Source organism: Carica papaya, chromosome 4 (assembly GCF_054855325.1).
Source record: "Carica papaya isolate Zhongbai chromosome 4, ASM5485532v1, whole genome shotgun sequence".
Taxonomy (NCBI): domain Eukaryota; kingdom Viridiplantae; phylum Streptophyta; class Magnoliopsida; order Brassicales; family Caricaceae; genus Carica; species Carica papaya.
This window is the reverse complement of record NC_142312.1, coordinates 21,619,345-21,691,433: the sequence shown is the minus strand read 5'-3', so window position 1 is coordinate 21,691,433 and position 72,089 is coordinate 21,619,345. Positions and strand designations below refer to the sequence as shown.

The following is a 72,089-nucleotide window of genomic DNA, read 5'->3' as shown; positions in this document are numbered from 1 at the left end:
CTTGACCAAGCAATTTTCCGTTTACATTTAATTTTCAGTATCACAATTTAACTGTAAATCATGCAAAACAAACAATACATGCATCAAGCAAATACAACCGAATCATCTTACCAATTTCAGTGTATTATTATGCATTTAAAACTGTAAAATCAAACAATTAGTTAAAACAGGACAAACAATAATAAATAACCGGTTCCGACTCCATTAGTAACCTGTAATTAATTATCAAAGTTTTTTAAATTATGTAAACATATCATATTATTTATAATTAGACTTCAATTCCATAACAAGTAATAAAGTGATGGATTCTTACCCGAATCGATGTTCTAAATACTAAGCTTTCAGTTGTGTCTACTGGCGGTCCTTAAGTTTTCTAAATTTTTCTACAGAGATTGAAACACGCTTCACGTACTTAAAATACCCCAAAAAATTCAAAATTGGTGTTAAAACTCATTTACGGCCAATTTCTGAATTTTAGCACGGTGGCATCGCCGCCTGCGGTGATGGTCTGCCTCGGGCATGCTATTTTTGGCTAACTTTGGCCGGTTTCGGTCAGTTTTATACCTATCCCTGCAAGAAAACATGTTAGGGGACCTCAGTTAGTCCAAAAAAGTCGAAAAACAAAAATTTACCAGCGGCGGGACTTTCTGGTGCGGCAGCTCTGCTGCCTTACCTTCGCGATTGGGCCTTTTTCTTCAGTCAACTTGTAGAATACAGAATGGTGTATACAATGGTAGAAAAAGTGCACAAAACAGGAATCGAAAAAGGGCTCATCGGAGGCGATTTTTGATTTTTTATGCAGCGACACTACGGGGCTTTACCCGCGGTTTCCGGCTCATCCGCTAGTCCTTTTGCTCCGATTTGGTCATGAAGGTGTTTAAAATTAAATTTCGAGTGAATAAGAGAATTTTTATATTTTTTGGCGACTGGAGGTGGCTCCAGCACGACAGCAGGCGACGAGCGACTCTCTTTTCCGGTGACTAGTTCTTCTTCTTCGATGGGAGGCTGACGGTAAGGGTTAGGGTTTAGTGCGAAGTGAGATATTTATACCCGTCTCCCTTAAATATGAGTTGCTCATCATGTTTGATCTTAATCGTCTTATCGCGTTTAAAAAGGGAACGGATCTGGGCTATTCATCGCGTTTAATTGCGACCGTCCAATCACACTTGAGGAGAAAACGGATCCGGACTGTCTACGCCTGTGGGAACAAATTGAAACTGTCCACACCCACGGGAACAAATTCGGGCCGTCCAATTACGGACACGCAGATTTCCAGTGTGACCTCTCACGTATCACCGAGTCAGCGTACCTTGCTACGTGGCGTGCTCCGGTTTGTCGGGACTGCTGACTTGGCGGTCCTACGTGGTACATTTTTTTTAAATTGTGTTTTGACTCCCAATTTCTCATTTTTCTTTCAAAAACAGCTATCGAATCCAAATTTTCACCTATTTTCTCAAAATTATTTTTAATTTCATCATCCACCTATTTTTTTCATAATTTTACATTAAATAAAAATTTATAAATTTAAAATTTATATTTTTATATATTAATTTTAATTTTTAAAATTAATCTCGGACCAAATTTTGGGCTTGGGTATTACAACTCTCTCCCCCTTAAAAGAAATTTGGTCCATCAAATTTGTTTCTCTCTCACTCAATCAAATAGTTGGGGATATTAGGCTCTAAAGTCTGATTCTAACTCCCATGTGACATTTCTCTGTGTGTGATTCTGCCATAGGATCTTAACAAAAGAAATTTTTTGGTTACGGAGTATTCTGCTCTTTCGGTCCACAATACCCACCGGTATTTCCTCGTAGGACAGATTCTCATTGAGTGAAAGGGGCTTGTGGGTTAAGACGTGAGAGGGGTCCGAGTTGTACTTGTGTAGCCTGTATATATGAAACATATTATGGACCCTGAATAGTTTTGGAGGTAGTGTTAGTCTGTAGGCAGCGATGTCAATTCTGTCTAAAATTTCAAATAGCCCAATAAGTTGGGGATTTAGTTTCTCTTTCTTGCCAAATCTACTGATTTTTTTAAAGAAGTGACTTTAAAGAAGAGTTGATCACCTTTCTCAAATTCCAAATCCCTCCTCTAGGTATCCGCATAATTCTTCTGCCTGCTCTGAGCCGTTTGGATGTTCTTCTTAATCTTAACTATTTTGACTGTAGTCTCCTCCACAAGATCTGTACCAAATAATTTTTTATCACCCACCTTTTCCCAACAGATCGGCGATCTGTATGGATGATAATATAACACCTCGTACGAAGCCATGCCAATACTTGCTTGATAGCTGTTATTATAGGCGAACTCTATCAAGGACCTGAAGTCAAGAACACAAGCTCAGAGCATATTCTCTAGTGTGCAGATCATCATTTCTGATTGTCCGTCGATCTGAGGTTGGAATGCGGTACTAAGGGACAATTTCGTTCCCATATCTTGCTGAAAACTAGACTAGAACCGAGAAATGAACTTGGGGTCCCTGTGGGATACTACTGTAATTGGTACTCCATATAACCTGACTATCTCCTAAATATATATTCTTGCTATCTTATCCAACGGATCGGTCATCCTGATGGCTAAGAAGTGGAAAGACTTAGTGAGCCACTCAACAATTACCCAAATGGTATCATGTCTCGTGCGTGCCCTAGGCAATCCTATCACAAAATCCATTGTGATGTGTTCCCACTTCCACTTCGGGATTGGTAATGACTGAAGTAGCTCGCCTGAGCGTTGATGTTCTGCCTTAACTTGCTAACATACTAAACACTTAGAAATAAAGTCGGCCACATCTCTTTTCATCCCGTTCCACCAAAATCGGGGTCGCATACTTTGATACATCTCAGTTCTTCCGGAATGCATGACAAACTTTGAGTTATAGGCCTCAGTCATGATGTCTCTTTTCAGCTCATTGTTATATGGAACACATACCCTATCTTGAAATCTAAGCAACCCATCGGCAGAGACTCGAAATTCTGAATTTACTCTCTGTTCTGCATCTTTCTTGAGGACTGTTAAGGTGGAATCGGCTGATTGGGCTTCCTTTATTATTTGGATCAACTCAGGTTGTACAGTCAGGTGGGCCAAGCATATAACCCTCTTCAGGTCCTGAAATCGTATCTGTTGTGCGGCCCTTATTGCCATGCATTCTGAAACTATTAGGTGAGCTAATATACTTGTACTTTTTCTACTGAGTGCATCGTCTACCATGTTGCCCTTACCCGGGTGATACAGGATGTTACAATCGTAGTCCTTGAGGAGTTCTATCCATCTTCTCTGATGCATGTTGAGATCTTTTTGAGTGAATATGTGTTTCAAGCTCTTATGGTGAAAGGTCTCCTCATACAAGTAATGGTGCCAAGTCTTCAAGGCATGGATAATCGCGGTGAGTTTTAAGTCATGAGTGGGTTAGTTTTTCTCACGACTCTTCAACTGCATGAACCCATAGGTTATGACATTCCCATGTTTCATCAGAACACAACCCAACCCCAGGTAGGAGGCATAACTATAAACTGTATATCCACTTGTCCCGTTCGGCAAGGCTAACACAGGTACAGTAGTCAACCACTTCTTTAGTTTTGAAAAACTCCTTTCATAATCCTCGTTCCACTCAAAGTTGACGTTCTTCTTTGTGAGACGAGTTAAAAAAGCAGTTAAACTAGAAAATTCTTCCACAAACGTGCGTTAATAACCTGCCATCCCCAGAAAGCTATGAATCTGCTTGACCAAGGTTAATTTTTCCCAGTCGAGCATTACCTCAGCCTTTTCGGAGTTCACTGATACTTCATCCCTTGATATGATGTGCCCTATGAAGGTAGTCTACTCGAGTCAGAACCCACACTTACTCAACTTTACATACAAGTACTTTTCTTTGAGAATCTGCAAAACCTGAGTCAGATAGTGAACGTGTTACTCTCTGCTTTTTGAATAGATTAGGATATCATCGATAAATATAATGACGAACTAATTCAGGAATTATCTGAAAACCCTGTTCATCAAATCCATGAAGATGGCTGGTGCGTTGGTTAGTCTAAATGGTATGACCAAGAACTCATAGTATCCTGGTTCGAAAAGCTGTTTTAGGAATGTCTTCTGCCTTAATCTTTATCTTATGGTAACCTAAAGGTAAGTCTACTTTGGAAAAGATCTGGGCACCCTGAAACTGATCAAAAAGGTCATCAATCCTGGGGAAGGGGTACTTGTTATTGATCGTGACCCTGTTCAGTCCTCTGTAGTCAATACATAACCTTAATGTCCTATCCCCCTTCCTTGAAAATATGACTCTAGTACCCTAAGGGGACACACTATATCGGATGAATCCACTATCCTACAATTCATTGATCTATTTCCTCAGCTCCTCCATCTCAATACGACTCATACGGTAAGGGGCAGCCGAAATAGGCTGGGTGCCTAACTGAAGATTTATGGTGAATTCAACTTCTCTGTCCACTGGCAGTCTGAATAGTTCATCCTGGAACATATTCGTGAAGTCTCGGATTACTGGAATCTCTCGAATACAAATTTTTTTCTCATGTTTGCCTAGTTAGAGAAAACAGCTGAGTTGAAGCGCTTAATAATAGAAAAAATTGCTATGAGGGAATAATGTTTAAAGAATTTTATTAATTTGTAAATGACTCTTCATTAGAATGATTGAATACAAGTTTTTTATGAAAACAATCTACGGTGGTGTGATACGCCGCTAACTAGTTTGTTCATAGGATTACATCAAAGTCCCTTATGTTAATCTCTATTAGGTCCACATTCAATTTCCTATATGCTATATCTATAATATAAGCTCTGTGTATAACCTCCCCTAGTAGTGTCCTACTCCCAAGAGTAGACACAAACAACACAGAATCAAGTCTTTCAAGTAATACATTTAAGTTTGGTGTAAAGGCATGTGAAACAAATGAATGTAAGGCACCAGTATCAATCAAAACATGTGCAAGATGATTACAGATAGTGTATGTATGCTGTATCACATATGGGTTGACTTCTGTATCTTACTGGATAAGGTTGTAAGCCTTGCCCTGAATAGGAGGTTTGGCCTGGTTTTAATTCTTCGGGCACTCTCTCGCGTAATGTTGGACACTCCCACATATACGGTAAATATTATTGAGGCGATAGCAGGGTTGGTCCCTATGATATTTGCCGCAGTGTTGGCAAGTCCTACCGCGTCCTGTTGTCGGAATATGAGAAGCTTGGGTCACTGGCCTAGGTCTCTTGTTTTGCTGAATAGGTACAGTGGGTGCTGGTTTCCGGTGTGAAACCGAGGGCCTAAGGTTCCTTACTGCTGGAGGAAAAATGCGAAAGTTTCTCTCCACTACTTGTGCCTTGGCCAGAATGACCGAGTAAGTATTGAGCTCAAACAAATACAACTGCTATCTAATCTCAGGATTGAGACCCTACTCGAACTTTCTTGCCTTTCTGCCTTCATCCATCATGCTCTCAGAGGAATACCAGATCAACTCTAGAAACTTTCGGACATATTCTGATATAATCATATTACCCTGGATCAGGTGTGCAAACTCTATTTCCTTCAAATGTCGAAAATACTCTAAGAGGTACTCTGCATTGAAGGCCATCAAGAATTGTTCCCAAGTGACTAGAACAGGTAGGGTGGCTTGCTTGAGTTGCCACCAGTAGCCTGCTTCTCCTACCAGCATGTAGGTGGTAAGTATGACTCTCTATTCGAGAATCACTCCAAGAGTCGTGAAGGCCTTCTCTGTCTCAATTAACTAGTACTCGACCTCTTCAAAGAAGGATGCTCTTGCAAAAGTAGATGGCCCTATGGTGGTACTGGATGATACGATGGGGGCATTGGATTGTACTGTAGTGGTGGTGGGTGATGCGGTTGGGGCATCAGGCTATACTGTGGTGGTGTTGGGTGATGCGGTTAGAGCACCAAATCATACTATGGTGGTGTCAGATGGTACTGTGAAGGAGCAGGATCGTACCGGAGTGGATCAGGATCATCCTGCTGCAGGGGTGGCTCAAATTATGGCAGTGGGGGAGGGTCAAGTAGCTCCATCCTTTCCTCCCGAGCCTGTTGGGCAGTGATGAGTCTCTCCAGCGTTTCAAATAATTGATCAACATCCTCTCGAAGTGAACCCTCCCGGGTTACTCAGTTTAGTGGGGGTCTCCTTCTCCTCATCTATCTGTACCTGTATTTCACAAGGAATAGTTGAATGATAATTCATTATTTTTGGTATTTCATAAGGATTTTGTGTAAGAAATGGTTTCGAGGAATGCGACTCTGATACCAACTAAAACGACCCACGACTTAAAAGGAAATAGAATCATAAATTGAATGCAGAAGCAAAATAATAGAGTTAGGTTTACATTTCTTATACAATAATTTAGAATACCCAATAAGGTTACGAGAAAGACCATTCTAAAAGAATAAATGAAAAATCAAAAAAATAAATGAAAAGTAAACAATTGGACATCCTATTCACAACCCCTTGCGAATTGAAATGTGGATCTTGGTCATCTTAATCTGAAATGGTTAATGGAAGAATGAGGTACACTAGCCCAGTAAGAATATCACACTACTCACCGATACAAAAATAAAGGTTGATAAAAATCATAAAAACAACTAATGGAGATCTTAAATTAAGTAAATTCATTTATTATAAATAAAATAATTTATTACATACTTACCATAACGAGATTTTCAAAAATCGACCTACAGAGACAATAATACAAACAACATCATAATCTCATATTCAACTAGCTAGAACAACAACTTTCTCTTTTTATTTGCTTACTGGTATCTTTGGGGTTCATTGGGATGTCCCACTATGCATGAACCCATAACAAAACTTGTCAACTAACCGGCCGTCCCCATACCCCGTCCAGTATGAGTGACGAAAGTACCATCCCTCAATATCCTATTTGATATGAGGGTGAATCGGGCCGTCCCCATACCCAATCCAGTATGAGCAGTAAAAATATCATTCCTCGATATCTCGTTCGGTATGAGGTAACGTTTACGGTAGGTTTCACTATGTACCCGGTCTGTCCACTATCTCTCAGAATATTCAGTAAGACAACTATTTTATTAATTCACTTGACCAAGCAATTTTCCATTTATATTTAATTTTTAATTTCATAATTTAACTATAAATCATGCAAGATAAGCAATACATGCATTAAAGAAACACAAACAAATCATCTCACCAATTCTAATGTATATTATGCATTTAAAACTGTAAAATCAAACAATCAGTTAAAACATCGCAAACAGTAATAAATAACTAGTTTCGACTCCATTAGTAATATATAATTAATAATTGAAGTTTTTTAAATTACCCAAAATACTGTATTATTTATAATTAGACTTCAATTCTATAACATAAAATAATGTGAGAGAATCTTACCCGAATCGTTGTCCGAAATATTAAGCTTTTAGTTGTGCCTACTAGCGGTCCTTGAGTTTCGTAAATTTTTATGCGGAGATTGAAACATGCTTCACATACCTAAAAACACCCCAAAAAATCTAAAATTGGTGTCAAAACTCATTTCCAGCCAATTTTAGAATTCTGGCATGGTGGCACCGCCGTGCTCCAGCGACTACACCGCCACCTGCAACGGTAGTTTGCCTTAGACTGGCCGTTTTTGGCCAGTTTTGGTCAACTTCTGTCAGTTTTATACCCATCCCTGCGAGAAAATACGTTAGAGGATCACGGTTGGTCGAAAAAAGTCGAAAAACAAAAACTTACCGATGGCAGGACTTTCCGGTACGGCGGCTTCACCGGTTCACCTTCGCGGTTGAGCATTTTTTTTGTCAAACTGTAGAATATAGAATAGTGAATACAATGATGAAAAAATTGTGCGAAATGGGAATTGAGAAAGGACTCATCAGAGGTGATTTTTAATTTTTCCTGTGGCAGTGGCGCTGGACTTTACCCCCGATTTCTGGCTCATGCACTGATCTTTTTGCTATGATTTAGCCACGGGGTTGTTCAAAATTGAATTTTGAGCGAATGAGAGAAAATTTATCTTTTTTAGCGATCGGAGGTGGCTCCAGCATGGTAGCGGGCAGCGGTCAGCTCCCTTCTCTGGTGACTGGTTCTTCTTTTTCAGCAGGGGGCTGGGGGCTAAGGTTAAGGTTCAGTGCGAAGTGAGATATTTATACCTATCTCCCTTAAATTTGGACTGTATATCGCGTTTGATTTCGACCATCCGATCACGTTTAAAGATAAAACGAATTTGGTCGTTCATCACGTTTAATCACAACCTTTCGATTACACCTGAGGAGGGAACGGATTCGGATTGTCCACGGGCGTGGAAACAAATCCGGGCTGTCCGATTGCAGGCACGCGGATAGTCAGTATGGTCTCCCGCGTGGCATCGAGTCAGCGTGCCTTGCCACGCGACGTGCTTCGGTTCGTTGGGGCTTCTGACTGGGTGGTCTTACGTGGCGCATTTTTCTTAAATTGCGTTTTGACCCCTAGTTCCTGATTTTTCTTTAAAAAATACTCCCGAACCCAAATTTTCACATTTTTTTCCCAAAATTATTTTCAATTTTATTATCCATCTATTTTTTCCTAATTTGTCATTAAATAGAAAATTTTAAATTTTAAATTTATATTTTTATATATTAATTTTAATTTTTAAATTAATTTCGAGTAAAATTTGGGGACTGGATATTACAGTTTTACTAACGTATGTCTTATCAACTTGGGTTACTTTGATAACTCACCATGTTAATAAATTTTAAGTCATAAAACTACAAAACTATAATTTGTATAAAATATACAAATATATTAACATTTATGAAATTAACTGTAATTTAACATATATATAATATTAGTATAATATATATACATATATATAAACTGTTAGTGTAATAATATATATATAAACTGTTAAAACAATAATATGTAAATAAATTGTTAGAGCAATAATATATATATATAAACTATTAGTGTAAAATTATATATATATAAACTGTTACTATAATAATATATATATTAACTATTAGTATAATATATAAATAATCTATTAGAGCAATAATATATATAAACTGTTAATGTAAAATTATATATATAATTATTAGTGCAATAATATGTATATTAACTGTTAATATAATAAAATATATATATATATATATATATATAAACTGTTAGTAATAATATATATATATATATATCTAATGTTAGTATAATAATATATATATATAAATATAAACTGTTAGTATAATATATATATATATATATATAAATTGTTAGTAATAATATATAAATATAAACTGTTAGTAAAATTTTAAGATTTATGAATTCAACCTTGCTCTGATACTAAATGTAAAAAACTTTTATGGTGAAATCATTTTTTTTATTAAATTCAATACATATTAAGAAAAAAAAAAGACAATAGAAAGTTAGAACTACATACTGTTTTGAGATGATGTAGCCATAGCGTGATTGAGACATTCATTGAAAAAAAATTTTAATTTTCTAACTCTCTTCTTCTCTTTATTTAACTATTTTCCATAAAACTTTGTAACTTTAAATATGGAAGACATATTGAAATGAGAATTTGTGTTCATTTTATAGATGATATGAGAGACCAAAAGACATTTAAGGTAATTAAATGTGTTGATAACCGTTTATATTATTGTAGATTAATACCCATAAAATACAATAATTTTATAATTTATTTTAAGGTTATCCACTCCATCATGGTACTTTTTCCTTTATAACGATTATCTATTATTTTGGTTGTTCTTTAAATTGGCTTCAACCGTTATAAGTAGATGAGAAAATAAAATATTAGATTAGTGGGTCATCCACTTAATTACTGAAATTAACAAAGATAACTAAATTATAGTGGTAATTCTTTAACAACCTTGTATGATTGTGCTTCCCTAATATAAAACACTCTTTTTAACTCTTAAAACAACATGAATGGTAAAGTTGTTTACCTCCTAAGAAGAATTTTTTGTAGATCTCAAAGATGAAGGAGGAAATAGGGTAAGTTGATCCAACATTTATTGTAACACCCAATAATATTTTTTAATTTTATTTTTGTTTTTTTTAAATATATTTATTTATTTATTTTATTTTAATTTATTTTGTTTTAATTTAATGAAAAAAAAAGGATAAAATTTGTTAAGGATTAATTTGAAAATAATTTTGGAAAAAAGGAGTAAAAATTTAGATTATGGGGGTATTTTTTAAAGAAAAATCAGAAAACGATGATCAAAACGTAATTTAAAAAAGTTACGCTACATCAGATGCCTGGTCAGCAGTCCCGACCAACCAGGACGCGCCAAGTGGCAGAGGCGCTGACGCAGGAGGCCACGCGGGGGGAGCCACGTACGTGCGATCGAAAGGCTGAGGTCCGTTCCCGTGCGCACAGATGGCCCATATTGAAAACGCGCACGGACGGTCCAGATTGTATCGCGCACGGACGGTCCAGATTGAATCGCACACGAATGGCCCAGATTGAATCGCGCACGGACAACCCAGATTGAATCGTGATGAATGATCCAGATTCACTCCCTATTTAATCGCGATCAGACGGCTCAGATCAAAAGCGATGGACGACCCAAATCAAAAGCGAATGGGTATAAATAACCCAATCCACACCCAAACCCTAACCCTAGCCGCTAGAGCCCATCGCCGGAGAAGACAGCCCAATCGCTGGGTAGCCGACAACCGCCACCAGTCGCTGCACCGAAGCAATTTTTGACCGCCAAACGAGGTAAAATTTTTTCTTCTTGCACGAAATTCAATTTCAAACCCACCCATGACCAAAATTGGAGTGAAAGAATCGGTCAATTAGCCAAAAAATACCACCGAAGCTCGTCGGCGCCACCAGAGGGTGTTTCAGAAAACGTCTCCAATGAGGCTCTTCTCGATTCTCGTTCAATGTGATTTTTCTACCGTTGTGATTACCGTTTCCTTCTCTACAGGTTGACTAGAGCAAAACACCCAACCGCAACATGAGTCGGAGGAGCCGCTGCACCGTAGAGCCCCACCACCGGTGAGTTTCGGTTTTCTACATTTTTTCGGCCAACCGAGGGGCCTAAGTGTGTTTTCTCACAAGAACTGATGCAGATTTGGCTGAATTCGGCTGAAAACAGTAAAAAACAGCTAACCCAGGGCGGATTGCCGCCGGAGCACGGCGGAGCCGTTGTGCCGGATTTTCAAAATTCGCCGAATAAGCCTTGGGTCTGATTTTTGGGTTATTTGGAATATTTGTAGGTACTGTAAGCGTGTTTCAGTTCCCGAAGAAAAATTCAGGAAACCTAGGGACCGCCCATAGGCGTAGTAAGTCATTTAGCTTTTCGGTGTCAAATCAAGTAAGGACCTCTCACCCTATTTCCTATCATGGAATTGAAGTTTGAATAAATGATAATACTGTATTCTGTACAAATTAAATAAATATGCATAATTAATTATGGATTGCTAATGGAGCCCGAATCGGACATTATTCTCTGTCAATTTCTGTTTGATTTATTTTACAGTTTAAATGTATTATGATATCTGATTTATCTATTCTATGATTTTAAATGCATGTATCACTGCTTCCTTGACCATTGTGTGATTTTGAGATTTAAGATATGATTGCATTACCGGGTGCATGTTCATTGTTTATGTGATTGTGTTTGATTTGGTAACAGAGACTAAGAGAAAACAAGAAAGAGGTGTGATCTAATAAACAGATAAGATGACAGCCTCACTAGATATCCTAGGAGATGGTGGACGGACCGGGTTCATAGGGAACCCTATCGTGAACGTTGTCTTATACCGAACAAGGTATGGAGACTTGATAATTTAATGCTTATACCGGATGGGGTATGGAGACAGTCCGCTTCATCCTCATACCGAACGGGGTATTGAGGTTTAATATCTTGGCGCTCATATCAGATGGGGTATGAGGATGGCTCTGTAATTAAGATTGTTAAGGAAAAGGGTTGACGTATAACGGGGACACCCCTATGGATCCCCATGGATACTAGTAGGCTGGTGAAATGAGAAACGATTATGATTTAGTTATTGTTAATGAATATAAATTTATGATATGTTCTATGTTATTGATTGTACATGAAGTTATGATCTGTATGATGTTATTGTCTTTATAGATTAGTTTCATAAATTCCCTGATGGTAAGTAAAAGGGTAAATAGTTTTATTGTTAATAAATATATTGGTTTAAATCTACTGCTCCATTAGTTGTTTTGATTTTCTACCAATCTTTACTTCTGTGCAAGATGGGTTCTATTAAGTCTCAAATAGAAGTTGAAATGCTTGAATGAAATTGATTTGTTATTTAGCCTGTGTAGGGTTATTTTGCTGACTAGTCGACATGACACCATCATCTGTATATGTTGAGCTAATAAGGTTTTAAGTATATACAGTACCATGCTAGTATTTGCAATCATTGCTAGTTTGAAAATTTCAGGTTAATCGAGCAATAATTTGGATTCTTTTGGTATGGAATTTTATCAGTAAGGGCCATTATGATCTTGTTGGTGCTCTGGTGTTCGAGGTATAAGTTGTTTATCATGATTGATTTATTGCTAATCACTAAGCAGAATTTATGAGATTCGGTTCTGTCTAGAACTCTGTATCCTATTTTCTTGTTTGAGTACAGTGATTTTTTTATGAAATATTGCTCCAAATATCCATTAGGATTATAATTTCCTTGACGAATAGAGTGAACAAATATCCAATTAGGCATTTTCTTACTATTTCTTTATATGGGTATGTGTGTATGTACATATATATATTATACATATGTAGAGAGAGAGAATTACCAAATTTTTATTAGTCTATATAATAGAAGGACCTCTACATTAATTATTGGTAAGCTTAAGAAAAGCTTGGTTACATATCAGATGCATACAAGTTTTAAAAATGAATCTTACATAATTATTGGTAAGATATTATATGTTGTCTTTTGGTAATCATGTTATTCTGATGGCTATACATGCATGTGAACATGATATCTATATCTCAGTCCATGTATTGAGATATTTTATGTTGTCTATGCGTAAAATTTTTGATTGAGGATCTATTTGCAAAAACTTATTCTTGTTTTTTATTGCTTCATACAATAAACTTCACCTTCTATTTGGTATTGTTTCTGTTTCCCCATAAGGTTAGAAAGATGGATCATAGGCAACATGTAGCTATTTTAGCAGGGTACTTTATCATGCTTGTAGCGAGTTGTGTTCATAGAAGGAGAAAGTTTCTGCTTACTCATGAATTACAACTAGAGAGAGAAAGTTCGAGATAAACTTATGAAAAGTTTGTTCTCAAGTAAGTCTTGTCGGCACATTATTAGGATGAGAACTCTAACCTTTATGAATTTATATTGTCTGCTAGTTATAAATGGTAGACTTAGTCCCATCGTTCGTGCAACTGTGGAGGAATAAGTTGTCGAGACATTTTACTTATTAGGACACAATGAGAGAAATCGAGTCATATCTTGGCATTTTCGACGATTCGAAGAGACAACAAACACCATTTCCATAATGTGCTACGATGTACAGTACAAATGATAGATAAATTTCTTAATCAACCAGATGGATCACAAGTGATTTCAGAAATAGCTAATAATCCTATATTTTTTCTACTTTTTAAGGTAAATATATAAGTTATTTAATTTATAATTATTTTTCATAACGTACAAATTTAATTAAATTTTTTTAAATAACTATAAGTTTAATTAATTAGAGAGTACTTAATTTCAGGATTGTGTTGATGCAATTGATGGAACACAGATACGTACGAAAGTGTTTAGAAATGATGCCCCACGGTTTCGTTGTAGAAAAGATTTTCCCATACAAAATATATTGGCAACTTGTACGTTCGATTTAAAATTTTCATACTTCTTAACTCAGTGGAAGGGGACCACATCAGATTCAAAAATATTAAAGTATGCATTAAATAGATTTAAGGATCTTTTAGTTATTTCCGAAGATAATCAAAATATATTGAATTTTAATATATAATATATAAGTTTGAAGAAAAAGTTATAACTCAATTTATTCATTGTATATAGGTAAGTTCTACTTTGTGGATGTTGGTTTATGTTGCGAGGTAGAATAATTACTGTAACGCCCTAATTTAATTTAATATAAATTAAATAATTTATGATTGTAATTTTTTAATTTTAATTTAGTATAAAATTGAAGAAAATTTGATGGAGAATGAAATTGAAAACGAATTTGGAAAAAATGGGTGAAAATTTCGGTTATGAGGGTATTTTCGAAAGAAAAATCGAAAAACGGCGGTTAAAATACAATTTAAAAAACTTCTGCCATGTAGGACGTCCGGTCAGCAGCCCCAACGAACCAAAATGCGTCGCGTGGCAACGGACGCTGACGTGGTGCCATGCGGGAGGCCACGCAGGCGATTCGCGTGCTGGCGATCGAATGACCCAGATCCATTCCCACGCGCACGGACAGCCTGGATGCGTTCCCTCTCGAAACGCGATCGGACAACAAGATTTAAATGCAATCAACGGTTCAGATCTACTTCCTATTTAAACGCGATTAGATGGTCGAGATTAGATTGTAATGGATGGTCCAGATTTACTCCCTATTTAATTGCGATCGGACGATTTAGATTAAATGCGATAGATGACCCAAATTAAATGGGGACAGATATAAATAACTCTCTTCACACCAAACTTTAACCCTAGTTGTCAGACATCCTCGCCGGAGAAGAAGACCCAGCTGCCGGGAACGAGAGCTGCCGCCACCCGCTGCTGTGTCGGAGTTATTTCCGAATGCCAAAAGAGGTAACATTTTTTTTTGCTCGGAATTCAATTTTAAACACCCCCATGGCCAAATCAGAGTAAAAAGACTAGCCAATTGGCTGAAAACCGCAGGCAAAGTCCGACGGCATCGTCGCAAAGAATTTCAAAAATCGCCTCCGATGAGGCTCTTCCCGATTCCCATTATGCGTAATTTTTCTACCATTGTGATCACCGTTTCTTTCTCTACTGGTTGACTGGAGCAAAACACCCAACCGCAACGTGAGTCGGAAGAGCTGCCGCACCGGAGAGCCACGCCGCCGGTGAGTTTTAGTTTTTTGTATTTTTTCGGCCAACCGAGGCCTCTTAACGTATTTTTTTTTGTAGGGATTGATGCAAAATCGACCGAATTCGGCCGAAAATAGTTGAAAAAAGCCGACCCAAAGCGGATCGTCGCCGCGGGCGTTGCTGCCGTTGTCGGAGCACTGCGGAGCCACCGTGCCAGAATTATAAAATTTGCCAAAAATGGGTCCTGAGACTGATTTTAGATTTTTAGGACATTTGTAGGTACTTTTAGCGTGTTTTAATCTTCAAAAAAAAAATTTAGGGAACTCGGGGACCACCAGTAGGCGCAGTCAATACCTTAGCTTTCTAGGCATCAAATTGTATAAGAATCCCTCACTCTATTCACTGTTATGGAATTAAATGCAAATTAAAATTAATACGATGTTTTGTGCAATTTAGAAAATATTCATAATTAATTATGAGTTATTAATGAAGGCTGAACAAAAAATTGTCTACTATTATTTCTGTTGATTATTTCTACGGTTTGAATACTATCAATCTACTGTTGTTTATGTTGATTATTTCTATGGTTTAAATGCATGATAGTATTTGATTGATTGATTTTATAGTTTTGAATGCATGTATTGTTCGTTTTATATGGTTACGATTGAATTGGAGAATTGGAGGCTAAGAGTAAATGAAAAATTTTGTAATTAAGTGAATAGATGAAAACGACAGCCTTACTAGATATCTTGGGAGATGATGGACGGACCGGGTCTATAAAGAATCCTACCGTGAATGTTATCTCATACTGGACGGGGTACAGGGACGACTCCTTAATTGAGAATGTTAAAGGAAAGGGTTTATGCGTAGCGGAGACATCCTTATAAACCCCCATGGATACCAGCAGACTGATGGAAAGAGACAATTGTTATTTGATTTATTGAACATGAATTTATAATGTGTGCATGTTACCGATTGCATATGAAATCATGATAGGTACTATGTTATTATATCTATAGGTTGTTTTTATAAATCTTGCTATGGTAAGTGGATGGTAAATATTTTGGTTATCATAAATGATTTTTTTTAATTAAGTGCTCCATTAGTTGTTTTGATTTTCTACTAACCTTCATTTTTGTGTCGGTGAGTAGAGTAATATTCTTACTAGGCTAATGTAGCTTATTTCTTATTTAACCATTTTAGATCAAGAAAACTAGCATTTAGAGCCCGATCCATAAGAGGGTTGCAAGTAAAATGCTAGTTTTATTTATTTTCTGCTTATTTCCTTATTTTCTTTGTATTTCTTTCAAAAAAGTAATTTTCGTAGTACTATTTGGTACTTTAAGTTATTTTGTAAAAAATGTAAACCTTAACCATTTATTTTGATTATGCGCTTAATTTATAATTTATTTTATTTGGACATTCCGGAGTCGTTATAGTTGGTATTAGAGACACGTTCCTCGGACCCGTTCCTTACACAAAATCCTTAGGAAACATAAAAAATAATGAATTGTCACTCAACCATTCCTTATGAAATGCAGGTACTGATAGATGAGGAGAGGAAGACCCCCATTAAACCGAGCAGCCCAGAGGGTTCGTTTAGAGAGGATGTTGACCAGTTTTTAGAGATGGTGGAGAGACTCATTGCTGTCCAGCAGACACAAGAGGAAAGGAGGGAGCTACCTGACCCTCTCTCGCTGCCACAGGTTGAGCCACCCCTGCAGCGGGAGGATCTTGAGCCACCTCGATATGACATTGCTCATCCACAGTACCACACGGCACCACCACAGTATGATCCGGTGCCCCAGCCACCGCATCACCTGGCACCACCACAGTACAATCCGGTGCTTCTATCGTATCATTAAGTACCACTGCAGGCCCATCCAGTCCACCCTTAGTACAGTCTAGTCCCTCATCCATGAAACCCAGCTCCTCTCATGATGGACCCAGGCTATATAGAAAGGTATAAAAGACTAAATCCATCTACTTTTGTAAGGGGATCCTCCTTTAAAGAGGCCAAGCTCTAGTTAGCTGAGACAGAAAAGACCTTCAAGATTCTTGGGGTGATTCCCGAACAGAAGGTCAATATTGCTACTTACATGCTAGTGGGAGAAGCAGACCGCTGGTAGCAACTCAAGCAGACCAACCTGCTCTTTCCAGTCACTTGAGAATAGTTCCTAACGACCTTTCATGTAGAGTACCTTCCAGAGCATCTCTGACATTTGAAGGAGATGTAGTTTGTACACTTGGTCCAAGAGGACATGACTGTATTAGAATATGTTTGCAAGTTCCTAGAGTTGAGTCGATATTCTCCTGAGAGCATGATGGATGAAGGCAGGAAGGTTAGAAGGTTCGAGTGGGGTCTCCGTCCTGAGATCAGACAGCAGTTGATTGTGCTCAAGTTCAGTATTTATTTGATTGTTCTGGCTAAGATACAGTTAGTGGAGAGGAGCCTTCACACTTTCTCCTAAGCAGTAGGGAACCTCAAGTTCTCAGCCTCACACCGCAGACCAGCACTTACTGCACCTGTTCAACAAAACAATAGACCCAGGCTGATGACTTAGGCTGTCCCACAGGTTCCAGCAGCAGGACGTGGTAAAATTTGTCAGCATTATGGTAAGGATCATGGGGACCGACCCTGCTATCGCTTCAACAATACCTGCCGCATATGTGGTAGCACCCAATATTCTGCAAGGGAGTGCTCGAGGAACCAAAACCAAGCCAGACCTCTTATCAAGGGTAGGGCTTATAATCTCACTTAGCAGGATGTAGAAGCCAAATCGGACGTGGTATAAGATATGTACACTATCTGTAACCATCTTGCTCATGTTTTGATTGATACTGGTGCATCGCATTCATTTGTTTCACATGTTTTTGCATCAAAATTAAATGTATTACCTGAGAAACTTGATTCTGTGTTATTTGTGTCTACTCCTAGGAGTAGGACACTATTGGGAGAGGTTGTATATAGAGTCTATGTCATAAATATAGCAGATAGACAATTGAGTGTGGACCTGATAAAAATTGATACGGGAGATTTTGATGTAATTTTATGAATGAACTAGCTAGCGGCATATCATGCCACCGTAGATTGTTTTAGTAAAAAGGTTGTATTCAACCCTCCTAATGAGGAGTCATTAACAAATTAATAAAATCATTTAATATTTGTTCCCTTATGACAAATTTTCTTATTATCAAGTACTTTAACCCAGCTGTTTTCTCTAACTAGGTAAACCCAAAAAAGAAATTTGTATTCAAGATATTCCAGTAGTTTTCACATATGTTTCTGGATGAACTACCTGCACTGCCAGTAGACAGAGAAGTCGAATTCACCATAGACCTTCATGCAGGCACCTAACTTATTTCGGTTGCTTCTTATCGCATGAGTCGTGTTGAGATGGAGGAACTAAGAAAACAACTCACTGAATTGCAGGACAGTAAATTCATCCGACACAGTGTATCCCTTTGAGGTGCCGGAGTCACATTTGCAAGAAAAGGAGATGGGACGTTAAAGTTATGTATTGACTACAGAGGCCTGAACATGGTCACAATCAAGAACAAGTACCCCCTCCCTAAGATCGATGACCTCTTTGATCAGTTATAGAGTAATAAGGTCTTCTCCAAGATAGACTTGCGTTCAGGTTACTATCAGGTAAAAATCAGGGTAGAAGACATTCCTAAAACAGCCTTTCGAACTAGGTATGGACACTATGAGTTCCTAATCATGCCATTTGGACGAACCAATGCTCTTGCCATCTTCATGAACTTGATGAATAGGATTTTCAGATAATTTCTAGATCAGTTTGTTATTGTGTTCATCGATTATATCTTAGTCTATTCAAAAAGCAGAGAGGAACACGCTCACCATCTGACTCAGGTTTTGCAGGTTATTAGAGAAAAGAAGCTGTATGCAAAGTTGAGTAATTGTGAGTTCTAGCTTGAGCAGAATACCTTCTTAGAACACATCATATCAAAGGATGGAGTGTCAGTGAACTCCAAAAAAGTTAAAGCAGTACTCGGATGGAAAAAATTGACATCGGTTAAGGAGATCCGTAGCTTTCTGAGGATGACAGGTTATTGTCACAGGTTTGTGGAAGGGTTTTCTAATCTAGCTGCTCTTCTAATTTGGCTCACAAAGAAGAACGTCAAGTTTGAGTAAAATGAGAACTGTGAAAAAAGTTTTTCAGAACTAAAGAGATGGTTGACTACCGCACTGATATTAGCATTGTCGAGCAGATTGGGTGGATATACAGTTTACAATGATGCCTCCTACCTAGGGTTGAGTTGTGTTTTGATGCAGTATGGGAAGGTCATAGTCTATGGGTCCAGACAGTTAAAAAATCATGAGAAAAACTCCCCCACCCATGACTTATAACTTGCCGCAATCATCTATACCTTGAAGACTTGACGCCATTACTTATATGGAGAGACTTTTCAGATCGATACCGATCATAAGAGCTTGAAACACATATTCACTCAAAAGGATCTCAACATGCGTTAGAGAATGTAGATAGAACTCCTCAAGCACTATGATTGCGACATCTTGTATCACCTGGGTAAGGGTAACGTGGTAGCCGACGCACTCAGTAGGAAAAATGCAGGTACATTAGTCCATTTGATGGTTTCAGAATGCAAGCAGATAGGGGCCGCACAATAGGTACGACTTCAGGACCTGAAGAGAGTCACATATCTAGGCCACTTGACTATTTAGTCGGAGTTGATCTAGAGAATAAAAGAAGGTCAGTCCACCGATTCTATCCTAGCAGCCCTCAAGAAAGATGCAGAACAGGGAGTTGACTAAGAATTCTGAGTCTCTACCGATGGGTTACTTAGATTTCAGGACAGAGTGTGTGTTTCAGGTGATAGTGAGTTGAAAAAGGACATCATGGCAGATGCTCATAGCTCAAAATTTACCATATATCCTGAGAGTACTAAGATGTATCAAAGTATGCGACCCTGATTTTGCTGGAACGGGATGAAAAGAGATATAACTAACTTTGTTTCTAAGTGTTTGGTATGTCAGCAAGTCAAGACAGAGCATCAACGCCCAGGTGGGCTACTTTAACTATTACCAATTCTGGAGTGGAAGTGAAAACATATTACCATGGATTTTGTGATAGGATCGCCTAAGGCATGGTAAGGACATGATGCCATTTGGGTAATTGTTGACAGGCTTACCAAGTTTTCCCACTTCTTGGCCATCAGGATGATCGATCCATTAGACAAGTTGACAAGAATGTACATCCTGAAAATAGTCAGATTACATAGAGTATTAGTGACAGTAGTGTCTGACAGGGACCTCAGGTTCACTTCTCGGTTATGTTTTAGCTTCCAGCAAGTTATGGGAATGAAACTGTCCTTAATACTACATTCCACCCTTACACCGATGGACAGTCAGAAAGGATGATCTGCACATTTGAGGATATGCTTCGAGCATGCGTTCTTGACTTTAGGGGCCATTGTGATGACCATTTACCCCTGATAGAGTTCGACTACAACAACAGTTACTAAGTAAGTATTGGCATGGCTCTGTATGAGACATTGTATGGCCGCCAATGTAGATCGTTGATTTGTTGGGAAGAAGTGGGTGACAGAAAACTATTCGGCTCAGACCTTGTAATGGAGATTACAACCAAAATCGTTAAGATTAGGAAGAAAGAATATTCAGAAGGTTCAGAGCAGACATAAGAGTTATGCGAACACTCAGAGGATGGACTTGAAATTTGAGAAAGACGATCGGGCGTTCTTTAAGGTCACTCATTTCAAGGGAATTAGCAGGTTTGACAAGAGTGAAAAACTAAGCTCCTACTTTATTGGACCATTTGAGATTTTAGACAGAATTGGTACCGCCGCCTACAGACTGCCACTAGCTCCAGAACTTTTCAGGATCGATAATGTGTTTCATGTGTCTATGCTATGCAAGTACAACTTGGACCTCTCTCACGTCTTGGCCTACGAGCCTCTTCCACTCCAGGAGGATATGTCATACGAGGGAGTACCGGTCGGTATTGTAGATCGAAAGAGCAGATTACTCTGCAACCAGAAAATTCTTTTTGTTAAGGTCATATAACAGAATCACACACTGAGAGAGGCCACATGGGAGCTAGAATTGGATTTCAGAGGCCAACATCTCCAACTGTTTGATTGTGAGTGAGAGAGACTAATTTGAGGGACCAAATTTCTTTTAAGGGCGGGAGAGTTATAATGCCCAAATTTAATTTCGGAAAAAGGGAGTTAAAATGCAATTTAGAAAACTTATGCCTCATAGGATGCTTGATCAGCAGCCCCGACGAACTAGAATGCACTGCGTGGTATCGGACACTGACACGGTGCCACGCGTGAGATTTGCGTGCCTGCGATCGAATGACCTAGATCCGTTCTCACATTCATGGACGACCTGGATGCATTCCCTCCCCAAATGCAATCGGACAGTTAGATTTAAACAGGATCAACGGTCCAGATCTATATCCTATTTAAACGCAATCGGACGGTCCAGATTGGATCGCGATGGACAATCCAGATTTACTCCCTATTTAATCGCGATCGGATGGTTCAGATCAAACACGATGGACGACCCAAATTAAATGGAGACGGATATAAATAACTCTCTTTACACCAAACCCTAACCTTAGCCGCCAGACACCTTCGCTGGAGAAGAAGACCCAGCCGTCGGGAATGAGAGCCATCGCCACCCGCTGTTGCACCAGAGCTACTTCCGATTGCCAAAAAAGGTAAAAACTTTTTTCTTTGTTCGGAATTCAATTTTAAACACCTCCGTGACCAAATCGGAGTAAAAGAGTCGGCCGATTGGCCGAAAACTGTGGGCAAAGCCCGACACCACCACTGCAGGGAATTTTAAAAGTCGCCTTCGATGAGGCATTTCCCGATTCCCGTTTTGCGTACTTTTTCCACAATTGTTATCATTGTTTTCTTCTCTACAGGTTGACCGGAGCAAAACACCTAACTGTAACGTGAGCCGAAGGAGCTGCTGCACTAGAGAGCCCTGCTGCAAGTGAGTTTCAGTTTTTTGTATTTTTTTTTGTCAATCGAGATCCCTTAATGTACTTTCTCGCAGGGATTGATACAAAATCGGCCAAAAATAGCCGACTCGAGTTGGACCGTCGCCGTGGGCGACGACGCCATTGCCGAAGCACTGCGGAGCTGTCGTGCCAGAATTATGAAATTGGCCAAAAATGGGTCCTGAGACTGATTTTAAATTTTTGAGATATTTGTAGGTATTTTTAGCACATTTTAATTCCCAAAGAAAAAATTTAGAGAACCAGTGGGACCGCTAGTAGGCGCAGTCAACAGTTTAGCTTTTCGGGTATCAAATTGTGTAAGAATCCCTCACTCTATTCTCTGTTATGGAATTGAAGTCATATTAAAATTAATACGGTATTTTGTGCAATTTAGAAAATATTTATAATTAATTACGGGTTACTAATGGAGTAAGAATCAGAAATTATCTACTATTGTTTTTGTTGATTGTTTCTACGGTTTGAATGCATGACAGTATTTGATTGATTGATTTTATAGTTTTGAATGCATGTATTATTTATTTTGTATAGTTATGGTTGAATTGGGAAATTGGAGGGTAAGAGTAAATGAAAAATTTTGTGATTAAGTGAATGGATGAAAACGACAGCCTTACTGGATATCTTGGGAGATGGTGGACGGATCGAATCCATAGGAAATCCTACGTGAACGTTGTATCATATCGGATGAGGTATCGAAATTAGGTAATTTGGCACTCATACTGGACAGGGTATGGGGACAGCCCGTTTCACCCTCATACCGGACGGGGTATGGGAACGACCCGTTAATTGAGAAGGGTTCACGCGTAGCGGGAACATCCCTATGAACCCCTATGGATACTAGCAGGCTGATAGAAATGGACAGTTGTTGTTTGATTTATTGAATATGGATTTATAATGTGTGCATGTTATCGATTGCATATGAAATTATGATAAGTACTATGTTATTGTCTATATAGGTTATTTTTATAAATCTCATTGTAGTAAGTGGATGGTAAAGATTTTAGTTATCATAAATGAATTTGTTTAATTAAGTGCTCTATATGTTATTTTGATTTTATAGAAACCTTCATTTTCGTATCGGTGAGTAGTGTGATATTCTTACTGAGTTAGTGTAGTTTATTTCTTATTTAACAATTTCAGATCAAGAAGACCAAGATCCAAAACCCGATCCACAAAAGAGTTGCGAGGAAGATGCTAGTTTTATTTATTTTCTACTTATTTCCTTATTTTCTTTGTATTTCTTTCAAAAAGGTAATTACCGTAGCACTATTCGGTACTTTAAGTTATTGTGTAAGGAATGTAAACTTTAACCATTCATTTTAGTTTTGCGTTTAATTTATAATTTATTTCATTTGGACATTTTAGGGTCTTTACAATTACTCTATATAGGGGAGAACGTTATTCTATAGGTTGTTTTTATAAATCTCGTTATGGTAAGTGGATGATAAAGATTTTGGTTATCATAAATGAATTTGTTTAATTAAGTATCTCATTACTTGTTTTGATTTTCTACAAATCTTCATTTCTGTGTCGGTGAGTAGCGTGATATTCTTACTAGGTTAGTATAGCTCATTTCTTATTTAACAATTTCAGATCAAGAGAATTAGGATTCAGAGCCCGATCCACAAGAAGGCTGCGAGTAGAATGCTAGTTTTATTTATTTTCTACTTATTTCCTTATTTTCTTTATATTTCTTTCAAAAGGGTAATTACCGTAGCACTATTCGGTACTTTAAGTTATTGTATTAGAAATATAAATCTTAACCATTCATTTTGCTTATACGCTTAATTTATAATTTATTTACTTTAGACATTTCGGGGTCGTTACAATTACTTTATACAGGGGAGAACGTTACCATTTGAGCAAATACTCAAGGAATCTACCATGCAATATTCATGAGTTATTTAATCTTCGTCATGCTTTTTTATGTAATGCAATTGAATGTGCTTTTGGAGTTCTTAAGAAATATTTTTTAATTATTTAAAGTTCTACTGAACCTCATTATCGTCTCAAGGCTCTTAATCGCATTATATTTGTTTGTTGTATTTTGCACAACTATTTACGGGAAGAGGATCCAAATGATGAACTCCTTGTAGAGGTTGATGAAGAACTTCAACACGTTTATCCTAATGAACAAAATCAATGTAACATTAGGGATAATAGTGAGGAAACAAGGAGAGGGAAAACTATTAGAGATCATATAGTAGCTGATATGTGAGCTACTTACAATGTTTGATTACATTTTGAACCAATTATGTTGTTTATGACGTTTGTATTGTTTATGATTTGTGTGTAACATTAATATTTTAATTGAACAATATAATTTAGAATTTATTTTGTTGTAATCGCATTATATTTCGGTATATATTGTTCTTTAAAATGATTATATTTATTGGTGTTCTGTTGCGTGTTTTAGAAATTCGCAAGAAGGAACAGATCTGTAGATGAATGGAGCAACAATGTCCATTGGACAGATTTTATGGATGATGTATTAATAGATGCTACGATCAACATTTGTTAGTCCATAGATCTAGTGGGAGATTCACCACACAAGCTATTGATTATATTGTGACTGAGCTGAGGAATGCATTTCCAAACACGACCATTGACAAAAAACAAATCCATAACTTTATTAAAAATTTAAAAAGACAATTCTCCAAATGGTGTGACGTTTTCAAACATAGATTGAGTGGTTTTGCCTAAAATCTGACAACTGAAAGATTTAAAGTGGAAGAGGAGGTGTGGCATTAACTAATAGAATAAATTACTTAGTCTGTAACAGGTTGTTTGTAATATTTTATACGATTTAAATGTGAACATACTATTTCATCGTAGGCTCAACTAGAAGCAATTGAATTGAAGAACAAATGTGTGTGGAATTATGACAAAATATTAGAAATGTATGGAAGGAAGAAGAGTGACAATGTACATGTAATGAGCACTGAGGAGAATGACCAACAACTTACCCAAAATTTAGGTGACAATTTTAATTTTGAGGGTGTGGATATGACGAATGATGCTTCGAGAGGATGTTGACCGATTATTTAAAATGTCGGGGAGATTCAACACTGCCCACCAAGCCTGGGAGGAAAAGAAAGAGCAACCTGACCCTCCCCCGCTACCATAAGTTGAGCCACCCTTGCAGCGGGAGGATCCTGAACCACCCCAGTATGACCCTGCTCCTCCATAGTACCATCCGTCACCACCACAGTATGGTCTAGTGCCCCAACCGCATCACTCGGTACCACATAATTATCATATTTTTAAGCAAAAACATCTTTACCTCAAACAATTTATGTTTTTTTTTTGTTAATGAAAATTTAATGTTATTCACTTTAAAATGTTTTTTGGAAACAAAATGAAATGTTCGAGAACAAAATTATAACCTAAAAGTATTTATGGCTAAAATGTAACATTAGCCATAATTAGGACATTAGTTAGAACATTTTTTTTTTCAAAAATTGAACATAGATGTTTTTGAATTACTTGTACAACCCAACTAATGAAACTATAAAACGAGCATCATAATTTTTTTTCACATATATATTTTATTTTTTGTATATATTAAAATTTTTATGTACATCAACATATCTTAATAAAATTATAATATGATTCTAGTCTAGTCTGGCTCAAGATTTAATGGGTTGGGCTTCAATTTGGGCTAAGCTGAAGTCAATTTAGGGTTAGATCTTCAATTGGGTTTAAATTTTATTTTGCACAACAATTTAAATGGTTAGGCCAAAGCGTGAGGAAAAAAAAAAAAACAGTTTTTGTGTTTTAAGTTTGGGGCCTAAAATAGGTTTAAACTATAATTTTAAAATCCTAGACATTTTTTAAAAGTGAATTTTTAATTTCAAAATGAGTTTTAATTACATGATCAAAATAATTCAAATTAGTCTGAATAAAATTAGCACACATATGCATGATATTTAGTTGATTTTTGTTTTTATAGGGATAACAAGTCAACTTGTGACCTAATGCAACCAACCATTATGTTATGTCCTGTCTACAATTTTTTCCTGTAAATTGCATCAGGTTAGGTTGAGTTTAACAATCTGTAAAAATCAAGTTTGGGTCGGGTCAAGTCATGTTGAACATATTCGGTTTGCCTTTTGAGGAAAAAGAACTAATTGACCCCATTTGCTTTTGTTTATGTATATATTTATATAATTTTTATTGAAAAATATGGGCTAAAGTACTCTATCAGCCTATATTAGTTGATTTTTCTTTTCATATTTATGCACTAATTTTTAACCAATTTTAACTTTATATTTTCAATTTTTTGCTGACTCTACTTTTAACATTAACAGTTATTTATGAGTCAGTTAATTTCTGAACAAGTGACTAATGATGTATCCAAATAATAACATGTAAGTGATTATGTCTTACATGACGTATTATCCATATCAAATTAAAACTTTGATAAAAATATCATATCAACCCCTGTGCGACTTGGGTTTTTTTTTTTTGTCTAAGTTCGTATACTAATTTTTTAGTTTATTTTAACCCTCTTATGTTAATTTTTTTTATCAAATTCACCATTAGCACAAATAATAGGGTTTTGACTTCTGGATATGTTAGGACATTAACTTCTAAGCGCATGACCAATAATGTGTTAAAATCATAACTTATGAACGATTACGTATTTTCCATACTAGATTAAAAATTTTAAAATTTCTATTTGAGTTTTCGAAAATCATCTTTGTGCCATCTATCTCCTTTATGCCTTAATTTCTAAGAAATTCTAACATTTGAAAGTCATTGTTTCGTTATTTGCATCTTCCTCCTAGTTACCTATTTTTTCCTTATCGATCATGAAATTTTCATGCAGAGAATAAAGATATAGAGAAAAAACAAACAAAAAACAATATTTATAATTTTATATGTAGTATTGATTTATACTATCTTATCATTTTACCATAAACTCATATAAAGCCATAAATATTATTTACTATTTATCTTGTCTCTGTTTTTTCTTTCCCTTAGTAAAGATTTCATGAACTTCTTTGTTTATTTTAGGGATCACGATTGACAAAGAAGAGGAGATGATAAGAAGATTATGATGTTCCCATTTTGATTTTGGGGAAAACAATGAGAAGGAAGAAGAAGTACATGACGAGGAGGTGACTTTAAAATCGGGATTTATAATTTTTGAAAATGAGGGCAACAAGGGGATAAATGGAAAAAAAATGATTTTTAGAAACCTAAATAAAATTTTTAAATTTTTAATCTAACATGGATGACGTGTCACATGACCTGTCATCACTTACATGTCATCAGCTACATGCTAGCAATTATCGGTCTTATTCAGAAGTTAATACCCAGTCATTAGTATTGAAAATGGATTCGGTAAAAATCTAAAAGTATAAAGTTAAAATAAAAAAATAGTAAAAAATATAAAAAGGTTTAGATAGAAAAAAAAATCAACTGTTACAAGAGTTGATAGAGTATTTCTAAGAAAAAAAAACAAATATACTAGATTTTAAAATAACCTTAACTTAATAGTACATCTCTCTGTCTTGGTCTCTCATACTCTCACTAATGACTCTTGTATGCCACTGCTGTAAGAAAGGATCTACTTCATCTTTTTACCCCTCGTGGTCTTTGATATCTCCCACTCTTACCCAAGCTTCCTCCCTGTCACTGGTGTAAGAGATGGTCTACTTAATACTTGACATTTTAGATAATATCTATTCATACCCATATTTCTACAATTTACATTTACTTTTCTTTCCCCTTTGAGTTATATATATGTTTTTTTTTTTACTTCACCTACGCCTTATTTGAAAATCATCTTCATTTGTTGTCTATATCTTTATTGTGTTTGCTTACAAATCAAGTTGATAAAGCTTTGTTGTTTGCTTTCACTTTTAGGTTAAGGTTTCTAAATCATATAGATAGTAGATTTGTAGTGCTTCAATCTATTTATACTTCAATATTTTTTTTGCTTTTGCTTACATCTATTTCATCTTACTTTTGCCTATGATCTACTTCAAATTGGGTTCGATGAATGGGTCTCGATTGATTTAGTTTCTTAAAAAGATTTGAATATGATGAAAATATTAAAATCTACCTCGGATTTAAAAAAAATTCGGGTTTTTAATAAAACATAATGAATTGGGTTTAGGTTTCATGAAATTACCCAAACCCAATTTTTTTTCGAGTATTTAAGAGAAGAAAAATGAAAAAGAATGAATATTTAAACCTAAATTTAACCCTTAAAGAAACAATATTCTTGTAACATATTCTATAATTAAGGAAAGCAAATTAATGAAGGCTGAGTATATAGTTCAATGATCAACGTTCTACGTCATTCAAGTGTGTAAAAACCTATATCATAAATTGGTCTATCTATAAGGAAAAAAGAAAATAAATGTATAATTTATTTTTGGAAGCATGTGCACAAGTGCAAGATACCCTACTTCGACCAGAAAATAATATAAAGCAAACATATAAACAAAATATATAAAGAAAAGGACAACTGAGCATCCCATGTAGTGTACCGAGGTTTTATTTATTCTTTTTTTTTTTTTTTTTTTTAAGAAAAAAAAAACAGCCCATGCTACAGTAACAATTATGGGTTTCATATGCTTATTAATTTCTATAAATTTTGTTATATACGTGTATTATTAAATAAATCAAAATTAACATACTTAATAATATATAATAATATTTTACCGATAATTTGAAAACATATATATATTTTTTTTTCTGAAGCAAATTGTTCAATATATATTATCATTCTACACGAGTCTATGCATTTCAAAACAATAAAAGATAATTGTTTATATCATTGTCCCAAATTATAATTTGTAATTAATTAAAAGTAATTAATCATCTCTATATTTAATTAATATAGTTTTAATTGAATTTAGTAAATTGTATTGGGTTAAATTGAATCATGATAGTTACCAACATTGATGATTACAGTTTTTAATCAATTAATGATATAGCTACTGATTCACTATACATTTTGAATATATGATACTTATGAATTAAATCCAACTGTACAACTGGGTTAATGAATAGTAAGATTTTAAGAACATTGATTCATTTATATAAATATACTTCTTTTTCAAAGTTAATTTGTGTAAGATATATGATAATTTTTACATGAAATCCATACTTCTCAAAGTAGTAAAAGATATTTATTCATATTATCATTAAAATTATAACTTGTAGTTAAATAAAATTAAGGTATTTACATATTTAACTAAATCTAATTTTAATTAGAATGAAGGAATTGAATGGATGTAATTGAACCATGCAATTCACTATTTATTAATTATTATAATTCATAGACAATTTATAATAAATTACAATTCATTAGTTTATACAATATAAGTTATTTTGATACTGAATTAAATCCAATCATATGATTAGATTAATGAATTATAAGATTCTAATAATAGTGATTCACATATTTAATTAAATTATTGCATAAGAAGAGAAAACTAATTGACAATAATTGTAAAACACAAAAACAATCCCAAGAAAGTACCCTAAATCAAGGAAATAAGTTCCTATAAACCATTAGTTTATGGACTGAAATCACAGTTCACCAGCTTTTTCTGCTTCACTTTAACATAAAGCAAAAGGAATAAAAGAGAATACTAAATTATACACCAAAGGAGAAGGAAAAAGAGGAAACATATGCAAAGCTCCTTAACCCCACACCCCCTATATATATAAGAATTATTTATAAACACACACTCTAGATAAATCACTCAAAGTTTCTTCAACCTCATATGAGAAAAGCAAAAAGGACCCTCAAAGCTCTTTGGCTAGGACTTGTTTGGTAGCATAAACAAGGAAATATCACAAAGTATAAGGCAGAAATTGAAAGAGAATATAAAGGAAAGGCGTATTTTTCTTTCTTCTTTTCAAACAGAAAAATTTTGTGTGGGGGTGTTCTACATATTTTTAATATATTATATTGTTTGGATGGGGGTATATATTGATGATTATGAATTGAAGTGTATATATGAGTAGTTTTGTGGATATAGGTCATTAGTGTTGTCCAAAAAATGATGTGTCAGAAACCCTAGTTGATAATTAAAGCATGCATCCATCATCACAGCAATTTTCTGCTTCGTTATCCCCATCTTCATCTCCTTTCTCTCCTGATCAATATGCATTTGGGTCTCCTTTAATCCCTTTGAATTCCTTGCCTGATCATCATCATCATCATAACCCAACTGATTATCATCAGCTTCCACAACCTTGGAGCCAATTACTGCTGTAAGTACTAATGAACTGAAAGCTAGTTGATTTATCAAAACTCCTTTGATCCAGTAACCTTCAATATTATATATTTATAGACCTGATCATCAGTATCTTGTTGTTGTAATTGGGTATTTCAGGAATGGATTATCTAGTAATGAAGATGAGAGGTTAGGGCTGAGTGATGATCATTTTCAGACTAAGAAGTCAGAGAATTGGGAGGATCAAGTACTCTTAAATTTATCTCCAACTGTTGATGTCAAGCAAGAAGTTTCCCTAAATAGAAAGTTCTTTGATCATGGGGATGAAGAACTACAAGGATCTAAGCCTGCTTGGTCTCAAATCATGCCAGTTTTGGGAAACTGTGTTGTTAGCTTAAGCAATAACTTAGTAGATTTCACATCTTATAACAATTCTGATGGGGGTGGCAATCAACGTGTAGATCATTCATCCGAGGTAACAAAGAGAAAAAAACATTTTGGGTTTATATATATGAGTGTTTATATATATGTATATATAGCTATATACATAGATATATAGATTTTCATATATATTGCACCTTTTATGGTAGTGTAATAACACAGGCGGTGGTGGGGTGTCTAAGAAAGCTAGGGTTCAGCTCTCTTCAAGCCAACCACCATTAAAGGTATAAGAACTAAAAAAGATTTTTTTTTTCTCTCTCCCTCTTCTCAACCCCATGTTATGTCTTTCTTGATTGTCTATTTCTTCAAGCGTGCGTTATTCTTCTGCTACTTGCTATTTTTTTAAAGAATGAGATTGAAATAATTAATTCTAAAAAATCAAGAAAACAATATGGGTGTGTTTTGATTCTTTTAATAATATTAATTATTATTATAAAATATGTACTCATGAATACCAGGTGCGAAAGGAAAAGCTAGGTGATAGAATTACAGCCCTCCACCAGCTAGTTTCCCCATTTGGAAAGGTATAAATATGTATATATAAATATTACATATATTAACCTAAAATGCTGTTGTTTTAGCTGAAACACTAAAGTTTTATTCTATAATAAAACTCATACACTCGAATATAATTAATATTTATTTTTTTATTTTATGATGACACTACTGATCAGTACTATCAGTTCCTTTATTATTATTATTAATTATTTTTTGGGTCTTCATCTGTTTATCGTTTATCATCTAGGTTTTTTCTTTCATAATACTACACACCTATACCTTTTTTAGGTTTTAATGATTTACCAGCTAGTTTTTGCATTTGGAGGGGTATAGATGTGTGTAATATATAAATATTATATGTTGTATATTAACCTAAAATGCTTTTGTTTCAGCAAGAAAACTGAAATTTTTATTCTATGATAAAATCTATACACTAGAATATAATTAACATTTATTTTTTTGTTTTATGATGACAGTACTGATCAGTACCATCAATTCCTTTATTATTATAATTAATTATTTTTTAGATTTTTACCTTTTTATCTTTTATCATCGAAATTTTTTCTTTTAACCTTAAAGATGGCCAAAAAGATTATTTAGAAGTGCGTTGCATCTTTTTGCAGACTGACACAGCTTCTGTCTTGCTAGAAGCTATTGGATATATCAGATTCCTTCAGAGTCAAATTGAGGTAAAATTTAAAATTTCTACAACAAATAATTATTTTAAAACAGATAAATAAAAATCTTTCTACTACCAACTCACTATTAGAGAAGAGCATGCATTTAAAGTTACAATGCTTACTTATGCTTTCTGTTTTTAAGTTATGAAAGTTGTAATTATCATATATTCTCTTTTAACCCTTTTCTTGTTTAATGATTTTGCAGGCTCTTAGCTCCCCTTACTTGGCTACAAACATGAAAACCCAACAATATGTAAGTATTTATATCATTAATATTCTCACCTAGAATATTTAGCTAAGATAACATAATGTTTTTAATTATAAGATTTGATGATTCAGAGTTTCAAATCCAATTTTCTTTTTCCTTTTTACTCGAAGAAAATATATATAGATACACATCATATAATTAATACTCCTAAGAAAAACCAAAAATCTTTCTCCCTTTCTATCTCATAATTTATCTAACCATCTTCAGAAGTAATGCCCATGTATTGAAAACCAACATTTTTAAAACAATTATAGCATAATTAATTTTTAAAATACTAAGGTTTTAATTTGCTGAATATATAAAAATACCTTTTAGTTTTCATGATTTTGTGGATTTATATCTATTTACATATCTTCTTGTGAGATTGCAGGTGTAATAGTTGTATGTTTGCAAAATAGTTAAAAGTAGATTAAAATAGATTTCTAATGAATACTAAAAATAATATTTTAATATTATTTTAATTTTATCATCATATTTTACCATTATTCTTAATTGTTAACATCTTGTATATTTTTTGAATAATATAAATATAAATATAAAATTAAACGAGAAAACCTTTTTTTATGTTATAAAAGAATTCTAAAATTATCAAGTTATAACTTAGAGCCGATAGTAAGTTTGGAAATGCACTAATTACTCCACATTTTAGCTTGTTATGATTATTTCCTAGTCATAACATTACATTTTTATAAATAACTTATTAAAATTCTGAATTGACTAATATATTTATAAACTAAAATTTTTATTATATTATGAAATAAAATAATTATACTAATAACTCTCATACAAGATAATTTCTTCACATTTATTATATTATTCAGAGTAATTGGAGTCTAATGTCTAATTTAATGGAGAAAAATATGTTCTTCTAGGTTCAAGGAGAAAAAAATGGTGTATTTCCCGAAGACACAGGTCAGGTACGCTGCTTCATTCGATCCATCACTTCCAAGAAAAGCACTTTTTATAATTAATCTGGAAAGGAATCATTACTACGTATTTTATATCATAAAAAAAGAAGGGAAAACAACGGTAATTCTCTGCTTTAAAGTGTAATATGGGTTACTAAATATTTTCTTGGAATAAATTATCTTTAAAAAATATAATAACAAAGAAAATTAAAAAAATCATGAACAATTTTGTTATTTTGTTATTTGATAATTTGTCAGATACGAAACAAAAATGTATAATTAATTGCAAATGATATATTTTATTTTAATATTTTTAACTTAATTCTTCGTATTTATATAAAAAGTACATTCTTTTAACACTCCCCTTAAAACTAAAAATAGATGTTATACATCATCAACTTGGAAATAATAATTTGAAACGTTGGACTTCTCGAAATTTTTGTCACGCCTAAGTTGGTGGGCATATAGGATGTCCATATCATGCCTATGTCTAATTTCTCTTTGATAACATATCTATCAATTTTAATGTGTTTTATCATATCATGTTATTTAAGATTATAAATAATATTTATTGTTAAGGCACACTGCACCACCCCTCTTAATTCTTAGATTTTTTAGGAATTTTTTCAACCATAGTAACTCATATATTCCTTGTATCATTTCTTAGAATTCAAACTCTGTACTTAATCTTGCGACTATATTCTACTATTTGCTCTTTTAAATGACAAAGTTATTCAAAGGAAGGTACAAATTTGTAGTAAATCTTTTATCCACTACTAATCCTAGATAGTCTGTATCAATATAAGTTTCAAGGATCAACTTTTTATTCTTTTTAAACATTATGTGACATCTCAGGTGCCAATTAGGGCAAATAGGTATCAGATACAGATTTAGAATAACGAGTGCATGATAATATTTATGCAGCGGAATCAAACCTTAATAAATTTCTTACAGATATATATATAATATTCCAAATACATACATCACTGAGACCAGAAGTGGCTACAAAATACAAAACATAAGAGTCACTTCTTTCACTATGCTACTGGAATTCATCAGAGTGCGGAAATAGACATGCACTTAGACCTGTGGATCTACGGGATCCTCATAAACTTCTAAGGGTAGGTCTGCCTACGGTTCCTCATTTTCTTCCTCATTTGAGGGGATGGAAAGAGTGAGTTCCATATGTTCAGTAAGAAAAATAATATTAATTAACATCGTAAGATTTTAAAAGTTTATTTTTTTTTTACCGTTCAGCTTCCTCGTTTACCAAACTCATCATTAGGAAAAATTATTTATTTGAATATCAAAATAGTATGTTAGCACAAAAAATCAAATATACATATATCATGCCAAATAATAGAGAAAATTAAATAAATCATGAAATGCAGAGATTTTTCGTGTCATGGTTTGTAAAGTCGTTACAAACTTCCATATTTGAGGGCAGATACAGATACAGATTTCCAATTTCTCAAGTGGAATGACCATATTAGATACATACATGACAATTTGCTCAGGTCCATTTCCGGCTAGCCAAATCATGGTACGATTTATGACCACGGCTGTACCAACTATAATGGTCCTAACAGATAGTCTACAGTCATCACATTACTTTGCCATGGTGACCCCTACAGATAGTGCGATACCACTCTCGTTAGAGGGCATGCTGTCATCCACTAGGAGTGGTCATCGTACGTCTTTTCAGACCATATAAGGGAGAAAATAGATATCTCTCAGAGATAAAAGGCCTAACGAGACATTTGATGCAATATACATGTCAATACAGATATAGTTCGGACCATACATACTTCATTCCACTTTTCTCTTTTTCTTTCTTCTTTTATTTTAATTTTATTATAACGAGCTATATATTACATTTATTACATGTAAATTCATAAAATATCTGTAAATCACACAGCATGCTTGAAAATAAGAACAATTAGACTCATTTTAATATAGAGGCATGTAAAACATGCAAAATAATTATCATATTAAATTTGTTTATCTAAAAATACTCCTTAAGACGTCGAAAGTAATACTAGATTTCTTACCGAAACCTCGATATTTTTTTCTTCACCATTTTTCCTTCATTTCTCTTCTTATCTCACTAATTTACTATCTTTTTCTCTTTCTCTCTCTAAACCTTTAAAAAATGGAAGAAATAGAAGTATGGAGAGGAAGGGAAGGAGAGGGAAATTTATAGAATTTCATTGGATTTGCGCCAAGTGGCGAAATTCGGTGAAGAGAGAGGAGAAAAAGATTCTTGGCACGAAAAATGAGGGAGGAAAATTTCCTCCACCGGCGGCGGAGCACTGCCTGAGGTGCGTATGTCCCATGCATATGTGCGTGCGGAGGGGACGTGCGTGCTGGCGTGTGGATGGGACATGTGCGCTGTGTGCACGCCCTGCAGCCACTGTGCGTACGCATAGTGCCGAGCTCCAGCGCGGGCAAACCGTTTTCTCATGGGATATTTTCTGTGAGTAGGTTTTATCCTGTTTAACTGTTTTCTAATTTTTTTCTAAATTTTTCTTTTGAAATAAAATAAAATAATTTAAAATAAAATAAAATAGAATAATAATAAAATAAATAAAATAAATAAAAATTAAAAATAAAAATAGATTAAAATCACAGATTTCGAGAACAACGTAAATTAATTTAAATTTAAGGCGGTCAAAGATATAAATAAATAGAGTTTCTAAATCATTTTAGCACAATGATAGGCGGGGTGTTACATCCCTCCCACTTAAAAATATTTGGTCTCCAAATTTATCTCGAATAAGTCTGGATACTTCTTTTGTATTTCATCCTCCAACTCCCACGTCACTTCTTCCGGGGTGTGATGCTGTCAACGTACCTTCACCATGAGAATCGTCTTATTACATAAGGTCTTATCAGTCCACCAGAGAATTTTCACAGGAAACTCCTCATAAGTCATATCGGTTTGTACCTGTACCTCATCACGAAGAATAACATGAGAAGAATCAAGGTGGTACTTCTTGAGCATCGAGACATGAAGTACATCATGTAAACCTGCAAACTCCTGAGATAGAGTGAGGCGGTAAGCGACGAGTCCAATGCGCTCGATGATCGAAAAAGATCCCACATATCGAGGGCTCAACTTCTCTCTCTTTCCAAACCGCATCTTGCCTTTGTAGGGACAGACTTTAAGGAAACCTTGATCTGCTATGACAAACTCTAAGGGTTGGTTACGATTATTGGTGTTACTCTTTTGACGGCTTTGGGCAGTTGCCAAATTCTTGTGGATTATTACGACTTTCTCAATGGTTTCCTGAATAAAGTCTGGTCCCAAGTGGCACTGGTTCCCAACTTCACTCCAGCAAGCACAAGACATGTCTTCCAATGTCTGGATCGTACACTCAGACTGACCATCCATCTGGCGATAATAAGCAGTGTTGAAGTACAACCAAGACCCTAAGGCTTCTTAGAAGCTGTCCCAAAAGTGAGAGGTGAACTGGTGGTTGTGGTTGGATACAATGGATGAGGAAACTCTATGGAGTCGAACAATCTCATCCACATATAGACGGGTTAATTTATTGGTGGAGTCTGTGGTTTGAATAGGCAGGAAATGGACAGTCTTGGTCAGCCTATCCACAATAACCCAAATGGCATTTCGATCAAAACAGGTCTTGGGCAATCCGGTGACAAAACCCATAGTTACGTGCTCCCATTTTCATTTGGGAATCGGAAGACCCAGTAGCAAGCCACCGGGTCTCTAATGTTCTATATTTATCCGTTGACAAGTAAAGAATCAAGAGACGTATTCAACTATATCTTTCTTCATTTCTGGCCACCAATATTGTCGTTTCAAGTCCTGGTACATCTTGATACTTCTAGGATGGATAGATAACTTAGAAGCATGGGCAGTCTTGAGTACATTTGTACGTACTGCATCGAAGACCCAAATTCGATTTTAGAATCTGAACAATCCGTCATCAGAGATCCTGAAATCAAGAGATTCATCCGAAGTAAACTTACCCAGACTTTTGATGAGTTTCGGGTCTGTGGCCTGTGTTTCCCAGATCTTCATAAAGAGATCCGGTAGGGCTTGGATTTGGGCGAGGTAGGTGCCTTTGCCATAATAGCTTAGGTGGAGTGATTGCACAGTGTCCATCATCTTCCAACTGGAGGCCATAGTTTGGGCTAACACGGTAGACTCTCGTCGACTTAGGGCATCAGCGACTACATGCCCTCTCCTAGGGTGATAAATGATTTGACAATCATAATCCCTCAGAAGATTCAGCCAACGTCTTTGACTCATGTTTAACTCCCGTTGCGAAAAGATATATTTGAGACTCTTATGGTCAGTATAGATTTTGAAAGTCTGGCCATACAGGTAATGCCACCATAACTTTAGGGCAAAGATAATGGCTATCAGCTCCAGGTCGTGGGTAGTTTTGCTCATGGACTTTGAGTTGTCGGGATTCAAAAGTGACTACTCTGCCATGTTGCATCAAGACACACCCCAAACCAATATGAGATGCATCACAGTAAACTTAAAATCTCCCCTCATTATCTGGGAGGATCAACACAGGGGCAAAGGTGAGATGGCACTTCAGCTCCATAAAGCTTTCACTGTATACATAATTCCAAACGAAGGGAACACCCTTTCTTGTGAGTCGAGTCATGGGGGCAGCAATCTTGGCAAATCCATTAATGAATCATCGGTAGTAGCCTGCCAAGCTAAAGAAACTACATACCTCGGTGACATTGGTGGGTGGACTCTAGCTGGTCACTAATTCCACCTTATACGGGTCTATATAAACTCCTTCACTTGAAATTACATGACCGAAAAAAGAAACTTGATCCAACAAAAAAGAGTACTTGCTTAGTTTAGCATACAATTGGTTTTGACGAAGGGTCTCCAGCACTTCAGCCAAATGCACAATATGTTTTCCATGGCTTTTGGAATACATCAGAATGTCATCAATAAAGACGATGACATATAGATCCAGTGCGTGTCAGAAAACTCAGTTCATTAGGTCCATGAAAGCTACTGGGGTATTAGTCAATTCGAACGGAATCACCTTGAACTCGTACAATCTGTATCTACACCGAAAGGTAGTTTTCAGAATATCTTCTTCCTTCACTCTAAACTTGTGGTACTTGGTTCTGAGATCGTTCTTAGAGAAGACTGTGGCTCCTTCTAGTTGATTAAAGAGATCATTGATCGGGGGTAAGGGGTACTTTCTTTTAATGCTCACTCAGTTGAGTTCCCTATAGTCGATGCAGAGTCGGAGGGTACCATCTTTTTTCTTTTCGAATAATACCAGAGCGCCCCAAAGAGAATGGCTAGGGCGAATGAATTTCTGGGGTGATAAGATCAGAAAGCTGATATTCCAGCTCTGTTAGCTCAGACTCATGCAATATGCTGGCTTCGAGATCGGTTGTGTTCTGGGCAATAATATAATCAGGAACTCTACCTCACGTGGGGGAGATAGACAGAGAGTTCGATTGGAAAGACATTAGGAAAATTACAAACAATTGGTATAGAACACACAGCAGGATCAACGTCCATATTTATATTAATTTAATTGTTAAAAAAATGATAACAACCTTTATTTCTTTTTCGGTGATAGTAAAGTTAAAATTTTACTTTCACAGTCTATTATAGCTCTATACTTTTCCAACCAATCTGTTCCTAATATTATATTAAATCCTATAAAATCTAATAGTATTAAGTTTAAATATACTTCTATCCCTGAAGTTTTTATCCTACAGTCCTTATATACACGTTGAGCCTCTAGTAGTCATTTAGAGGGAGTTTTCACTACTAGCATTTTTTCTAAGGCTTCTGCTCTCAATTCTAAGTTACCCGTAAATGCACAGAAAATAAAAAAATGAGTTGTACCATTATCAATCAGAGCCTTGGCAGGAATATTATGAATCGAAATCATACCCTGGATAAGAATAGGAGCAGGAAGGACTTCAGTTTCATCTAAATGGTACACTCGACCTCATGTTGTGGGTCAGGCTACATCTTTTGGTCACTAAGGGCAGTCTTTTATGAGGTGCTGGGTGCTTCTGCACTGATAGCAGACGTGATTGATATGCCAATATAGTAGGTCACCATGCAAGCGACCACAATGTTGACCAGGTTGGTTAGTTCGGGCAGGTGGGGTTGTAGGTGGGGCCAAGGCAAAATGAAGGGCAATTCTGATTCGTTTGTCTGGGGGGTTACTTACTGGGTCAGACAATCTCTTTCTAAGCTGTTGGGGCTGTTGTTGGGCTCGAACTCGAGCAAAGTGTTGGTGCTTAGCTGAGATAAAATCTTCGACCAACTAGGTATGTTTTGTAATAGCCCCGGAAATTTAAATGAAATGTATGTATTAAAAATCTCAAATGCAGAAGCGTAATAAAAGTTTTGATTAACATTCCTTACACAATAACCAAAACGTACTCAAAACATGAAGGAACAAACTAACTAAAAGAGATACTCGAAATAAGAACTATAAATATAACTATGAAGTCTTTAGGCGTCCCTTTCGCCGTCTTCCTGCGGAACGGGCTCGGGAACAGCGTCTTCCTGATCTGAAATGGTTAAATAAGTAATGAGCTACACTAGCCCAGTAAAGACATCACACTATCTCACCACCATGGAAGTAAAGGTGGGTAGAAAACAAAAATGACCAATGGAGCATAATTTATAACAAACTCGTTTATTAACATAAAAACCTTTACTGTCCACTTACCTCGGTGAGATCCATGAAAACAACATATGAAAGCGATAACATTATCATCATCATGAAATTATATAGACTTTATAACATAACACTTACCATGCCTTTGCATTTCAATTATTAAACAACATATTTTTCTCTTTTACCAGCCTACTAGTATCCATGGGGATCCTAGGGGTCCTCGCTACACGTGAACCACTAACATTAATAACCTGATTCTAGGGCCGTCCCCATACCCCGTCCGGTATGGGCGCCAAAACCATAAACCTCCATACCTCGTCCAGTATGAGGGTTAAACGGGCCGTCCCCATACCCAGTCCGGTATGGGCGCCAAAATACATAAGGTCTCCATACCCCGTCCGGTATGAGAGACCACGTTCTCGGTAGGGTTCCCTACGGACCCGGTCTGTCCACCATCTCCCAGGATATCTAGTCAGGCTGTCCACATTATCCATTTATCAATTCACATAACTTTTTTGCCTTTTTCCTTGATCTCAATCATCCAATCATACACAACATGTAAACTATTAATTGACACCAAACAAGACAACACAGTATCGGGTTCACCATAATACAAACCATGATTCATGCATACGAGACCATAACATAATTACATCAAACATCATACTACATTTAATACTGAAAATTAGATCAAATAACAACTGACCAACAATGTATCAGACTCGGGCTCCATTGGCAACCTTAATCAATTATACATCTATAAAGTCACAAAGTATCGTTTAATTATTTATTAAGCTTTAATACCGTGATAGGAGGTAGGGTGAGAGATCCTTACTTGTTTCGGAGTCTGAAATCGACTCTACAGTGCGCCTACGGGCTGTCCCTAAATTCCCTGAATTTTTATCGAAAAACTAAAACGCACTACCGATACCTACACGTGCCCCAAAAAATCCCAAATCAGACCTAGGGCCCCTTTTGGCCAATAACAGAATTCTGGCACGGCGGCTTCGCCGTGCTCTGGCAACAGCGCCGCCGCCTGCGGCAGTGATCCGCCTCGGTTTGGTCGTTTTTGACCGAATTCGGCCAAACTTGCATCGGTCCCTGCGGTAAAATAACCCTAGGCCCTCGGTGGGCCAAAAAATCACAAAAAACTGAGACTTACCGGCGGCGGTGCTCTTGGGTGCGGCGGCTCCTCCGGCGTGAGTCGCGTTTTGATGTTTGGCTCCGATCAACCTATAGAAAAAAAGAACAGTGATCACAGTGGTATAAAATTTGCATCGAACGGAGGCCGGGAAGGGCCTCATCGGAGGCAAAAATAGAGGGGAGTCGTGGCGGCGCCGCCAGACTTCGGCGGGGTTTTCCGGCTGATTGGCCGGTGGTTTGGCCATAGGCGGATTCAACATCGAAAAATGAGCCAGGTGGAGAAAATTTACCTCGATTGGCGGTCAGAAACTTCTCTGGTGCGGTGGCGGGTGGCGGCGTCCTGCTCATCCGGTGTCTGGTTCTTCTTCTCCGGCGAGGCACTGGCGGCTAGAGTTTTGTGGTCAGGTGTGGGTGAGGTTATTTATAACCTTTGCATTTTAATCTCAACCGTCCATCAAGATTAAATCTGGACCGTCGGATCGCGCGCACGTGGATCACCCACGTGGCTCGTCCCGTGTTAGCGTTTCCTTACCACGTGGCGTGTCCTGGTTGGCCAGGGCTGCTGACGTGGCACAACTTTTCTAAATTGCGTTTTGACCCCTGGTTTCTGATTTTTTTTTTCAAAAACACCCCCAGAATCTAAATTTTCACCCTTTTTTCCCAAAATCAATTTCAATTAAATCCAAATAATATTTTTACCCAATTTTATCATTATTAATATTTTTATTTTCATTAAATTAAATTAAATTAAATTAAAATCTTATAAATTAAATATATAAAAAAATTAAACTAAATATTCAAATACAAAAATAAAAATAAAAATTCAAAAAAATATTTGGGTGTTACATGTTCAAGCATCTTTGCATATAAGCTGGGTCTCAGCATTGCGACCTGGTCATAAATGTTAGCATGAAGGTCCTTGAGAAACTTCCTAACTTTTTGACTTTTGAGGGTGACCATTAAAGGAGCAAACCTAGACAGTTGAACAAATCAGGCTGCATATTGGGCTACAGACAAGCTTCCTGGGCAGAGGTCCTTGAATTCCTCCTCTTTATATTTCCAAACATAAGTAGGGAAAAAGTTATCAAAGAAAGCATCCATGAAAACTTCTCAGGTAGTAGGGATAGGTAGGACTTTTTTCCTAAGTCGCCACCAGTGTTCAGCTTCACCGTTTAACATAAAGGCTGCAAGAGGGACTTTTTGTTCTTTGGTCAAGTCTAGTACAAAGAAGAGTTTTTCTATTTGAGGATCCATACTTCGGTTACTAAAGGATCATGACCACCTTTTAACTGTGGGGGGTTAAGTTTTCTAAACTCCACTATACTATAGGAGATAGACCGATCTGGGTTTCGAAACTCAAGGGTAGGGGGTGGACAAGGATTGGCCTAGTTTTGTCCTACGGCTGCAGTTAATCCTTGAACAGCTCAGAAAAGTTCTGCAAATGCAATCATGGTCGAATGATCTGGGGCTTCAGGTCGTTCAGTACGTTCTACAGATGGTCTTCCTCGCTTCATTCCTACAAAAGAAAGGAAGACACGAGTTGGAGATTTAATCTTTGAAAGGAGGACATTTATCTTTCTTAGGTATTTTAAAAGGTTTATCTATCCTAGGTCTTAGTGTAAGGGATTTGTTCTGCGATATTATGCTCTGATACCACTTGTGACATTCCAAGTGCCAATTAAAGTAAATGGGTGTCAAATATAGATTCAGAATAACGAGTGCATGATAATATTTATGCAGCGGAATCAATCCTAAACAAATCCCTTACAGATATATATATATATAATGTTCCAAATACATATATCACTGAGGCTAGAAGTAGTTACAAAATACAAAACATAAGGGCCACTTTTTTTACTATGCTACTAGAATTCATCAAAGTGCGAAAACAGACATGCACTCAGATATATGGATCCACAGGATCCTCATAGACTTCCAAGGGTAGATCTACTTGTGGTTCCTTATTTTATTCCTCATCTAAGGGGGGATGAAAAGAGTGAGTCTCATATGCTCAGTAAGGAAAATAATATTAAATTAACATCGTAAGATTTCAAAAGTTTATTATTTTTCTTACTGTTCAGCTTCCTCATTTACCTAACTCATTATTAGAAAAAATCGTTTATTTGAATATCAAAATAGTACGTTAGCATAAAAAATCAAATAAATAATAGCGAAAATCAAATAAATTATGAAATGCACAGATTTTTCGTGTCATGCTTCATGAAGTCATTACAAACTTCTATCTCTGATGGCAGATACATATATAGATTTCCAACTACCCAAGTAGAATGACTAGATCAGATACAGATACGACAATTTGCTCAGGCCCACTTTCGGCTGGCCAAATCACGGTACGATCTATGCCACGACTGTACCAACCATAGTGGTCTTAACAGATAGTCTATAGTCATGATATCACTTAGTCATGAGTGATCCCTACAGATAGTGTAATACAACTTTCGTCAGAGAGCACGCCGTCATCCACTAAAAGTGGTCATCTTACGTCTTTCTAGACCAGATAGGAGATGAGGAACAGATACCTTGAAGGGCAAGGGGAACAGATACTCCTCAAAGATAAAAAGTCTAATGGGACACTTGATGCAATATGCATGTCAATACAGATACAGTTTGGACCATATAGGCTTCATTCCACTTTTCTCTTTTTTTTTTCTTTTATTTTACTTTTATTATCATGGGCTATATATTACATTTATTACATGCAAATTTATCAAGTGTCAGTAAATCACACAGCATGCTTAAAAATCAGAACAATTCGACTCATTTGAATATAGAGGCATGTAAAACAGAAAAAATAACTATCATATTAAATTTTCTTATCTAAAATACTCCTTAAGGCATCGAAAGTAATACTAGATTCCTTACCGAAACTTTAATATTTTCTTCTTCACCGTTTTTCTTTCTTTCTCTTATTCTCTCACTAATTTATTATATATATATCTCTCTCTAAACCTTTAAAAAATGAAAGAAATAGAAGTGTGGAGAGGAAGGGAAGGGGGAGGGCAATTTATAGAATTTCAGAACCGTTGGATTTGCGCCAAGTGGCAAAATCTGATGAAGAGAGAGGAGAAAAAATTTTTGGCACGAAAAAAATTCTCTCTCTTTTTTTTTGTTTGTTGACTACTTTTGCTGAATTATATGTAAATCTAAAAAAAGTTCTCATAAACTTAAAAAAAAAATATATAAACTAAGAATAGGAATCTTTAACGAATGGAGGGAATAAAATTTCCTTCACCGGCGGTGGCGGCGTGCCGACCAAGCTACCAGTGGAGCATTTCTCGAGGTGGGAAAGCTTGGCCAGCGTGCTACAGGCGCACAGGCCTGCTGTCGCATGCACAGGTCTAGCTTGTGCGCATGCAGGACCTAGGCGCACTGGGCACTGCGCGCGCAGGCATATTGCACGTAGGCCCCAGGCGCACAGGGCCTGTTGCGCGGACGACATGCGTAAAGTGTCCGACGCCAGTCCATGTGCGAAGTGACGCGCGAATGGCCCGTCTACTCGCGACAGGACACACGAGCAGGTCCTGACCCCGCACCGTGCGTGCAGACGGGACGTGAGCATTGTGCGCACGTCCCGTGCGAGCTGGCATACGGATGGGTCATGCGCGCTCACAGTGCCTAGCACCCGTATGAGCAAACCATTTTTTTCGGGATTTTTTCCGCGAGTAGGTTTTTTTCAGTTTCACTGTTTTCTAATTTTTTTCTAAATTTCTCTTTTGAAATAAAATAAAATGATTTAAAATAAAATAAAATAAAATAAAAATAAAAATTAAAAATAAAAATAGATTAAAATTACAGATCTCGAGAGCAACATAAATTAATTTAAATTTAAGGTGGCCAATGACCTGAATAAATAGAGTTTCTAAATCATTTTAGCATAGTGATAGGCGGTGTGTTACATATTATACCTTTACCAAGTGTGGTAGTGTAATACTCTAAATCTTGTTTATAAGTGTACTTTTTTATGGTTATAGACGAACTAACTTATTGCACCTATTGCATAAATAATGTCAACTCTTATATGTGATAAGTAAAATCAAACCTTCCAACTAACTTTTGACACATCTCCTTATCAATTTCTAAATCATCCTCTATTAGTCTCAACTTATGATCAAGGTTAATAGGTATACTAGTTGGTTTACATGCCAATTTACTTGTATCGTCTATAGATCATTTATGTATTTTTATTATGAGATTAAGATTCATAATTTTAAATAAACTACTTTAATTCTTTGGAAGTACTAAAGCTTTCTCAATTCCTTGATTTTAAACTCTTTGGTTAGACAATGCTGGAGGCTAAGCTTTTCTTCTTTATCGTCTTATGTCATAATAATATCATCAATATATACTAAACGAGTAGTAACTCCCCGTGAATCAAAGTTTTTTGATAAATAGGGTGTGACTTTTCATAATTTACTTGCATCCCATGTCTAACATAAAATCTACTAAACACCATTGTAGATGACTGTTTAAGCCTATAAAGTGCCTTCTTCAATTTATACACTTGTTTGTACTCATTTCTTTGGTAAATCCTAGTGAAATTTTCATGTAGATCTCTTATGTAGTTCTCCATGTATGAATTCATTTTTAACATTAAATTGTTGTAACTATGTGTTGAAGTAGGCTGTTAAAGATAACATAATTTGCATTGTATTCAATTTTATAACTAGCGTGAGTTTTTCTTGATAGTTTATCCCATAAGTTTGGGAATGATCTTTGACAATTAACCTTGATTTATACCTTTTAATTGTTTCATTTATCATGTATTTTATGGCGAACACCATTTACTTCGTGCAAGATTCTTTCCTTGCGTAAGTCCATAATGTCCCACGTATCATTCTTTTCTAGTGCATGAATTTTAATAGTTATAGTATTTTTTTTATTTCTCCGAGGGTAATACCTAAGATACAATGATATGGAATAGACTTAGTATTATGATTAATCCCTGTAAAATTGTGAATACTTTCAAAGGATACAAATCATGAAATTAGATAAAGTGGATATTAGCATTTCTTAGTTCTTTTATGGATTGCAACGGGTACATCAATGTCATATTGTGTAAGGTTTTTGAGACTCACCTCAATTCCATAACTTGTCTTTGATGCTTAAACTTACCTCAGCTTAGGACCTAGATTATTCTTCCTTAAGTACATTGAGTAAATCTCGAATCACGTAAGGTTTTTTAGATCGGTGATTATAAGGGTTTTGTTCTCGTGGTGTAGATGGTAAATCTGGGGTGAGTATTAATTGTGAAAAGTTGAGGTGCATAGAAAGATCTGTATCATTATCTTCTAACTTTGGCTCCCATGAAGATAATGTTAGGTGAAATAGGATTCTGTCTCAATAAAGGTAACATCCACAGACACATAAATTTTTTATGTAAATAAATGATAGCACTTGTACCCTATTTGAAAAAAGGAATACCCCATAAACAAACATTTTAAAGTAATGAGATTTTTTTTCTCTCTCTAGTGAGAATGGATATGAACAAATGAGACACACTCAAATATGAGGATTAGATGGTTTTTGACGCTAATTTTTAGATAAACTTTAGAGACGATTTCGAAATAGCTTTTAGGATCAAGAACATCAGAATGTAATTGATTGATAATGTAGATAACACTAAGAATTGATTGTTTGGGAGCATGATTCTAGTATAATAAAGGTTTTAGTAGCAGCAAGGATGTGATTATTCTTTCATTATATTATTCTATTTTATTGTGGAGCGTGAACACATGATGATTCATGAATAATCCATTCTTAGTTAAAAAGAGAAAACAATGTACAATAAAAAGAAGTTTTATATCTTTGGTACAAAATTACTTTATGTGGATTCTAGATTGTAATTGATCAATTTATAAAATTGAGGTACTCTGTAACTCATATCAAATTCTGACTTGACTAAAAAAAAAAACCATGTGACTCTTGTGTAATTATAATTGAGTGACACAAACCATTGAACCTCAGATATATTAAGAGCATGGATAGGTCTTAAATATCACTATCAATTAATAAAAAGGGAAATTTACTTCTGTTATTAGTAATAAAAAATATTACACATTTATATTTAGCAAATTCACATACATCGCAATATAAATATCTATCAACAGAGTCTTTAAATAGAAAAAATATAACCTTTAAAATTAAAAAGGATGATTAAGTTATTTATGGTAAAGTCAAAGCCCGATGGTAGAGTTAATAGTTATGGTAAAAAAGGATAATTTAGGCGTATCTAAGTAGCATAATTTGTTCTTGGCTTCAGTATGTCTAATTATCTTTCCCAAGTTTAATCTTGAAAATCAAAATTAAAAGAAAAAGAATATTATTTTGCAGTTCAAATCCTTGGTTAATTTAGTAATAGATACAATATTAGTAAACAACTTAGAGACACGTAACATATTTTTAAGATCAAGATTAAAGTTAATTTTAATGGTAGTTATCCTTATAATGGTGTTTATAAGTCTATCCGCAATACTAATTTGTTTACTACTTGTGCATGGAGAATATGTATAAAAGTTTTTAAGAATTGGTCACATGATTAGTAGCCCTTGAGTATATAATCCGTAATTTCTCAAATAGTATATTTGAGACATTTAAACCATATGAGTGAGAAAACATACCTAAATGTGCTAACATACATTTACTTGTGGGTTTCTCTAGGTCCTTAAGTTTGCTTTTTAGTTTTTTAGTTTTAACTTTGAATTCAGTCAAGTCAGTGAGTTTTTCATCTTCTTGTTTATTAACTACATGACCTTGTCTCTAAGGCTTCTAATGGGGAGTTCTTGTACCACCATTCTTTGCTTAAGGTAGTGAGGTTTTGCTGGAGCTTCCAACATTTTTTTAATATGTCGAAACTTCTTATAGAAGGTACACCGTAAATTGTCCTTATTATCTCATAAATTTTCATTGTTACTATGTTCTTTTCCTATTAACATAGTTTGGAGCCTTCAATTGTCATTGTTGAGTCATCGATAACACAAGGTTCTAGCATAACCACTCTTTTGCTTTCTTTGGCAATAACCAAAGATATTACCTCATTTAGAAATGATATATCTTCTTTTCTAATGATTTGAATTTTTACCTAATTATATTCTTCATTGTGTCCTACCATGAATTGCATATGCTCTGTCCTTTTTCCCCCATCCTTTAGGATAACAATATCTTTGTTGTTTTTCATACTGAAGCAACGATATTGATCAAGTTTCTGCCGCCAGTTTTTTAATAGGTTAACATACTCTTTAGCGAATTAAGTTCATTATTTTGTTGGCCAAGTTTTAATAGTCAGATTATAGATTAAGGCTTCATCTTTTACCTTAGAATAAGTTTATAAGATAGAATCTCATACTTCTCTAAGTTCTACAACCAAGTCATTATCATTGAATCTTCTTTATTCCATGTATTAAAATTTTGATCTCCTAGCTTTAGTTTGGCGCCTAAAATGTGACTGATTTTTCCTTTCTTTTTAGAATTATCTTAATCAATTGTGATCAATACAAGTAGTTCTTTTCATTGAAACGATAAACAACTTGAATTGGCTAGAATTTTCAATTAATTTGTGCATAATCTCCCATATAGGAATTTGTGCCAATGATTTGAGATGCAACTTCTAACATAATTTAGGTTTTAGGGCAATTGAGGCCAATTAAACAAATAAAAAAAAATAAGGGCTTTACTAGTTGGGCAACGACTATGAGACAAGGGCATTGCTAGAGGCAAATGCGGCTAAGAGCCACAACACCTAGGTTGTAGATGCAACTAGAAGCAAACACTACTGATTGGTCTACGTGGTTGCAGGTGGTTGGTTGCGCAATTGCTGCAGGTGGTGGCATGGCTTCTTTTGGTGGTTGGTTGGCTATTTTTTGACTATAAAGGCTGATAATGGCTGGTGTGGTGGTCGGCTATGAGGGTTGGCCCCCTTTAAGGTTTTCTTAGTTTGACCATAAGATCAAATAGAGTTTGTAAAATAATAATTAATTTCTTAACTTAGGGTTATTATACCATATCGAGAATAATTATACTATATTCTAATTGAATAATACGTCCCTATTAATACAAGTTTTAGAGATAAAAAAAGATATACAATTAATTACAAATAATGTATTTTTTTAATATATGATAACCTGACTTTGCCCTATTTATACATAAAGTATATTTTTTAACCAAAAAATAAAGTAACAACTTTTCGTTTTATAGTTGTTGAATGACATCTTCATGAAGAAAAAAGGAGCTTAAAACCAGTTAACACTTTGTCATCTTGAAGAAAATATTTTTAGGTTTATTTATTAATATTATCATCATTATTATCTTGGAGAAATTATTTTATAAATACATGTGGTATAATATTTCTTTTCTAATATTTGTATCAATGATATTCTCCTCATTATTTGAACATGAAGAGTTATCTGGTAATTAGCTTATATTTAATTTTCTTAAAACGGTATAAGTAAATAAATATTTATCTGTGTAGTGATTACAAGACATACATGCATAAATAATTTTATTTGCGATACTATCCATTTCATATTTTATTCATTAATTTTATTATGGTAAAAATAATTCAATTATTTGTCTAATTATATTAATGTCAATATAAAATTGAATAAAAATTTAAATTAAGTTATTTTGTTAATTAACTAAAATAATTTTTTCTATCTAATTTGTTATTTATTTAAATTATTTTTCACATAAATAAGTAATAGTTCTAACTAATTAATTGTATTTTCACATACAAATGAACAAAGTGGAGCAAGTAATGGATAATAATTAACACTCACATGTAAGATAATATTAAATACATAATTTTTATCCATTCAAATATTAGACAAGTATAGTTAAAAAATAATAATTAATTAAAAGAAAATTACTTGTGTTCTTTAACCTATTCAGTAATGTCTATACATATATACATGTGTTTATGAGTGAAATGATCAGGATGATGACCAAGAAAAGCTTAAGGACTTGAGAAGTAGAGGGCTGTGCTTGGTTCCTGTTGCATGCACCCAGCAGGTCGGGAGTGAGAATGGAGCTGATTACTGGGCACCGGCTTTCGGTGGTGGGTTTTGATCAGCACTCACCCAACTTTCTGCTCAAGGTTTTTTTCTGGAATTATATGTAAAATATACTACATATATATATATATATATGACATCATAAGCAGCCAGTTTGGTGTAATCCTAAGACTGATTGCTCATGATGCTAAATCACCTAAAGAACACTTATTATTCTACTGCTTAGTTAATTATTTAGTATTATTCTACTGCTTAATTAATTATTTAGTATGTATAAGCTTTATTTAATTTTTGTTTATATGCATATCTTTGAAAATTAGTTAACTTTCATTAAGCTATATTTATAGTACAGATAGAGCTTCGTGTATTTGAGATTCAGATAATTTTTGATAGGTCAAAATACTATTTTTGGTCCATATATTATTTTTGCTTATTCAATTTGATTTTATATAATTTTCATAATTTTTTTTACTTTTAAAAATTATTTGTACTAGCTCGCTTATGTTAATGTTGTTAGTATATTTATCACAAACACGTTGTCACAAAACTTGACATATGACATCATTTATTTATATTTTTTCATATTAAATATTGCATAGTATATGATTATGTAAAAATAATTTATTTTTTAATTTTTTCTAATAATAAAAAAAAATTATTATTAAAATCATGAAAAGAAAATCCTTCTTGGCTCATCTTTCTTTTCTTCCACCCAAGCCATGGACACCGACTGAGGAAGAGGAACCAAAACCATCACTTCAATAACCCCCTCATCCACTGAAGGTGAAATCAAAGTCACACGTCAAGCACAACACTTTTGGATAACTCATTTATGAGCATTTCCCTCATCTACTCTAAGGAATCTTTTGTCTTCCTTGTTGAGTTCTAATTAGAAAATATAATCAATTATGTAAATTAAAATAATTAACAAAATTATTTCACAGTAACCAATAATAATAATACCAAGCCCGTCAATACTGCAAATAAAAAAAATTAATGCATAACAAAGTAAATAATGTAAGTAAAGAAATGAACATAAAATTTTATATAGAAAATCCTATATTATAGAAGAAAAAATCACAAGCTGAATTTTGAGTCAAATCCACTATTAAATAAAACAAACATAAGGTAATATACACTTCAAATCACTAATAATGGAAAAAAAAAATACTAAATACCTCCTTTCAATCTTTCATAATTCATCGAAAATAAAACGAATAAAAAATAGATTTTTTTCTTTTTCTTATTCCCACTCGTGCATGTGATGAGAGAAAAGCCAAGGCAAAATTTCCTTTTAACTTTTATTTCTTCCTAATGGTTAACAACTTTCTCCTTGGTTTCCCTGAAAAAATACCATTTTTTTTCTCTTATCTCTTATTGGTGATCACTTTTCTCCCTTTTGGTTCCTGTTCTCTCTCTCTTTGCACACAACTTTCTTCCTTTATGTTTCCACTCTATCCTCTCTCTTTGCATGTCACTATATCTTTTGACTTGCTCTTTTCTACTTTAAGGCTCTCTCTTTTATAATTGAGAGAAACAATTTGGAACTATTTCTCCTTACAGAAGATTTTATAAGAATCACAGAAAAATTTTCTCTTCTAGTGCTCGAAGGTCCTCCAAAAATCTTGCAGGGCTATCTTTTTCCCTTACACTAGAAATCTTCCAAAGATCTGAGGCAGCATCCAGTGTCTCCACATCACATCTTTCAAACTCAACCTTCAACCAATTTCGGAACCCATCCATGAAGAAGAAGAGAGCATCATTGTCAAACAAATCGTCGATCTTGAACATTAAGGTAGTAAACTTTTTGATGTAATTAGAGATACTAGCATATTGTCTCAGGTAAATCAATTTATTACGTGTTTCTATGTTTGTTTTATGGGGCACAAAGAGCTTTCATAGTTTGGTCTTAAACTACTCCCATATATAATAATGCATAACCCCTTTTCTCTTTCGGCATGCTTACACCTCCACCAAAGTTGGGCTGCATCTCGAAGAAACATAGGGGCATTATTAATTTGTGAGTAGTCGTTGGTTACTCCCATAGCTCGGGAATATTGCTCCAAGTTAAAAAGGAAATTTTCCACAAGTGTGGCATTTGTGTTGCCATTGGACGTAGTTGGCTTTGGCATCTTGAGGGCATGGATACTCGTAGTAGTGGTACTAGTGGAGGGAGGACTAGTAACACGTTGATGGGAATCCCATTGCAGGCATAACTCGTCAATCTCCAACCTCAGCTCATTGAGCTCCCCTGTGACATCCCAAACGCTAATTAAGGTGTCAGATACATAAATAGATTACGAGTGCATGATAAAATTTTATACAGCAGAGCAAAGTAATACAAATCCCTTACAAATCTATGAGTTCCAATTGCACATATATATAACTAAGGACAGAAGTGGCTGTAAAATACATTATCAAAATACAAAAGAGAACCACTTCTATCATTATACTATTGGACTCATCAGAGTGCGGGGACGATCATGCACTCAAGTTTTGTAGATCTACATGATCCTCATAAACTTCAATGGGTAGGTCAATTGGCGATTCCTCATTCTCTTCCTCATCTTACGGGGGGGTGGGGGGACATGGAAAGGATGAGTTTCATATGCTCAGTAAGGAAAACATTGTTTAAATAATATTGTAAGGCTTTAAAGGTGAATTATTCTAACATAAACACTTACCATTTGGTTATATCGTATACCTATCTTACCTTATGAAAATAATTTATTTATTAGAGAAAACATCACATTAATATAATCAAGATAAAAACACAGTATACTAAATAATAGAGAAAGTAAAATAAATTAAGAAATGCTCAGATTTTCGTATAATGCTTCACGAAGTCGTTACGATTTCCATCTCTGAAGGTATATACAAATTTTCGACTACTCATGTAGAATGAACAGATCATATATAGATAATGATAATTTGCTCAGACATATTTTTGGCTTGCCAAACCATGATACAATCTATGACCATGGCTGTATCCACCATAGCGGTCTTATAAGATATTCTGTGGTCACGACAGTACTTAGCTAAAAGTGACCCCTAACAGATATTTGTGTCACCACTCTTATAAGAGAGTACGCCGTCATCCATAAGGAGCGGTCCTCTTTCGTCTTTCCAGACCAATTGGGGGAGGGAGAAACAGATACCTCAGATGAGGTTAGGGAAACAGATACCCCTCAGAGATAAAAAGCCTAACGAGATACTTGACGTGTTATGCATGTCAATACAGATACGCACTTCGAACCATTCATGCTTCATTCCACTTTTTGTTATTGTTCTTTTTAGTTTCTAGATGACCTTATCGGTTTCATATTATTTTAATTACATATAATTCAACAAGTTTCTATCATTCACATAACATGCTTGAAAACAAGAACAATTCAACTTATTAAGCTACAACACAAGACATACAATCAAGCAAAATCACAGAATTATCAATTTAATCTTTTCTTTTTGTCTAAAAATATCCCTTAAGATGTTTAAAGAAGTACTAAACTTCTTACCAAAATCTTGGTAATTTTTTCTACACCGTCCTTTTCTTCTTCTCATTCTCTCTTTAGATAACTTTTTTTTTTCTCTCTCTCTCTAATTTTTGAAAGGTGAAAGAATGAAAGTGTGGAAAAAAGGGAAAGAAAGGCCCCTATTTATAGAAAATGGGAGCCATTTGATTTGTACTAAGTGGCGAAATCCGGTGAAGAGAGAGAGAGAGAGAGAAAAGATGCTCGACACGAAAAATGGAGGAGAAAGACCTACTCTACCGGCAGCAGTGCCAAAAGCGACGACATAGTGCCCTAGGTGGGCGGTGGCACACTGCCCAAGGCAGCAGTGGCCTCACCCACCCAGTGCACTGCAGGGCTAGCATGAAGGCACATGGGCTACCCTACCACGTGCGCAAGCTTGCTGCGCCGATAGTGCGCGCACAGTGTGCGGTGCCTGTCCATGTGCGAAGTGATGCACAGATGGCCAGGCTGCGCGCGACAAGACGCATGCAGGATTGACCCCACACTGCGTGTGCACGTGCACGTGTACAACACACGGACACCCACACGGGCAGCCTTTTGCAAGATTTTCTCGTGGAATTTTTCTCCATGTTTTTTTGTTTTTCCCGAAAATTGTTTTATTCAAAATTTAAGGATTAAATAATTAAATAAAAATAAAATGAGATAAATAGGATTAAAATAGATTAAAGTAAACATAATTTACAAATTATGATAATAACTTGTGGAGTAAATTAAATGAGTTCAATATGGCCTAAAGACACGAATAAATCGGGTTTTTCAAATATAAATTAAGCACTGTGGTGAGCAGGGTGTTACATCCCCTTCAATAAATATCTAGAGATCATCAATTCTATGATCAAAGGAATTCACTTGTCCCCTATACACATTGCCAAATTCATGATCATGCCCTTGACAACATGTGTTATATCAAAATTTTCTTTGACTAGATTGTCCATAGTGTCGAGGAGTTCGCCCACAGTGGATTAAACATTCTTGACATTGCATTCCGAATGTGATACTTGAGGTTTAAGGGACTCACCTATAGCGGCAGGGGCTGAAGCTTTTGATTTTCTTCTTTTAGGTTGAGCATGTTGCTTGTGCCCACGAGTTTGATCTTGAAGTACCTCCTCTCTGATAGCTTCAAGTTCTTCTGTGGCCATGCTCGTAGATAGATTGAAATTGACGTAAATTCGAACACAAGAGGAGTCGCTTATCTAGAAGACCAAGAAGACAGAACCCGTAGGCAACAAGATTTTTCCTGCACCCGCATGATCAACTATGGAGAAGACAACTGCACACACGAGAATAGCATGGGCTGCCATCCTTGCATGCTCAGAGATAACAAGCAGTAGCAGCATGCATGCAGAAGACAAGTAGTCACACAACATCTCATTTGCATACGGGCAACAGTATTCTCGCATGTGCACAAAATCCTTCCCTAAGTAAGATTCCAACGAGTCTTTCACCTTGAGTAGAGGTTCTAATTGGCCAGTTGCCACAGTACCTGTAAGAAACAATCAAGAAAACATTAACCAGCATTAAAAAAAGAAATTGGGAGAAGCGGTAAAAAAGATTCAAGTCCCAGAGGGACCTACTACTCAAGCCCACGCCAAAGGCTTCTAAAAAGCCTTCAATTTTCTCGTCTAAACTTGGATCACTTAGGAAATCCAATCCGAATCCCAAAAATAGATCCAAGAAAATAAAAAAGCTCTCGGCCATATTTGGTTTTAGTTTGGGAAAAACATGGCTGACGTGATATCAAGAAGCATCCATATACTTCTAGAAGAAGAAGCCTGCAAAATCAAAGGTGCTACGAAAATGACACCCGCAGCCATGGAGTAACCCAAGTGGACGAAATGTCATAAGTTACAGGCCATGTCGTGAGTGCTCATCCACCTAACATGCCATGCACAACCTTCCATGGTAGCTCGCACAGTGTGCGCGTGTGGCCCAAAACCCAGAAGAGGCCGTGACCTAGGAAGAGAGGACATGATCGAAAGGAGGAGGAAAAGACCCAAGTTTGCCATGTTTGCCACTAAGCAGTGGCCTAAAAGGGACAAGTGCTTGGCCCCACGAAGCAATCCATGGTTGGCTCGAGTTCTAGTCCACTTAGAGGAGGCCATGAAGACCTGGTCTGGAGAAGCTTGAATAAGGTAAGATGGTTGCTAGATTCACTCCAAAGGGGCCGATCAATTTGGCCTCCAACAAGACTGATAAGAGTATTCATAGAGGGGTTCTGGTCGCATGGGTTTAAAAGGGTCTAAGGGGGGTTGGACATCAAGGGGTGAAGCCAAAGAAAGGAGTCCATGGGTTGCAAAACTGAGGGGGCTTTTACAAGCCCAACCTAGGAGGGTCCAAATGAATCAAGGAAGCTATAACATCTCAAAACCTCTATATTCAGACATTGTAATTTTTAAAATATTTTATTATTTATTTTACTAAGACGAACCATTTTGTGTTATTTAAAATTTTGATGTTTAAATATTTTGCAATTATATTTTTGATTTGATTTTATCTTATTTTATTTTTATTCATGTTATTTTATTTTTAAACTTTATATTTTAATTTACATGGAAATTTTTTTAAAAAATAAAGAAATAGAAAGAAAACAGAATTGTGGAAAAATCCCCATGAACCCGCGAACTTGTAGGGAAAAGGCCTATGAGCCCGGGGGAATAGCCGCGTGCCTGCACTCGCGTGTTCGTACCCGCATGTCAGCTGCACACGCGGGGCTGTCCCGTCATGGACATGACTGTGCGCCAGGCTCTTTGTCGGCAGGCTATCGCAACTTCTATGTGGTGTGGAAGCCAGTGCATAGACAAGCAGTCGCATCAGGTTACCTACGCATTGATAGGTTGTCCCATTAGCTTGCACCATGCTGCTCTACGAGTGCAGTCACTAAAGGTGACTGATTGATGGACAAATGTCCCATCCGTCAATTGACTTGACCAGGGGCATGCATTGCCGCCATGTGGTGGACATGTACGCCACCCACGGTGGTGGAATGGCCACTTGGCCATTTTGTGGCTGTTGATTGCTTATGCGGTCTGGCGGTCTCTAGTTGCCTAGTGTTTCTATATAAACCCATTTCGCCTTTATTTTTCTCACACTTTTCTATCTTATTTTCATTCTTCTAAAGCTTAAGAGAGTTAAGTGTGGAATAGGGAGATGAGGAGTTTAAAATTATTTTATCGTAATAATCATTAAGGATATATTTCCATCTTCTCCGTTAGGATCTCAAAAAGCTTCACAATTTTTGGTAAGGAATCTTTAGTATTTTTTGCACTCCTAAGTGAATTTATAGATAGATTAATAATGAAGGTTGATTTATTTACATGCATGAAAAGTGAACGGATGTTTGAAATTGAATGTTTTCCCTACGATTATGTGATTTAACATTTCAAACACATGATATAATCTTTAGAATTAAACAACATGATTGTACGAACTTGGCTCCTTACATTGTCTTTGGAGAATGTTAGGTAGGGTTACTTCCTTTGGATCTAGACTCAGAAAAATTACCCGATGGCAAAGTCCAAGTATAAAGGCCGCTGCAGGCTGAGATTTGTCATTGAATATTATTGGATTACATCATTGTTCAAATGTAAAATAATAAAACAAGTGAAAAGAACAGAAAAATTCATTGGATTGTTATCACTTGGGGTTTCTTTTTTATCCTTACCCCTATATCTGTATCTAAGTCTGGAAAGATGTTGATGAACCACTCCTTGTGAATAGTATGAGCATTGACTTTGACGAGAGTGGATTCGAATTCTAATATATAGGGGCCATAATGGAAAAGTTCAACCGTGGTCATTAGTCTATATGATCTGTAGGGCTCACAGTGGTAAGATACGACCATGGTAACCAATCAATAAGTTTGGATCAATATAGAGGAGATTAATGGAGAAGATGCACAATCATCAAAAGCATAAAAAAAAAATAATGTACTATGGAAGACAACTCACTGTGGTGAAAGATTGAGTGGAATCAGAATAATTCTATAGAGAAGCTTCACTAAAAGCCTTTATTCCTAAGGTTAAGAGGAGGAAAATGGTTATTGAAGAATTATGAGAAAGGCATATGAAACATGGGAAGTTCAAGTAGGGTTTTATGCTCAATTTTGTATACTTAGCTTTTTTAGTATAATATGTTAAACAACATAGTGGGTTTTGTATTGTTTAGTATAAGTCATATCTTGGGTTAATCTAAAATACAATAAATGAAATGAATTAACTATATGGTAATTGTGCATCCATCGAATAATTATTAAAATTCATAACCAAAATTTTATGTACTTGTAAGAGTTCTTATATTTTATTAGATGATACTTGTGGTGACTATATGTTCATCTAATTTATTGATGTGATAAATAAATCGTAATGATGAATAAAAAGTGTTTAGTCATTATGAATTAATTACATTGGTTAATTGTCCCATAAATAATTTAATACTAAGCCCATATGGGCCACATAAATAAACTAAAAAAATTCTATTAACACATAAATCTTACTAAAGAAAATTGTAATACCCAGGCCTGAAATTTACCTCGGGATTAATTTTTAAAAAAATTAAAATTAATATATAAGAATATAATTTTTAAATTTTATTTAATGTAAAAATTAGGTAAAAATAGGTGGAGGATGAAATTGAAAATAATTTTGGAAAAAAAGGATGAAAATTTGGGTTCGGGGATATTTTTTAAAGAAAAATAAGAAATTAGGGGTCAAAATATAATTTAAGAAAAATGTGTCACGTAGGACTGCCCAATCAGCAGCCCCGACGAACCGGAGCGCGCCACATGGCAAGGCACGTTGACTCGGTGTCTTACGAAAGGCCACGCTGGCAATCTGCGTGCCTGCAATCGGATGGTCTGAATTTATTCCTGCGTGCGTGGATAGTCCGGATCCATTCCCTGTTCAGGCGCGATCAGACAGTCGCGATTAAATACGATGAACGGCACATATTCGTTTCTTCTTTAAATACGATCATACGGTCCAGATTCATTTCCTCTTATCGTCTAAATCCTTCCATTTTCTTGGGTGGAGAAGATTGTTGAAATCAATGAAGAAGTGAATCTAGAAATTTAGTTAGATAACCAAAAAATTCTCATGAGAAATCCCTTATGGAAACACATTTTAAGTCCCTATGGATTTAAACAACTAATCAATAAGTTTGGATCAATGAAGAGGAGATTAATAGAGAAGATTAGCTATCATCAAAAGCATAGAGAAAAATGACATACTATGAAAGACAACTCACTATGGTGAAAGATTGAGCCGAATTGGAATAATTCCATCGAGAAGCTTCACTAAGAACATTTATGCCTAAGGTTGAGAGAAGGAAAATGGTTATTGAAGAGTTCTGAGAAAGGCACATGAAACTTGGTGAAATTCAAGTAGGGTTTTCTTCTCAATTTTGTATATTTAGCTTCTTTCTATAATTTGTTAAACCATTTGTTGGGTTTTATAGTTTTTGCCTCTTAATTTTTATATTACTTTTATATCTCCTCTTAATATGTTAAACCTAGGGAGGGATTTATGTGGTTAAATGGACATTTAAAATAAGTAGGATGGTAATTGTATGATATTCTGTATTTTGAGATTTTTTTGTTCAAATTTTAAATTTTTTCATATTTAATAAGTTAAACTTCATGGTAGTTTTATATTTTTGCTATAATTTCATTATGAGGTTTATATTTTCTTTATTACTAAGTTATTATTCATGTGTGGAGAAATATGTAAAATATTTTCATTATCTTCTCAAATTTGATATATATATATATATAAGGAAGTATATTAATAATTATATAATCTTCTTGCGTGGTATGTGTTATTCAAATTTTACTCATTTGTGGACAAATGTTTACACTATTTTCACTATCTCATTAAATTTTATATGCAAGAAAATGTGGTTGCTAATAACTATTTCTAAGAAGTTTCCTCTCATATTGTTCTAAGAGTAAGGATTATTTGGAAATGGGTAAATATTGTATAAAAGTATAGACAATATTATCCTAATTTTGAAGATATTTTTACCATATATTTTGATGAGGAGATTGTAAAGCATTCTAAACAATAAGTTACTACAATCTAGAAATTTATATAGAAAATTTATCTAAATTAAGTTATCTTAGATAATATAAAATGATAGTGCTCTGGTGACTCCAAATGAGGAAGCACTTAAAACTAAAAAATTTATATAGAAAATCCATCTAAATAAATTTAATGTTAGATAGTGCAAAATGATAATGCCTAAAATTTTTGACGTGAAAGTCATTTGTACTGAATTCAACACATTTTAAGAGAAGGAAAAACAACGGAATGTTATAACTACATACCATTTGAAGATGATGCAACCAAAATATGATTGGAAGACCCTTTGATAAAATTCTTAATTCTATGACTTACTTATTCTCTTTATCTAACTATTATGCACAAAAATTTTGAAACTTTAGTTGATGGAAGACTCATATAAAAGGGGAATTTATGTTCCTTTTATAGATGAGAGAAGAGGCTAAAACATATTCATGATAATTGAATGTGATATAACTATTTCTATTATTATATTTTAATTCTCATAAAATATAATAATTTTATAATTTATTTTAAGGTTATCCATTTCATTAAGGTACCTTTTCCTTTATAATGGTCATCTATTATTTTATGTGTCTTTTCAATTGATTTCAACCATTAGGAGTGGATGAGAAAAAAAATAAAACGTTAGTTTAGTGAGTCATCTACTTAATTACTAGAATTACTGGAATTAACATTCTCCTACCTGACCTACTAAACTGATTATGAAAACTACAATAATATATATTTTATATTAAAAATATATTTATTGATAAATAAATTTGATACGTGATCCTGATAAAATCAGCCAACAAGCCCAAATTACTATATCATAATACTGAAATAACATAGATTATAAATGTAGATCATAGCAGTTACATGACTCTAATATCACATTTTTTTCTATGCATCACACATCAATAACTTTTATTAATTAAGTCCATAATGCCAAAACATCCTCTATAATTTGTCTTGTCAAGAAATTTCTTGTTGATTAAATACTAAATTGTGCACCCATTATTAAAAAATAAGAAAGAACATAAACAAACTTTAACGCACAAAATGTCAATTATTCAACTACTGAAATATCCATCGTCATATTATATATTACTTAAAAGACCCAACCTTACAACATGTTTTGTATATATCTTTGGAGGTTGTCCTTTAGTCGATGGATCAACAATCATAAGTGTGCTACTAATATTTTTAATAGACACTTATTTTCTCTAACAACTAAGTACTTTAAGTCCATGTGTTTGAATCCACTAGAATATTTTCCATTCTTAAAGAAAAAAATAATTGGGGTATTATCATAAAATATTTTCAACAGCTTGGCAATAGAGTCAACGACACCAAGCCTATAACACCCTGCCCATCACTGTACTTAATTGATTTAGAAAATTCTATTTATTCGGGCCTTTGACCACGTTAAACTTAATTAATTTACTATGCTTAATATTGATCGTAACTCGTAAATTTGGTTGATTTTATTTATTTTGCTTTTATTTAATTTTATTTGATTTTATTTAATTTATTTAAATTTTTATTATTTATTTTGCGTCTAACTTATTCAAATTAATTATAGAAATAGAGAGAAATCAGAAAAATGGCAAAATGGGAAGAAAATCCTGGGGGGAAGAAGATTGCCCGCGCGGGTGTTGGGCATTGTACGCATGCGCCTGCGCGCACAACAGCCGCGAGATGTGCACACAACGCACATGTCCCATCCACACGCATGCATGCACGAGACGTGCGCACAACGCACACAGCACAGGGTCAGGACCTACATGCATCTTGTCGTGCGCAGGTGGGTCGTCCGCGCGTCACCTCACATGTGGATTGGCCCTATGCGCCTTGGGCCTGTGCACGGTGCCCAGTATGCCTAAGCCCTGCGCACGCGGCAAGAGGGCTGTGTGCCTGCAAGCTAGCCTGCAGTGGACCGGCCGGAGCACTACCACCTCGGGCAGTACCCTGTCGCTACCTTGGGCGGCGCATCGTTGCTGCCAGTGGAGGAGACTCTCCTTTTTTTTTCATGTTGAGTATCTTTTTCTCCTCTCACTTCATCGAATTTCACCACTTGTCGTGAATCTAATAGTTCAAAAGCTCTATAAATTTCCCTGCCTCTTCCATTTCTTCCCACATTTCCATTCTTCCATTTTTTAAGATTTAAAGAGAAAGAGAGAGAGATAGTAGTCTAGTGAAAGAAAGGAGAACGGTGAAGGAGAAAACATCAACGTTTTAATAAGGAATCTAGTATTTCTTTCAACGTCTTAAGGAGTATTTGTAGATAAACTAAATTAATATGATTGTGATTTTGCCTGTTTCATATGCCTTTGTGTTCAGATGAGTCAAATTATTCTTGTTTTCAAGCGTGCTATGTGAATTGAAGACACTTGATGAAATTACATGTAATAAATATAAAATGTAATTGTTATAATTGCCTGGTAAGAGAAAATAAGAGTAAAAAAGAAATTAAAAAGAGAAAAGTGGAATGAAGCCTATATGGTCCGAAGTGTATTTGTATTGACATGCATATTGCATCAAGTGTCTCGTTAAACATTTTATTTTTGAGGGGTATCTGTTCTCCTTGCCCTTTGGGGTATCTGTTTTCTTTTCCCCTATCTGGTATGGAAAGACGTAAGAGGACCACTCTAAGTGGATAACGGCGTACCCTCTAACGAGAGTTGTATCGCATTATCTGTAGGGGTCACTCGTGGCTAAGTAATATCGTGACTATAGATATCTTTTAGGGCCACTATGACTGGTACAACCGTGGTTGTAGATCGTAATATGGTTTGATCAGTCAGAAATGGGCTTGAGCAAATTGCCGTATCTGTATCTAATATGCTCATTCCACTTGGGTAGTCAGAAATCTGTATCTGCCCTCAGAGATGGAAGTCTTTGCAAAGTATGATACGAAAATTTGAGTATTTCATGATTTATTTAATTTTCTCTATTATCTGGCATGATATGTGTTTGGTTGTTTGTATTAATGTACTGTTTTCTTAAATAACAAATTGTTTTCAATATGAGATAGGTATCCGAGGAAGTTAAATGGTAAGCTCTTAAGTCAAAATAATTAACTTTTGAAACCTTATGATGTTAATTTAATACTGTTTCCCTTACTGAACATATGGAATTCATTTTTTCCATGCCACCCCAGATGAGGAAGAAAGTGAGGAACTGCAGGCTGACATACCCTTGGAAGTTTAAGTGCATGTCTGTTCCTGCACTCTGATGAGTCCAATAGCGTAATAAAAGGAGTGGCCTTTATGTTTTGATTTTGTAATTTTAGCCACTTCAGGCCTCAGTATATGTATGTATTAGAACTCATACATATTTGTAAAGGATTTGTAATAAATTTTGTTCTGCTGCATAAATTTTTATCATGCACTCGTTATTATGTATCTGTATCTGACACCCATTTGCTTTAATTAGCACTTGAAATGTCACAAAGCCCTAAGATGGAATTCTATAACCACAAAGCATGACTTGAGGCTTCAAAATATACTACAAACTTAGCCTCCATTGTGGATGAGGAAGTAATGGATTGCTTTACACTCTTCCATGAAATTGCCCCATTTACTAGCATAAAGAAAAAACTTGAAGTAGACTTTAAGCTATCACGGCTACCACCATAATCTGAGTCCGAGTATCTAATCATATGTAATTATTCTGATCTTTTATATGTGAGCATATAATCTTTTGTTCCTTGGAGATACCTCACAACCTTCTTTGGGTCCTTGTAGAAGGATTGTGTATCATTTCACATGGATTGTGTATTAAATACTAAAATTGTAGAAATTCTAATATTATCTAGAAATCGAAAATAAATTTATGAATGAAAAAAATTTAAAATAATTTAATTAGAGCAAAAAAATTAAATTAACAAAAACTATCAATAGGGTCACACCAGAGTAATTGATTTCACCCAAGTCTTGGGTATATTCACATTTTAATTTCATAATCGATTTAATCCAGTCTGTAATGGTCGAACTATCTTAATGTACTTCTGGTTTCCCTTTCAGTATTCCTTAGGTCCATCAATTAACAATTACTAATCTTTTATAGCAATTATTAATTTGATTCAATTAAATATGTGATAATTCGATTTCTCCATGTTAACTCGACTATTTTACTCTCGTTCAAGTCTTATTAACACTTAACAATATATGTCTACTTGATGTAATTTTATTCCCGTTACTCTGAAACCATCAATCACAAATAAAGATATAAGTTGGTCAATTCTCAGAATCTAATTAAGTTTAATACTACTCAATTGTAACCAGAAGAAAGCTAAAAATTAAACTCTAAATTTACCTTTAATTTAGGTTACATCAATTACTCTAGCAAAGAAAATTTAGTCAGACATGGTGGATTGAGCGGTAACGATTATAATTAAGAGAGATTTAATCATGTAATAATCAAGAATAAATTTATAAAAAATTTCAAACACTTGGGGTTTCATAAAAAATCTAGGAAAAATTCAATCCCAAAAATAAGCTAATTGAAAATTAAATAAATAAATTACTTGATTAATCCCCCTCTTTTTATCTTCTCTGCCTTTCATTAAGTCTTTGCTTCTTCACTTAGTTCGCTCTGCTGCTATTTTTTGCTTCTTGCAATTTAGCTCCGCAATCTATTCTGCTTCACCAGCAAGCTGCTGACTTTGGTAAATTACTGCAAGCTTCTGCGCCAAGCTCCCTCTGTCAGTTTTTGCATGTTTTTTTCTTTCTCCTTTTCTTTCACCCACTGGTTGCCTCCTCTTCTTTGTTCAGATCTAATTTCTTTTTATAGGTGAAAGGAAAAGAACAGCTTAGGTTTTTGCATGCCTCATTTTCCTTTTCAACATTCGTTCTTTCCTCTTTCGCTGCGTACATTTTCCTCTTTCAGTTGTTTCTTTTTTTTTTTTCTTCCTCTTTATAGGCACACATGCCTCTTTCCGCTTCACCCCTTTTTTCATGTGGTTGTTGGGATGGGGTGCTAGATTTAGGCTTGGACTCCTATGGCCTGAGCTCTTGGCTTCTTCTTCTTCTCTTCTTTCCTTTTCAGCATATTTTTCTCTTTTTTTCACCAATATAAGCTGCATTAAAATTTTACTAATTAATTGATTTTTAATTCAACATTTAGTAAGACACTGGTTAAACATAACTGCATATTGAATCTCTCTAAAATTCAGTTAATATATCCTTTTAAGACAAATCTAACAATCCTCGAGATCGATCTATGAAAATTTCTATTCTAATGACATAGGTTACCTCACCCATATCAACATCTGAAAGTTTATAGAGAGATACTTCTCGGTTTCATATAACAAACCAAGATCATTACTAGTTAGCAAAATATCATCCACATATAGTATCAAAAATATAAACTTGTTCCCACTAATATTTTAGATATGTGCACTGATCAATAGTGTTTTTCTTAAAACCAAGATTTATAATGATATAATTGAAATTTATATACTATTGTCAAGAAGCTTGTTTAAGACCATAAATGGATTTCTTTAAATTGTAAACTAGGTTTTCTTTTCATTTCTTTATGAACCCTTCAGGTTGTTTCATATAGATATCTTCAACCAAGCTCCCATTTAAGAAAGCAGTTTTCACATCCAATTAATGTAACTCTAAATTAAAAAATACTACAAGCGGCATAATGATTATAAGGGAGTTCCTTTTAGAAACTAGAGAGAATATATCTTTATAATCTATACCTTCTTTTTGAATAAACTTTGGCTACTAGTTTGGTGTTAAATCGTTCAATACTACCTTTAGCATCGTGTTTTGTCTTGTAGACTCATTTACAACGGACACTTTTACAATTATCAGGCAATTCGAAAAGGTCCTAGACAACATTATGGTATGTAGATTTTAACTCTTCTTTCATACATTGTATCCATTTAGTAGAATCATCACTTTCCATGGCTTGTAAAAATGCAATCGGATATGTTCTTATCCCAATATCAAAATTAGATTCTTATAGATATACCAATAATAACATCATATAGCATATTTTCTTTTCATTTGAGATATTTTTAAAGGTATTAATTGAGGTTGTTCTACAACATTTTCAATGGTGACATCTTGTTGTGGTAATGTACCATTTCTATTTTATAGCTCATTCTCTGTAACTTGCTGAGAAGGATGAGCAACAATTGGGTCTTGAGGTAAAAGGGGTGGTTAGATATCCACTCTTATTTCCTAAGGGTCTACTTTTCTTGGTTCGTCACTCCCACTAATTTTGTCACTATCTAGGAATATGGCATTACCAGTTTCAACTATTTGTGTAACACGGTTAGGACAATAAAATCTATGCCCTTTAGACATATCTAGATAACCAATAAAATATCTTGAGGGTTGAAGATTCTTACCTTTGCTGGACAACCCCATAGATGTAAATGTCTTAAACTTGGTTTTCTACTAGACCACAACTCGAAACGAGTTGCAGATATTGCCTTACTAGGAAATTTATTCAAGATATACATTGTGGTCTTTAAGGCTTCACTCCATAAAGAAATAGGTACAAAAGAGTAACAGATTGTAGAGCTTAATCACAGAAGTAGAAAACAGCAGCAGAGCAAAGTAAGTGAAGAAACAAAGACTTATTGAAAGGGAGAGAAGCTAAAAAGAGGGGGATTAATAAAGTAATTTATTTATTTAATTTTAAATCAGCTTATTTTTGGAATAAAAATTTTCATACATTTTTTATGAAACCCAAAGTACTTGAAATTTTTTATAAATTTATTCTTAATTATTACATGATTAAATCTCTCTTAATTATAATCGTTATTGCTCAATCTATCATGTCTGACTAAATTTTCTTTGCTAAAGTAATTGATGTAACCTAAATAAAAGGTAAATTTAGATGTTAATTTTTAGTTTTCTTTTGTTGCAATTTAGTAGTATTAAACTTAATTAGGTTGTGAGAACTGATCAACTATAACTTTATTTGTGATTAATGATTTCAGAGTAACGGGAGTAAAATTCTATCAATTAGGCATATATTGTTGAGTGTTAATTAGTCTTGAACGGGAGTAAAATAGTCGAGGTAATGTTAACAAATCAAATTATCACAGATTTAATTGAATCAAATTAATAATTTCTATAAGAAGTTAGTAATTTTTAATTGATAGACTTATAGACTACAGGAAGGAAAACTAGAAGTACATTAGGATAGTTCGACCAATTCAGATTGTCTTAAATCGATTGTAAAATTAAAATGTGAATATACCCAAGATTTAGGTTAAATCAATTACTCTGGTGCATCTCTATTGATAGTTTTTGTTAATTTAATTATTTTGTTATAATTAAATTATTTTAAAAAATTTTCATTCATAAATTGAATTTTGATTTCTAGATAGTATTAGAATTTTTACAATTTGGTATTTGATACACAATCCATGTTGGGTGATACTCTATTCATCACTTCATTACTTGAACAATTTCGTGCACTTACAAATTCTCCCATCATTCCAATATCGTCGCAGTCAAAAAGACAGAAATACAAAAAAAATATAAATATATAGAGCATGTCAATGAGATTATATCAAAATTTATCAATAATAAAAATATTTTAACTTCTCTCTAGCATTATTCCAAACGAATGACATACTAATTGTTGGATAAGATCATCTTGTTAATCAAAATAAAGCTGAACTTGAAAACAATTATATCAATTATTAGTAAGTGAAATTGATATTGTACCCAAGATCAACCAATATGATTAGGAACGCACACAATTTAATTCAAGGCATGAAAAGAATTTGATCCTATAAAAATTCTCCCTACTTAATCCTCTATCAAGAATGATAGGAACTAAGATCACCGGAAAGTGGAGAATTAAAAGAAGAATGGAAAAATACCACAAGGAATTACCTTGATAAGTAGATCCACTCCTTACTCAATAAGAAGGACGAAGATACATCTCTTGAATAAGATTCACAATATTATTGATTTTAATCTTGAATGCTTACAATAAAAATTTGATGGCCTATTTATAGGGTAAGCCATGTGAATAAAAAGGCAATAAAAATCTCCTAATTAAAATTACAATTACATAGGAATTAATTAAAAATAAAGTCTAAATTCATAATTATAAGTAATTACATAGGAAATTAATTAAAATTAAAGTTTAAATTCCTAATTATGATAGATATGGTTTTCCCCTTTTCTTTGCCGATTGTTTCATTTTCTTACCCATTTCCATCATGTGCTTGAAGCAAGTTGATAAGACCATTATGCCCTTAGATTAATTGGTTGTGTATCTTATTTCCTTGGGCTTCTTTAATAGATCCAAACCCATCTTCCTCATTAATCCAAGCTTGGATGAAGAGTTTGAAAGGTTGTTGTAATCCTTGTGTCTGGCTTCTTGTTATGGGCCCATTTGGCATGATGATGTCTATTCCATGTGGTCCAAGATGATCCATGCTCACATAAAAAGTGCATAAAAAAGAATAACCCTTGAACATTAGTTTGCTTTAGGTAATGTATGTGCTTTGTAGAGAATTAGGTTCTATATGCTCACATAAAATTCATTTTTGTATTCCAAGATCATTGCAGTCATTAATATTGATGCACTAAGGATGAATTTCTTTCTTGACGTTAAATCCAATCGAAGCAATAATTCATTCACAAATACGTCCAATATAGAAATTAAGTAAAAAAACTGAAATGTGAAAAACATATAAACATATAAATTATATTGATTAAATTACATTAAAATTCAAATTCACTAATAACTAAAGGAATTTAACTTATCTCTACTATTATTCTAAATAAATTACATACTAGTAATTGAATAAGATCATCTTGTCGACCACAATAAAAGTAATTTTTTTTTCATTTATTAGGAAACAATTAAATGAACTAGAAAATATTTTGAAGGGACTATTGAACATTAGTTTGCTTCGGTTAATGTGCGTACTATGTTACAGAATTTAGTCCTTATGCTCACGTAAATTTTCCTCTTTTGTATTCCTTGACCGCGTGCTCATAAGGTCATTAACAAATAAAGAATAAGTTTCTTCCTTGAGAAGTAAGCAAATTAAAGTTTGTAAATGATTGTTTAACTATGTACTAGTAATAAAGGTAAAGAATTCTTGATAGTATGAGAAATTTAGGTTTTGGATTATTTCATGATATTCCGTATAAAAAATTTAAGTTTTGGATTATGTCATGATATTCCTTACCTTATATTTCAATGAAAAACAAATTCTATCTAGAATTGTAAATTCATAAAAATTAAGCAAATCCACCTAATTTAACTTGGATAGCCTCAAGTGGCAACTCTAAACCTTATAAATACCTTGTCTTGTTTACAATTTTCAAATGCAATCCTAGTATACTTCATTATCTCCATCCTTTCATCATAATCTCAATCATCTTCTCAATTTGTTGAGGTTCTCTTTTATTATTTTTAATTTTAGCAATGGCAGATGAGGGGACATCAAGTAAAGGCAAAGGTCGTCAAAAGATCGAGTTAAAAAAGATGAAGAATGAGGCTAGTCTCTAAGTTACCTTCTCAAAATGTCAAAGTAGTGTTTTTAACAAAGCGAGTGAACTTTGCACTCTTTGTAGATCATATGTTATCCTTATTATTTTCTCCCCTGGCGATAGGATTTTTTTTGCTATGGTCATCCTAATATCGACACTGTGGTTTATCATTTTCTTAGTATTGATGTTCGTCCAATTAGAGACCCTAACAATGACAATGGTACTCAACAAACCATCAATAGGATCATTCAGGTGTTATCGACTTATTTGTTATCTTTTTTTTAATGTCTATTTATGATAATTTAAAAATTATCACAAGGTAATAGTACTAGAGTCTAGGATGTTATCTAATATATTTTAGCCTTTTGTTAAATACTTTCAAATCTCTAGCATAATTGTTTATCAAATACTGCGAATGCATGTATATGTGTACATGATAATAGACTCAAGACGAGGAAAATGTAGCAAGGAAGCAAGGTAAAGAGCTAAAATGAAGAAGAAATAACATGATGAAAGAGCTTTGGTATATGCATTCAAAGGACAAATTTAGCCTTGAAGAGCTTGAATATTTGGATGCTAGTATGAAGAACTTGTGGAATGATGTTGCTGAACTTTTAAAGAAGCTAAAGAAGGAACAAGGGAACTCGAGCTTTACCAAGGGTTTTCCAAGGGATGACGAGATGTTTTACTCAAATGCATCAATGAAGGCCTTGAGTCTCTCCCCATGCTTGTTATTTCTAGCATCCCAACTCATCAATCCAACAGTACTAATCCAACTCCTCCCATGACTAGCTTCAATAACCTATTTCTATCTAATACTTCCCTTTATCCAATCATGATTGTTTGCTCAAGTTCTAATCTAAGTAAGATCTCAAACTCTCCTTGTTATAATAATATAAACTTTGATTAGAACTGGAGCCAACAATCATGGTTGGATCAAGAGAAGTATTAGACAAAAATAGGTTACTGAAGCTAGTCATGGGAGGAGTTAGATTAGTACTGTTGGAGGCATATTGATGAGTTGGGTTGCTGGGAATAGTAGGCATGGGGAGAGTACTTCAAGCCTTCAATGATGCATCTGATTAAAACATCTCGTCATCCCTTAAAAAACCCTAGGTAAAGCTCAGTTTCCTTGTTCCTTCCTTAGCTTCTTTACACGTTCAACAACATCATTCCACAAGTTCTTCATACCAGCATCCAAATATTCAAGCTCTTTCACGTTGAATTTATCCGTCAAATGCATATACCGAAGCTCTTTCATAATGTTATTTCTTCTTCATTTTAGCTCTTTACCTCGCTTCCTTGCTACCTCTTCCTCATCTTGAGTCTGTTATCATGCACATATATACATGTATTTATAGTATTTGATAAACAATTATGCTAAAGCTTTGAAAGTCTTTAACAAAAAAATGAAAATATATTAGATAACATCATAGACTCAAGTACTATTGACTCGTGATAATTTTTAAATTATAATAAATAGACATTAAAAAAAGATAACGAAAAAGTTGATAACACATGAATGATCCTATTGATGGTTTATTGAGTATCATTGTTGTTGTCAGGGTCTCTAACTGGACGAGCATCAATACTACAAAAATGATCAACAACAATGTCGATATTAGGATGACCATAGCAAAAAGCCCTATCACCAGGGGAGAAAATAATAAGGATAACATCTAATCTACAAAGAGTGCAAAGTTAACTCATTTTTTTAAAAAGGCTACTTTGACCTTTTGAGAAGGAACTTAGAGACTGGCCTCATTCTCCATCTTTATTAACTCGATCTTTTGACGACCTTTGCTTTTACTCGACGTCCCCTCATCTACCATTGCTAAAACTAAAAATAATAAAAGAGAACCTCAACAAAGTGAGAAGATGATTGAGATTATGATGAAAGGATGGAGATAATGAAGTATACTAGAATTGCATTTGAAAATTGTAAACAAGACAAGGTATTTATAAGGTTTGGAGTTGCCACTTGAGGCTATCCAAGTTAAATTAGGTGGATTTGCTTAATATTTAGGCATTGATAGTTCTGGATAGAATCCTTTGTTCATTGAAATATAAGGTAAGGAATATCTGACATAATCCTAAACTTAAATTTTTGATACATAATATCCTGACATAATCTAAAACTTAAATTTATAATACTATCAATAATTTTTTACCTTTATTACTAGTACATAGTTAAACATTCATTTACGAACTTTAATTTGCTTACTTCTTAAGGAAGAAACTTATTCTTTATCCGTCAATGATCTTATGAGTGAGTGATCTTGGAATACAAAAATAGAAAGTTTACGCGAGCATAAGGACCTAATTCTCAAACACAGTATGCACATTAACTATAGCAAACTAATGTTCAATAGTCCCTTCAAAGTATTTTCTAATTCATTTAATTATTTCCTAATATATGAAAAAAATTGGTTTTATAACGGTCAACAAGATGATCTTATTCAATTACTAATTTGTAATTTATTTAGAATAATAGTAGAGAGAAGTTAAATTCCTTTAGTTATTAGTGAATTTTAATTTTAATGTGATTTCATTGATATAATTTATATGTTTATATGATTTCCACATTTCAGTGTTTTTACTCAATTTCTATATTGGATGTATTTGTGAATGAATTATTGCTTCGATTGGATTTAACCTCAAGGAAGAAATTCATCCTTAGTGCATCAATAATCATGACTGCGATGATCTTGGAATACAAAAATGAATAGTTTATGTGAGCATATAGAACCTAATTCTCTAAGAAAGCACATAAATTACTTAAAGCAAACTAATGTTCAAGGGTTATTCTTTTATATGCATTTCACTTACTAACAATTCATATAATTATTTTCAAGTTCAGTTTTATTTTGATTAACAAGATGATCTTATCCAACAACTAGTATGTCATTCGTTTGGAATAATGCTAGAGAGAAGTTAAAATTTTATTATTGATAAATTTTGATAAAATCTCATTGACATGATTTATATATTTATATTTTTTTATGTTTCAGTCTTTTTCATAGCGATGATATTGGAATATGATGGGCAAATTTGCAAGTGCATGAAATCGTTCAAGTAATAAAGTAATGACTAGAGTATCGTCCCGCATGGATTGTCTGTCAAATACCAAAATTGTATAAATTTAAT

The 72,089-nt window shown here is 34.6% G+C and overlaps 1 protein-coding gene and 1 long non-coding RNA gene across 5 annotated transcripts; both read left to right on the top strand.

Annotated features, from left to right (window-relative positions):
- The first annotated feature begins 12,221 nt into the window (after positions 1–12,221).
- On the top strand, positions 12,222–24,383 carry LOC110808372 (uncharacterized). Of its 2 annotated transcripts, XR_002538610.2 has the most exons (5): positions 12,222–12,499; positions 16,543–21,732; positions 21,943–22,013; positions 22,077–22,337; positions 23,179–24,383. It is a non-coding gene; the product is annotated as an uncharacterized LOC110808372 (long non-coding RNA). The 2 variants fall into 2 exon arrangements; XR_015818534.1 differs by having other exon boundaries at positions 22,077–24,383.
- A 5,400-nt stretch (positions 24,384–29,783) lies between these two features.
- On the top strand, positions 29,784–50,128 carry LOC148266449 (transcription factor bHLH68-like). 3 transcript variants are annotated; one of them, XR_015818533.1, is made up of 9 exons: positions 29,784–30,279; positions 30,402–30,717; positions 30,833–30,907; positions 31,142–31,207; positions 31,805–31,870; positions 32,067–32,114; positions 33,002–33,046; positions 48,652–48,779; positions 49,789–49,913. XR_015818533.1 is itself a non-coding variant. In XM_088218127.1 (8 exons), exons 1-8 carry the CDS (start codon positions 30,101–30,103, stop codon positions 48,718–48,720), a joined length of 864 nt encoding a protein of 287 aa, XP_088074253.1. In that variant the 5' UTR covers positions 29,784–30,100; the 3' UTR covers positions 48,721–49,007. The 3 variants fall into 3 exon arrangements, 2 of the variants coding, with proteins under 2 accessions (XP_088074253.1, XP_088074252.1); XM_088218127.1 differs by lacking the exon at positions 49,789–49,913 and having other exon boundaries at positions 48,652–49,007; XM_088218126.1 differs by lacking the exon at positions 48,652–48,779 and having other exon boundaries at positions 29,785–30,279; positions 49,789–50,128.
- Positions 50,129–72,089: the final 21,961 nt, after the last annotated feature.

Excerpts from the sequence above, each read along its gene's own strand:
- LOC148266449 (XM_088218126.1), top strand. The coding sequence starts at position 30,101 with ATGCATCCATCATCACAGCAATTTTCTGCTTCGTTATCCCCATCTTCA. Across the intron at positions 30,280-30,401 it reads CCTTGGAGCCAATTACTGCT|GAATGGATTATCTAGTAATG; the intron begins GTAAGTACTAAT and ends TGGGTATTTCAG. Across the intron at positions 31,208-31,804 it reads TAGTTTCCCCATTTGGAAAG|ACTGACACAGCTTCTGTCTT; the intron begins GTATAAATATGT and ends ATCTTTTTGCAG.